The following is a 52619-nucleotide window of genomic DNA, read 5'->3' as shown; positions in this document are numbered from 1 at the left end:
TGAACCGGATCGGATGAATTTTGCTCCTCCAAGAGGCTCCGGAGGTCAAATCTGGAGAACGTTTTATATGGGGCCTATATATAATTATGGACCGTTATGGACCAATTCTGGCACGGTTGTTAAAGATCATATACTAACACCATGTTCCAAATTACAACCGGATTGGATGAAATTTGCTTCTCTTGGAGACTTCGCAAGCCAAATCTGGGGATCGCTTTATATGGGGGGCTATATATAATTATGGACCGATGTGGACCAATTTTTGCATGATTGGTAGAGACCATATACCAACACCATGTACCAAATTTCAGCCGGATCGGATGAAATTTTCTTCCCTTTGTGGCTCCGCAAGCCAAATCTGGGGATCGGTTTATATGGGGGCTATATATAATTATAGACCGATGTGGACCAATTTTTGCATGGTTGTTAGAGACCATATACCAACACCATGTACCAAAGTTCAGCCGGATCGGATGAAATATGCTTCTGGTAGAGGCTCCAAAGCCAAATCTGACGGTCCCTTTATATGGGGGCTATACGTAAAAGTGGACCGATATGGCCCATTTTCAATACCATCCGACCTACATCGATAACAACTACTTGTGCCAAGTTTCAAGTCGATAGCTTGTTTCGTTCGGAAGTTAGCGTGATTTCAACAGACGGACGGACGGACGGACATGCTTAGATCGACTCAGAATTTCACCACGACCCAGAATATATATACTTTATGGGGTCTTAGAGTAATATTTCGATGTGTTACAAACGGAATGACAAAGTTAATATACCCCCATCCTATGATGGAGGGTATAAAAACAACAAAATTTGGAATCTACCTCCATATTTTAAACGTTTTTTTATACCCAACACACCATAGAATGGTGACGGGGGTATAATAAGTTTGTCATTCCGTTTGTAACACATCGAAATATGTATCGATTTCCGACTATATAAAGTATATATAATCTTGATCAGGGAGAAATTCTAAGACGATATAGCCATGTCCGTCTGTCCGTCTGTCTGGCTGTTGTAATCACGCTACAGTCTTCAATAATAAAGCAATCGTGCTGAAATTTCGCACAAACTCGTCTTTTGTCTGCAGGCAGGTCAAGTTCGAAGATGGGCTATATCGGTCCAAGTTTTGATATAGCCCCCATATAAAGCGACCTCCGGATTTGTGGTCTTGGGCTTATAAAAATCTTAGTTTTTATCCAATTTGCCTGAAATTGGAAATCTAGAGGTATTTTATGACCACAAAGAGGTGTGTCAAAAATGATGAGTATCGGTCCATGTTTTGGTATAGCCCCCATATAGACCGATCTCCCGATTATGTTTCTAGGGCTTCTAGAATCGATAGTTTCTATCCAATTCGCCTGAAATTGGAAATCTAGAGGTATTTTAACACCATAAAGAGGTGTGCCAAAAATGGTGACTATCGGTTGATGTTTAGGTATAGCCCCCATATAGACCGATTTCCCGATTTTACTTCTTGGGCTTCTAGAATCCGTAGTTATTATCCAATTTGGTTGAAATTTGAAATCTAGATGTATTTTAGAACCATAAAGAGGTGTGCTAAAAATGGTGAGTATCGGTCCAGGTTTTGGTATATCCCCCATATAGACCGATCTCCCGATATGGGGTCTTGGGCTTATAGAATCCGTAGTTTTTATCCAATTTGCCTGAAATTGGAAATCTAGAGGTATTTTAGAACAATAAAGAAATGCGCCGAATATGGTGAGTATCGGTCCATGTTTTGGTATAGCCCCCATATAGACCGATCTCCAGTTTTTACTTCTTGGGCGTCTAAAATCTGTAGTTTTTATCCAATTTGCCTGAAATTAAAAATCAAGAGGTATTTTAAAACCCTAAAGAGGTGTGCTGAAAATGATGAGTATCGGACCATGTTTTTATATAGCCCCCATATAGACCGATCTCCAGATTTTATTCTTGGGCTTATAGAAACCGTACTTTTTATCCAACTTGCCTCAAATTGGAAATCTAGAGGTATTTTAGGACCATAAAAAGGTATGCCGAAAATGGTGAGTATAGGTGCATGTTTTGATATAGCCATCAGATGGACCGATCTCCCGATATTACTTTTTGGGCTTCTAGAAACCGTAATTGTTGTCCACTTTGCCTGAAATCGAAAATCTGGAGGTTTTTAGGAATATAAATAGCTGTGCAAGAAATGATTTTATTTTTTAGGCTTCCGTAGTTTTTATCTAATTTGCCTGAAATGAGAAATCTAGAGGTATTTTAAGACCTTAAATATGAGAGCCGAAAATGGCGTGTAGTGGTCCATGTTTTGGTTTATCTCCCAAATAGACCGATATCCCGATTTTACTTCTTGGGCTTTTAGAAACCATAGTTTTAAAGAGGTGTGCCGAAAATAGTGAATATCGGTCCATGTCCATGATTTTACTTCTGGTAATCATTTAAATAATGGGGGTAAAAATCTACAGATGTTAGATTTTAAATCAAGGCGTTATTTCATCGTTTTCTTGCACACTTGCACACGATGTTTATGATTCCTCTAAAACTCAAACAAATATAGTTCTTATAAATCCAGAATCTGATCTAGTCTTCATAGGTAAAATCTTAGAATTTATCTTCGGGAAGTGTATTGGTTGAACTGATCTGCTTGTTATCAAATCCCCCTGAAATTTTCACAGGAAACTATAATATTTGATTCATGGTGGTGGGTTTTTAAAATACGGCCCGGCCGAACTTACTGCTTTATATACTTGTTTTATTTTATTTTAGTTCATGGAAATTATTACGAACTAGTTAAAATTTCTCTAATATGAGAAATTTTCCTTCACTTTAATAATTTGTTGTGTACCTGAGTTAAATGACCTTTAAAAGAGGGAAACAAATATTCTTGAATTTGTTGAAAAATATTTTCCACTAGTGTTAACCTTAATTTTCCTTCCTGGTGGGTTCCCAATTTTTTTTTGAGTGTACAAGGGGAAGCAACTTATCCCCTAAGAATTTGTGACCGTGTGATCGCCCCACTGCAACGTCAACGCCGTGTAGAGAAAAATTCTTCAGGGATGTCTTGAATAGAGCGTGCTAAAGATGTATACCAGCGCGTCAGATCCCCGACATCCTTCCGAACTTCCCTATGGAGGCATCAATGTTGGCAGAAAGGAGGTACGAGATCCGGAATGTAGATCCAGTTGATCCTAAGTCTCGCTATGTGTGTGAATATAACCATAGCGATAGGCATTGGCGGAGCTAGAAATTTTCTCTGGGGGGGGGCTATGCCCCCGAAGCGATAAATTACCCCTATTGATAAAACTATACATCCTCAATTTTATTGCGGTGTTAAAGGCAATATGCAGCAAAATCAATCAAAAACAAAAAAAACTCAATCACAAAAATTAGTTGTATCAATTAATTTTTTAATTGGCTTTGATGATTGATACTATCATTTTTTTTGATTGAATACATTTCAATTAAAAACAAGTAAGTAAAATCTAAAGTCGGGCGGAGCCGACTATATTATACCCTTCACCACTATGTAGACAAACATTTGTGTTACCATCTCAACTACTTAAAATTTGCTGGGAGCTATATAAAGGTTTGCATTTCCAGATACAAATACTTTTAATGGAAACAATTTTTTGTACTTCTACAAAAACTCTAGAATTAAAATTTAAATCGGCTAACGCCCTGGAATGATACACAATGTTAGTAAAAAATATGGGAAATATGAAGCGAGAGAAATTTTAATGCAATTGTACAAAAGAGATTTTTAATTTTTCAGGCGATACATATGTATTCGAGATATAGGACAATTAGAGTAATATTTACAATTTTTGTTACTCAGCAGTGGCGATTTTACAAGGATATTGGTTAGATCTCGCCAAGATATGTGTAGGGCGACTTGGAGCCTTATTTAAAACTCATCCCTTCTGTGGAAATTTTGGCATTGCAGTGTGTAGGATATGGGGAAATCATCACAGAATTTTGTGTAAACTGTGAGAATTTTGGCCATATTTGTATTCTCTGTGGAAACTATCCAGTCAATTGGAGGAAAATCCCATTGAAAATGGGTCTAAAATATGAAACAGTCGACCATATTTCCCCAACTCTGGTGTACGTATATATGGGAGCTATATACAATCTGAACCGATTTTGAATAAATTTGACATGTATAGTTAGAATAATAATTCTGCTATCTATGCGAAATTTCACGTAAATGGGAGTATAACTTTGGCCCCCCTGGTCATATGAGTGCAAATCGGACGGGAGATATATATGGGAGCCATATCTAAATCTGAATCGATTTCAACCAAATTTGGCACAATTACCTATACTACTAAACGTACTCCTTGTGCGAAATTTGAAGCAAATCACGGCAAAACCCTGGATTTTGAGGCCATATAAGTTCAATCGGACGAAAGATATATATAGGAGCTATATCTAAATCTGAACCGATTTTAACAAAATTTGACACACTTAACGATACTATTAAACGTACCCCTTGTGCAAAATTTGAAGCAAATCACGGCAAATCTCTGGCTTTTGTGGCCATATAAGTTCAAATCGGACGAAAGATATATATGGGAGCTATATCTAAATTTGAACCGATTTCAATCAAGTGTACCAAGCATTGGTAGAATGCCAATTCTACCCTCTGTGCAAAATTTCATGAAGATCGGTAGTAAATTTTGGGCTCTGTGGTCATATGAGTCTAAATCGGACGAAAGATATATATGGGAGCTATATCTAAATCTGAACCGATTTGGCTGATATTTTGCAAGATTCATTAAATATTTGGATGTACGGTATTTCAAGAAAATTGGTTGATAAACACGCTAACTATGACCACATCGTAGATAATTATATATGGCAGCTATATCTAAATCTGAACCGATTTTAACAAAATTTGACACACTTAACGATACTATTAAACGTACCCCTTGTGCAAAATTTGAAGCAAATCACGGCAAATCTCTGGCTTTTGTGGCCATATAAGTTCAAATCGGACGAAAGATATATATGGGAGCTATATCTAAATTTGAACCGATTTCAATCAAGTGTACCAAGCATTGGTAGAATGCCAATTCTACCCTCTGTGCAAAATTTCATGAAGATCGGTAGTAAATTTTGGGCTCTGTGGTCATATGAGTCTAAATCGGACGAAAGATATATATGGGAGCTATATCTAAATCTGAACCGATTTGGCTGATATTTTGCAAGATTCATTAAATATTTGGATGTACGGTATTTCAAGAAAATTGGTTGATAAACACGCTAACTATGACCACATCGTAGATAATTATATATGGCAGCTATATCTAAATCTGAACCGATTTTTTTCCAAAACCAATAGCAATTGTCTCTGTCTCAAGAAACGGCCCTATGCCAAATTTGAGGACGATCGGACTTAAATTGCGAGCTGTACTTTGTGCACAAAATTACATATACAGACAGACGGACGGACAGACAGACAGACGGACATCGCTAAATCGACTCAGATTTTAATTCTTACCCGATCGGTATACTAAAAGATGGGTCTATGACCACTATTTCTTGGCGTTATATACAAATGCACAAACTTATACCCTGTACCACAGTAGTGGTGAAGGGTATAATTAATTAGATCAATTAATTTCATGGTTGAAGACAAAAAATATTTTATTGTGTGTGGGAGCCGGTTCCACGACACCGCTATAAATAATCAAATAGCAACTTACCATTATTTAATATAACAAAAAATAAAAGCATTGCTTTAAGTATGTGTTTGAAAAATATTGTTTAAATATTTTTAATTCAAGACAACAAACATATGATTTTTAAATTTTATTTAAAATGTGTGTTTTAAAACAGGACTAGAAATCATAAAGCAAAACATAAACTTAATATATTCATCGTGTATAAAAAATACTAAGAATAAAAAATTAAATAAAAGGCAAAAAATAAATTGAATATTATAAAACGTCTATCTTCGATTAGTTTTTAAAAATTCTCTGAGAACAGATTACAACGAAGCAACTGTCGAGAGCAGCGGTGCCAACTCTGTGGATTTTTCGTGATTTTGACGATTTTAGATGGTAAATTGGGCATGTGACGATTTATGATTTTAATCAACGTAGTTATAAATTGACTATTTTTGAAAATGTGCGTCTCAAGTTTCCTTTTAGTGTTTTTATTACGTGTTTTTAGTTGTAATGTAAATATCAATACTAAAAAATATGCTTAACATACTCTCTCTGCCACAATCTTAATTGGATTAAACACATCGCAAAGCTTGAATTAAAATATAAATCAACTGTAGCTTTGATTATTCTGGGGGGGGGCAAGAACTATTCTGGGGGGGCATAGCCCCCCCCCAGCACCCCCCTAGCTACGCCAATGGCGATAGGTGATAGTCGAATACTTATTTACGTGTATTTCTTATGGGAAGAGCAAAATCCGCGAAGGAATACCGTGACGGCTAGCGGCGTGTCGCCAAATTAAAATCTATTCTAATTCCTTGACGGATAATGGGACAGTGTTGCCATCGCTTATCAAATTGTTTATTTCATCACTAGATAAATTGTTTATTTCATCACTAGCTTGTAGAATTTTTGCCGAATTTCTTGACGGATAATGGGACAGTGTTGCCATCGCTTATCAAATCGTTTATTTCATCAATAGCTTGTAGAATTTTTGCCGACAAGCTTATTGCATTTGTCGTCCCGGCAAAAATGTTTCGCCTACCGCCTATCGCTATGGTTAAATTTACACACTAAGCACCTATATCTCGAATCCAGCGGCTTGTGGCCACCCACTAGCAAGAGAAGTGGCACAAGCATTTGGAGGAGTCTGATCTTGGATCCAAACGGTTGTGGTCTACCATCCTGAACCTCTCAAAACGCAAACGAAAGATAATATTTCTATTTCGTTTGGGGGGCAAACTCCGAAGTTGTATGATTTATCTTTACTATTTTTATACCCACCACCATTGAATGGTAACGGGGGCATAATAAGTTTGTCATTCCGTTTGTAACACATCGAAAAAAAAAAAATATAAGCATGTCCGTCTGTCTGTCTGATGTAATCACGCTACATCCTTCAATAATGACGCTATCCTGAAACTTGGCACAGATTCGTTTTATGTTTGCAGGCAGGTCAAGTTCGAAGATGGGCTATATCGGTCCAAGTTTTCATATAGTCCCCATATAAACCGACATTCCGATTTGGGGTCTTGGACTTATAAAAACCGTAGTTTTTATCCAATTTGAAATTGGGAATCTAGAGTTATTTTAGGACCATAAAAGGGTGTGCCTAAAATGGTGCTTATCGGTCCATGTTTTGGTATAGTCCCCATATAGACCGATCTCCCGATTTTACTTCTTGGACTTCTGGAAACCGTATTATCAATCCGATTTAACTGAAATTTGAAATCTAGTGGTATTGTAGTACCAACAAGTATATATGGCCGAAAGTTCGGCCAGGCCGAATCTTATGTACCCTCCGCCATGGTTTGCATAGAAACTTCTACGAAAGACTGTCATCCACAATCGAATTACTTGGGTTTTGGTATCTTAAATCGTTTTCTAAATTGTGAGTTAGTCCATACGTGGTATATATTAGACAAAAAAGGTATGTGTAGGTAAGTCTACAAATAATTACGAATCGATATGAACTTTTGCACGGTACGTAGAGAGTCAGAATTGAAATATGGAGATCGCTTATATGGGTGCTATATACAATTATGAACTTGATATGGACCAATTTTTTTGTGAGTGGGGATCGATTTATGTGAGGGCTATATATAACTATAGACCGATATGGACCTAGTTAGGTATGGTTGTTAACGGCCATATACTAGCACAATGTACCAAATTTCAACTGACTCGGATGAAATTTGCTCCTCCAAGTGGCTCCAAAACCAAATATAGGGATCGGTTTATATGGGGCCTATATATGATTATGGACTGATATGGACCACTTTTGGCATGGTTGTTAAATATCATATACTATGTTACCATCACGTACCAAATTTCAACCAGATCGGATGAATTTTGCTTCTCCAAAAGGCACCGGAGGTCAAATCTGGGGATCGGTTTATATAATTATGAACCGATTTCGACCAATTTTTCCATGAGTGTTTGAGGCTATATATTAACACCACGTACCAAATTTCAACCTAATCGGATGAATTTTGTTCTTCCAAGGGGCTCCGGAGGTCAAATCTGGTGATCGGTTTATATGGGGGCTATATATAATTTTGGACCGATGTGGACCATTTTTTGCATGGTTGTTAGAGACCATATACTAACACCATGTACCAAATTTCAGCCGGATCGGGTGAAATTTGCTTCTCTTAGATGCTCCGAAAGCCAAATCGGGGGATCGGTTTATATGGGGGCTATATATAATTATGGACCGATGTGGACCAATTTTTGCATAGTTGTTAGAGACCATAGACTTACACCATGTACCAAATTTCAGCCGGATCGCATGAAATTGGCTTCTCTTAGCAAGCCAAATTTGGGGGTCAGTTTATATGGGAGCTATACGAAAAGTGGACCGATATGGCGCATTTGCAATACCATCCGACCTACATCAATAACAACTACTTGTGCTAAGTTTCAAGTCGATAGCTTGTTTCGTTCGGAAGTTAGCGTGATTTCAACAGACGGACGGACATGCTTAGATCGACTCAGAATTTCACCACGACCCAGAATATATATACTTTATGGGGTCTTAGAGCAATATTTCGATGTGTTGCAAACGGAATGACAAAGTTAATATACCCCCCATCCTATGGTGGAGGTTATAAAAAGGGGGCCAACTGAACTTTATTTTAGTTCATGAAGATTAGTTGATTTTAGTTAATTTTTTCCCAATGTGAGCAAATGTTCTGAGTTCATAAGTTTGTCAAATGTGTAAATTTTAGTTAAATTGTATCTGTCTTGAACTTCGCACAGCGCTTAAGACATTTTAACAGTTTCTAATTCCAGTTTTTTTTTTTCAATATATAAAATTTTCTTAAACAACAGAAAAAAAATCTATTATTTTTAACATTTTTTTTTTCAATTTGACAAAAATTATTAACTTATTTGTAACATTTTACAATTTGGAAAATATTTTAATTAAAATTTCCTAAAAAACTACATTTTCTTTCATGGTGGGTTCACTTTTTTTTCTGGGTGTAGTTTCCCATTATTTAAGAAAAATTATAAATGTGGAGATTTGTCGAATTTTTATTACAATGATTCATGGTACAATAATTCCCAGGTAGTTGCAGTATTACAAAAAAAAAACAGAATTCAAGTACATCCAAATGTCAGTTTTGTTTATAATTGTAATGTTAGTAAACAAAAGATATTAAATATTTTCAATTTGTTTTGTTTATATTTTAATGTTAGTTACCAATAGTAACCTAAGTAACCAATAGTTACCTCTGTAACCAATAGTAACCATACACATTTTTGACAATAGTAATCTGTGGAATGTAAAATGTAACCAATAGTAACAAGACATGTTTTTGACAGTTGGATGTACTTAGCTGTGGACAGCTGACTGTGATGTAGTACCTTTAGTAGTTTTATAATGCTATGATTATTTTATTTTATCTATCAAAAAATAAAATTAAGTGATTGTGGGTATATGAAAAGATGATGCACAATGATGGTGAAAAATTCTTCAATTTGGAAAGAATAATTCTCGTATGTAATTTCAATAAGAAATTAGCATAATATAAATCCTAAAATGAATTATATCCCACCGCTAGATTTACACTAAAGTCTATGGCAATTTGAATTAGCCAGCGATGAAACCTGTGTATAGTCAGGCTTGTTTAGATTGGTATCTGGCATTTTCTTTTCAATAACCTAATAGTATCAATTGCCTTAATCTTATTGTCCAATAAGGTCGAATTGAGGCTGTAATAATTTGTAGTATAAAGAATTTGTACATTAAACCAGCCTGCATTGATATCAGACTAACATAAAAATTATGTGAATGTTACAAAAAAAAATCCAAATTGACATTTTCACTATTTATTTAGTTTCCAATAGTCCGAATCCATTAATAAATCCCTATAAAAAAAATAGGTCAAAATTATTAAATGATTAATTTATAATATTTGCTATACCTTTGATTCATTAGTGTTTCCCTATACCGATTGGCTAGTGCCTTTAACTCTCCAGCTCGGCCACCATATTCATTAGGTAGCATATCTTTTGGAACATGCTGATATAGGCTATCTAAACCTTCAGTGTGACATATTATCTAGAGAAAAGAAAAAATAAAACGCTTTCGTTAAAAAAAAATTAAAGAGATAACATTGCGTTGGCAATGACTTTGTGAACCAGGGCTGTGTAGTGATCTGTATAAAATTATGATATAATTCTTACCAACGCATACAGGTCCTTGCTCATAAATGGCTTAATTATGGCCAATATTTTATTAATGTAAGTGGGACAGTTAATTAGATGTATCGCCTTAACCGTATCCGGAAAGGCTTGATAGAGATATTTGAAGATAACCATCATAGTTCGAAATGTACAGCATGCCATAAATTTCATTGTAACACCATCCAAGTCGACAATCAAAACTTCCCCATCAGATATTTTGCCTTTGTTACCATCGATCAATACATCAGGTCGACAGAAACGACTATCATTTATCATTATGTAGGTCTTAATATCTTCAGTGAAATGAATCTAAACGTGAGAGGAGAGAAGAGAGAGGATTAATTTCTAAATAATCCAAGCGATTAAATAATTGCTATGACATTTACCATTTTTGGCTCTGGATTAAAGAAATGTACAACGGTTACATGAAAATTTGTAGGTGTTAATTCTGTTAGAGGGATTATGTGTCTGAAAATAAGAAATCGAGAATTAAATTTTGTGACTTGTAGTTTCTCAAGAAGTAAAATCTCTCTAAGGAAAGTCCAAAGTCGGGTAGGGCCGACTATACCCTTCAACACTTAAATCATACTCTACTATATCAATATAACCATGCTAACCATTGCACCATGGGAGCCACCGTGGTGCAATGGTTAGCATGCCCGCCTTGCATACACAAGGTGGTGGGTTCGATTCCTGCTACGACCGAACACCAAAAAGTTTTTCAGCGGTGGATTATTCCTCCTCAGTAATGCTGGTGACATTTCTGAGGGTTTCAAAGCTTCTCTAAGTGGTTTCACTGGAATGTGGAACGCCGCTCGGACTCGGCTATAAAAAGGAGGTCCCTTGTCATTGAGCTTAACATGGAATCGGGCAGCACTCAGTGATAAGAGAGAAGTTCACCACTGTGGTATCACCATGGACTGAATAGTCTAAGTGAGCCTGATACATTGGGCTGCCACATAACCTAACCTATTTAACACCGTCTCCTCGACGTATTCTATCATTCCTGTATAATTCGTAGCCATGAATACTCAAAAAGTTGTCGGAGACAGTTTCACAAAGCCAAGTCTCTGATACACATATAACATCCATACAATTATTAATAATCAAAGATACAATGAATTACTCTAGTTTTAAAACCACTGTGCATTATTGTGAATTGTAAATTATTATTGAAATATTTCTTGGCAAGTGAAAGAAGAAAACTCAGCCACTTACATTTACACATTAAAACGGTGAGCACATACAAGAATCCCAAATATACCCGAACTTAAACCTAACATATTTCAGCTCCCAGTGGCATCCACAACGTTGCGTTACTCTTAATACGTTAAAATGTCGGGAAGTTTAGATATTTTGTCCCTCAAAGAGGAAGATGTTACCAAAATGTTGGTAGCTACTACCCATTTGGGCTCTGAGACCGTCAATTTCCAAATGGAACAATACGTCTACCAGCGCCGCACTGATGGTGTTAACATCATTAACATTGGCAATGTCCTGGGAAAAATTGGTCTTGGCTGCACGTGCTATTATTGCCGCCATCGAACATCCATAAGATATCTTCGTGATCTCTTCTCGTCCTATTGGTCAACGTGCTGTGTTGAAGTTCGCTAAATACACCGACACTACCCCCATTTCCGGTCGTTTCACACCTGGTGCATTCACCAATCAAATTCAACCTGCTTTCCGTGAACCACGTTTGTTGGTTGTCACCGATCCCATGACTGACCATTAACCCATCATGGAAGCTTCTTATGCCAACATCCCCGTTATTACTTTCGTCAATACCGATTCTCCTTTGCGTTACATCGATATTGCTATTCCATGCAACAACAAATCACCCCACTCCATTGGTTTGATGTTGTGGTTGTTGTCTCGTGAAGTTCTCCGTTTGCGTGGAACCATCTCCCCCAACATGAAATGGAACGTTCTTGTTGACTTGTTTTTCTACCGTGATCCTGAGGAAGCTGAAAAGGAAGAAGCTGCTGCTAAGGAACTTATGCCCGCCGCTAAGGTTGAAGAGCTTGTTTATCATCCCGTTGATGAAGCCTCCAACTGGGCTGAAGAAGGTGCTATTGGTGTGGCTGCTGCCGGTGCTGAAGACTGGAATGACGATACCGTCAAGTCCTCCAGGGGTAACGATGCCAACTTTTAAATTTGCATTTTATAAGAAATGTTTTTACATAAAAGCAAAATACCCTCTTTTTTCACTTCTCTATCCATTGCCCATGATATCTCTTTCCGAGAGATATTGTGTCTGGCTCAGTTTTCAAATATTGAATTCCTCTTATTGAAGCCCCTTGCGTCTCGGAAGTCGACTTCAGCAACCTGCTCCACATACAGTCCACTCAAACATCGGTAAAAAGGTATACGTCTCCATAGCTCTTGTCCCGATTACCCCTCTTACTTATCTTAACAACAATAGTTTTCTAAGTGCACGCAGAGAAGAAACATGATTGCCACAATCATATTCGAAGAGCAAAATAATATGATAGCAGCTATTTTTGCGGCGACCATGTAACATTTTAACCTGCAACCATGTTGGCTCAGTGAACATGGTTCTAAGAAAAATACAATTGTCCTCATCTAAAATGTTATTATATTGATTAAAAGAATTTTGTTTCCATTAAAAGACAATGGTCACGATCTAAAATGTTATGTTATTCGTCAAAAATGTTTTTCTTCTAGTTAAAAGAACATGGTCACAACCTAAAATGTTTTGATTTTTATGAAAAAACTTTTTTCGTCGTCGAAAAAAGGACGCCACTTGAGAAAAGAAAACACAAAATCAACTTTATTTATTTGTTTTTATTTATTTACAAACTAATTCATTGTTTATTTGTATTTATAATGTCGTGCAAGCAAACTTCACATATTTTTACACACTCTAGTCATTCTCTAATCATTCCATATTTACTTCGTGCCCATCAAATGTACATACGCAGACATCATGTAACTGCAAATAAAAATAAATTATACCATATATCAAAATGCAGAACAAAAACCAGGTATATTTTTTCAATTACACTTTCCTTTTTGGTATTCACATAAAACCACGTGCCATTTCTGAATAAATAAATTAACACAAAACACAATAATTCCGTATTCTCCGTCCATTCCAAGAAACAATCAACACACGACTGACGCGCAAAATGAAAATCGTGTGTACCTGCTCAATGTTTTTATAAAATTCTTGTCGCTGCAAAAAAATTAAAAAATTAAATGGTCACGAAAACAATGTACATGGTCTTTATGGCCATGTAATGGTTGTAGACATGTCTATACGTAAACTATAAAAATATTTTTTTCTCTGCAAAAAAGTAAAAAAATTGAATGGTCAGATACATGATTTTCCTGACCATATAATGGTCTCAAATTCTATCATTTAAATAATAGAACATGTTTGCGGCATTTGAGAACCATTTAAATGCTTATTGCCAACATATATTTTTCTCCGCTCGAAAATTATTTTTACAAAGACAAAATACATGGTTTTCGCGACAATTACATACTCTAAATAAGCATTAAATGGATGCGGCAACCATGTCCAAACATGTTTTTTCTGTGCGTGTGCAACACGTTACAATTAAGTTAATTATTTTTGCCATATTGTGGATAATTTTTTAAAAATGATAATTTTTTAAAATTTACTCTTTTGAGACTTTTGAAAACCATTTAAGTAAACTTCTCCCATTTTAGAAAAATATGAACTATTTTTATTTTTATACACCCAGAGAAGGAATATAATCACCTCAACCATGTATTAAGAGCAAAATGTTATTTTTGGGTGGTGACCATGTAACATGGTTTTCGCAACCATGTTATTTTCTCGGAAAGCATGTATCTGATTTCGGCAAGCAGGTTATATTTGACGAGAAAATAACATTTTAGTGACAAACATGTTACATGGTTACCATACAAAAATAACATTTTGCTCTTGAAACATGTTTGAGGTGATCATATTCCTTCTCTGCGTGTACCCTCCACCATAGGATGGGGGGTATATAAACTTTGTCATTCCCTTTGTAACAAAGTATGTATATTCTGGGTCGTGGTGAAATTCTGAGTCGATCTAAGCCTGTCCGTCCGTCCGTCTATTGAAATCACGCTAACCTCTGAACGAAACAAGCTATCGACTTGAAACTTGGCACAAGTAGTTGTTATTGATGTAGGTCGGATGGTATTGCAAATGGGCCATATCGGTCCACTTTGACGTATAGCCCCCATATAAACGAACCCTCAGATTTGGCTTGCAGAGCCTCTAAGAGAAGTATATTTCATCCGATCTGGCTGAAATTTGGTACATGGTGTTGATATATGGTCTCTAACAACAATGCAAAAATTGGTCTACATCGGTCCATAATTATATATAGCTCCCATATAAACCAATCCCCAGATTTGGCTTGCGGAGCCTCAAAGAGAAGCAAAATTTCATTCGATCCTACTGAAATTTGGTACATGGTTGTGCTATATGGTCTCCAACAACCATGCAAAAATTGGTCTACATCGGGTCATAATTATATATAGCCCTTATATAAACCGATAGCCAGATTTGGCTTGCGGAGCCTCAAAGAGAAGCAAATTTCATTCGATCCTGCTGAAATTTGGTACATGGTTGTGCTATATGGTCTCCAACAACCATGCAAAAATTGGTCTACATCGGTTCATAATTATATATAGCCCCCATATAAACCGATCACCAGATTTGGCTTGCGGAGAAGCACATTTCATCCAATCCGATTGAAATTTGGAACATGGTGTTAGAAAATGTCTCTTACAACTGTGCCAGAATTGGTCCATATCGGTCGAGCCACCGTGGTGCAATGGTTAGCATGCCCGCCTTGCATACAGAAGGTCGTGGGTTCGATTCCTGCTACGACCGAATACCAAAAAGTTTTTCAGCGGTGGATTATCCCACCTCAGTAATGCTGGTGTCATTTCTGAGGGTTTCAAAGCTTCTTTAAGTGGTTTCACTGGAATGTTCGGGAATGTTCACTGGAATGTTCGGCTATGAAAAGGAGGTCCCTTGTCATTGAGCTTAACATGGAATCGGGCAGCACTCAGTGATAAGAGAGAAGTTCACCATTGTGGTATCACAATGGACTGAATAGTCTAAGTGAGCCTGATACATCGGGCTGCCACATTACCTAACCTAACCTAACCATCGGTCGATAATTATATATATAAACCGTTCTCCATATAAACCGTTCTCCAGATTTGAACCCCGGAGCCTCTTGGAGGAACAAACTTCATCCGATCCGGTTCAAATGTGGAACGTGGCGTTAGTATATGGTCTCTAACATCCATGCAAAAATTGGTCCACGTAGGTTCATAATTATATATAGCCCCCATCACCAGATTTGGCTTGCGGAGCCTCTAAGAGAAGCACATTTCATCCAATCCGGTTGAAATTTGGAACATGGTGTTAGAAAATGTCTCTTACAACCGTGCCTGAATTGGTCCATATCGGTCGATAATTATATATAGCCCCCATATAAACCGTTCTCCAGATTTGACCCCCGGAGCCTCTAAGAGAAGCAAGTTTCATCCGATCCGGTTGAAATTTGAAACATGGTGTTAGTATATGTCTCTAACATCCGATCCGGTTGAAATTTGGAACGTGGTGTTAGTATGTGGCCGCTAACAACCATACCAAAATTGGTCCATATCGGTCTATAGTTATATATAGCCAATCCCCAATCACACAAAAATTGGTTCATATCGGTTCATAATCATGGTTGCCACTCGAGCCGAAAATAATCTACCAAAATTTTATTTCTATTGAAAATTTTGTCAAAACTTTATTTCTATAGAAAATTTTGTCAAAATTTTATTTCCATAGAAAATTTTGTCAAAATTTTATTTCTATAGAAAATTTTGTTAAAATTTAATTTCTATACAAAATTTTGTCAAACTGAATTATATACGGTTTTTTTTATACCCTGCGCCACACTGTGGAACAGGGTATTATAAGTTAGTGCATATGTTTGCAACACCCAGAAGGAGACGAGATAGACACATGGTGTCTGGCAAAAATGCTCAAGGTTGGCTCCTGAATCGATATAGCGATGTCCGTCTGCCCGTGAACACATTTTTGTAATCCAAGTCTAGGTCGCAGTTTTAGTCCAATCGACTTCAAATTTGGCACAATTATGTGTTTTGGCTCAAACTAGAACCCTATTGATTTTGGAAGAAATCGGCTAAAATTTAGATATAGCTCCCATATATATATATATATATATATATATATATATATATATATATATATATATATATATATATATATATATATATATATATATATATATATATATATATATATATATATATATATATATATATATATATATATATATATATATATATATATATATATATATATATATATATATATATATATATATATATATATATATATATATATATATATATATATATATATATATATATATATATATATATATATGGGAGCTATATCTAAATTTTAACCGATTTCTTCCAAAATCAATAGGGTTCTAGTTTGAGCCAAAACACATAATTGTGCCAAATATGTGTGTGATATGGTATCGAAAATTTAGATCTACAAAGTGGTGCAGGGTATAATATAGTCGGCCCCGCCCGACTTTAGACTTTCCTTACTTGTTTTATTTAATATATACAACGCGTGGACTTACTTACAATTTAGAAGGCGGTGTTAGGAGGTTTTAAGATACCTTGCAAATGTTACCGCATCCCAAGTAATTCGATTGTGGATGACAGTCTTTAGAAGAAGTTTCTATGCAATCCATGGTGGAGGATACATAAGCTTCGGCCTGGCCGAACTTCCGGCCGTATATACTTGTTTTGTGTTAAATTGTGCACTATATTTGTGTACGACTTTTTTCCAATTATGAACTCACAGTTCCTCCGATAAAAACTCCGATTACAGGACAATTAAAAGTCAATTCAAGTCAATTCGTTATATTGTTTCAACTGGCGAACGGGCGGACGGACGGACATCTTGGATATCTTGTTATTAGATTTAACACCCACCGTGGTGCAATGGTTAGCATGCCCGCCTTGCATACACAAGGTCGTGGGTTCGATTCCTGCTACGACCGAACACCAAAAAGTTTTTCAGCGGTGGATTATCCCACCTCAGTAATGCTGGTGACATTTCTGAGGGTTTCAAAGCTTCTCTAAGTGGTTTCACTGCAAGGTGGAACGCCGTTCGGACTTGGCTATAAAAAGGAGGTCCCTTGTCATTGAGCTTAACATGAAATCGGGCAGCACTCAGTGATAAGAGAGAAGTTCACCAATGTGGCATCACAATGGACTGAATAGTCCAAGTGAGCCTGATACATCGGGCTGCCACCTAACCTATTGTATACTTACGCAAAGGCATATGTATTCTCGGTATCTTTGTCTGTTGGATCACGATTTGCAAAAATATGTGGATTTTTTAAACGTATGCTATAGTTCACTTCAATCAATTCCTTTGTTTTCTCAACACCTTTTAATGATCGTTTATATAAACGCCATAATAGAGTACGATCTATAAAAAAAAACAAAGGAAGTAAAAATAAATAAGTTAAGTTAGTGTCAGACTAATGGAGTTACAAAAAAGAGCCAAAAATTCATATTATGGTTAAAAATTGTAATAAATATTTTCCCATTTCAACTTAGTGTTGCCAGTAATAATTTTAATCAGAAGTTTATCCTGCGGGAACTATTATTATCCCATGAAAATTTCTTAACTTCTCCACCCTAAGGTAGTGATCAAGTTCACTGAAAATACAGTGAACCCACCAGGAAGAAAACTTTCGGTTAATTTTAGAAAATGTTGAACATTTTTAGAAAATTTTAACAAAACAGTAATACAAACGCTGGCATCACGCCGATATCATTAAAATAAGCGAATATTTTTCCAAAAATTGAAGAAAATTTATTAGACGTAATTAAGTTTTTTCACGTGTTAAAGAAAAATTTGTAGTTTCAAGGAAAAAAATTGGAGTTCAAAAATGCAAGAATGTCTTTAGTGACATACGAAGTTCATGATGAACGCATTTGTATTAAAATTGGCAAATTTTAAGAAATTCTGAACTGTTTTGTGGAAGACACAAATTTAGTTAACCTCTATGCTTCATTTGTGTATATATTTTTCCTCGGTTTTAACTAACGTACTCAAAAAATTATAAGAGTAAAGGAAACTTTCTCCAAATATAATAATTCCATGAATTAAAATTAAGTTAAATTGGCTTTAGTGAAATTGTAAGATCCCTTTTTTTTGAGTGTTGGATTCACATTTCTAATCAGATCTTATCGAGATTTTCAGTTTTCAGTTTCCAATATCACTAAATATTGATTTAATTGCCTTTATAGTAACAAACAGCGTGGAACGCTGTTTTGTTTTGTTATTAATGTTGCCAAAAAAACCAAAGGGCCTTTGATAAACAGGAATTGTTCAATTCGTTTATTCACTAAAAATTACAATAAATAAATTATATGTAATACAAATTAAATTAAAGAACTTACAATTGTAGACCCTTCCGCAACATTGAAAATTCAAACACAAATGAAAAAGTAATAGAGAAAATTAAGTTTCAATAATTTCAAAAACAAAGTCTACTACGATGAAAACTAATTTATATAAGTACATATGTTCAAATAAAGAATTAAAAAACCAGTATAACAAACCTACTATAACAAAAAATAATACTACGGTCAAATCTGTATATAACATCCCCGCCCCCGTGAATTGACGTGCGGAAATTCACCACTATTCAAAATCCAATTTGGCCAGCTTCGATATTGGTCTTTTGAAAATTCCATCTTGTGTTTTTACATCTGCAGATCTAGCTACACCATCACTTCCACAATAGGTTTCCAATATTCTGCCTCGTTTCCATTTTGATCTGGGTAGATTACTGTCACAGACAATAACAAGATCCCCAATTTGAAGTTTTTCTGAAGGCACACACCATTTAACCCTTCTGGTTAGATCTGGCAAATATTCCTTTAACCATCGCCCCCAGAAGCCATTCTTTAAATTTTTTAAAATGCGCCATTGTTTTCGCAAATTCACCAAACTGGCATCGAACGCCGCGGGAGTTTGTGTTGAGTTGGTGGTTCCAATTAAAAAATGGTTGGGGGTAAGGGGCTCAGGATCGTTTGGGTTTAAAGGCAAGTGTGTGAGTGGTCTAGAATTCACAATATTTTCTGCTTCCAACAGTAGGCTTTGAAAAACTTCGAGTTTCGGATCAAGACCACGCAACAATACTTCAAGAGATTTTTTAATGGACTGTATTAAGCGCTCCCAAGCTCCACCAGCGCTGGGATCCGCAGGGGTATTAAAGATCCATTTTATTCCGAGTGAAGATAAAAAACAATTAATTTGATTATGATCCAGAAAGTCTTTTTCGTTTCTTAATTCTTTCTGCAGACCAACAAAGTTTTTCCCGTTGTCACTTCTCACTTGCAAAGGAATTCCTCTTCTATTCATAAAATTTCTTAAACTTAAAATGAAAGAATCGGTAGATAAATCTGCAACTATTTCCATATGAACAGCTCTTACAGTCAGGCACGTGAATAATGCCACATATCTTTTTTCTGTCGACCTTCTTATTTTAATATTAAAAGGCCCAAAGATATCCACTCCGGTATAAGAAAATGGACGCACAAATGGTGTAACTCTATCAATAGGTAAGGCTGCCATTACCGGTTGCGAGGGTTTCGCTTTTCTTAGTTTGCACGAATTGCATTGCATTTCAACTGACCTTAGTATGCTTCTTATTGATGGAATCCAAAATTTTTCCCGAACATCACAGATTACCTTTGCGGAATTTTGATGACAATTTTTCCGATGATAGTATTCCACAATACTATCATCGGCTATATCGGTGCCCTTTAGGAAGTATTACAGGGTTTCTTGCTTGTTCTGAAAGGCAAGTCGCATTTTGAAGACGGCCATTGGCTCGAATTATGCCTTTTTCGTCCAGAAACGGTAATAACGTCAATAAAGGGCTTGATTTCGAAACAGGCTTTCCTTTACTTATATCTGAATATTCTTCCCAAAAAGTTTCTTTCTGAATCTGTATCAAGATGAGATTTTCGGCTTCGGATATCTCTTCAGCAGACAACTCATGTCTAAATATTTCGTCACCGTGAATAACTCGACGAGTGTTGTTGATGAATCTTAATATCCAAGCTACTATCCGGCGTACCTTGATATATTTGGAATTACCGTTCACAATCTTTTCTAAGATGCTAGGAGATTCTATTGCAGCACACGTCATATGTTTTTGTTTTAACTCTTCCTTACATCTGTCAGATATTCCCAAAATATTACATTCGTTAGGCCAATCGAATTCCGATTGAATAAGAAATTCAGGTCCGTTTTTCCATTCATCTTCAGGGTCATATTTAAACGGGAAATGGGCTCTCGTTGCTTTATCTGCTGGGTTTTTTGAAGTTGGACACCAACGCCACTGAGATTCATATGAATATTCCAAAATTTCGGATACCCTATTTTCGACATATTGCTTGTAAAGGGTGATTCTTTTGAGGTTAGGATTTTCATGCATTAGTATTTGACAGATCACGTGGGATTTCAGACATGGTGTCAAAGAGAAAGATGCTCAGTATGGTTTGACATTTCATCATGAATAGACTTACTAACGAGCAACGCTTGCAAATCATTGAATTTTATTACCAAAATCAGTGGCAGAAAATCCGCTTTTTTATCGACAAATTTTGTTCAGCGATGAGGCTCATTTCTGGTTGAATGGCTACGTAAATAAGCAAAATTGCCGCATTTGGAGTGAAGAGCAACCAGAAGCCGTTCAAGAACTGCCCATGCATCCCGAAAAATGCACTGTTTGGTGTGGTTTGTACGCTGGTGGAATCATTGGACCGTATTTTTTCAAAGATGCTGTTGGACGCAACGTTACGGTGAATGGCGATCGCTATCGTTCGATGCTAACAAACTTTTTGTTGCCAAAAATGGAAGAACTGAACTTGGTTGACATGTGGTTTCAACAAGATGGCGCTACATGCCACACAGCTCGCGATTCTATGGCCATTTTGAGGGAAAACTTCGGAGAACAATTCATCTCAAGAAATGGACCGGTAAGTTGGCCACCAAGATCATGCGATTTGACGCCTTTAGACTATTTTTTGTGGGGCTACGTCAAGTCTAAAGTCTACAGAAATAAGCCAGCAACTATTCCAGCTTTGGAAGACAACATTTCCGAAGAAATTCGGGCTATTCCGGCCGAAATGCTCGAAAAAGTTGCCCAAAATTGGACTTTCCGAATGGACCACCTAAGACGCAGCCGCGGTCAACATTTAAATGAAATTATCTTCAAAAAGTAAATGTCATGGACCAATCTAACGTTTCAAATAAAGAACCGATGAGATTTTGCAAATTTTATGCGTTTTTTTTTAAAAAAAAGTTATCAAGCTCTTAACAAATTACCCTTTATTTCATTTGGTCCGATCTGATCCAACTTAACACTGTACGAGAATCTGTCCATAAAAAACATTTGTCAAATTCTATCTCATGGCATTCTGCTATGGTTTTCTTTAATCGGGCTGCGTACACCGCTCCTTGTAGTTCCAGCTTTGGTATTGAATGAAATCTCAAGGGGGCGCATGCTGTTTTGCCAATAATAAAATTTATTGTTATGGAATTATCCTCATATTCTATTCGCCAGTAAGCCACAGCAGCTACTGCTTGTTCACTCGCATCACAGAATATGTGCAGTTGGATCGATTTCCTTTTACGCCATCCATCGAGGGATTTCAAAGCATTCAAGTTTTTTGCACTGAAAAAACAGTGAACCCACCAGGAAAGATAACTTTCGATTAATTTTAGAAAATTTTGAATTTTTTTAGAAAATTTTAACTAAACAGTATTACAAGCGCTGGCATCACTCCGATATGGTAAAAATAAGTAAATATTTTTCGACAAATTCAAGAAATTTTATTAGACATAACTAAGTTTTTGCACTTGTTAAAGAAAATTTTGTAGTTTTAAGAGAAATCTTGGAGTTCAAAATTGCAAGAATGTCTTTAGTGCCATACGAAGTTCATGATGGACACATTTTTGGTAAAATTTACAAATTTAAGGAAATAATGAACTATTTTGTGAGAAATACGAAATTAGGAAACCTTTATGCTTTATTTTTGTATAATTTTTTCTTGTGTTTTAGTTCATTTAACTAACGTACGCAAAAAATTATTTGAGTAAAGTAAACTTTTTCCAAACATAATGATTCTATGAACTAATATAAAGTTAAATTGGCTTTAGTGAAATAGAGAGTTCACTTTTTTTTGAGTGTGATCTGTTGCAACCATTGTTTGAATTTTGAATATATAGTTTCCGGCAATTTCTCGTCCCAACCAATACCATTCTTCCATGCTTCCTGCATCAGTATTTTGGAACCGATCATATAATTTGCAACAAACCCAAATGGGTCAAACACCGACATAGCTATGCAGAGTAATTCTCTTTTTGTGGGTATTCGTTTCAAGTTCAATACGTCCTCTGGAACTTTATGAAATTTTAATATGAACGTAAACTTGTCATATTTTGGCAGCCAATGCATTCCTAAAATCCTTTCTGCGGTTTTTCCTACATTCACCGAATCATTTTGCATTTCAATACCTAGTTGATTCGCCACAAAATCTGAGTTGGTAACAAAATTGTGCATTTCAAAACCACCAGCTTTATGTATTTCTATCTCGGATCGAACCACTTGAACAGCTTCCATTTCACTTTCAAAGCAATCTACAAAATCATCCACATAGTGCTTATCCTTAATTGACTTGACAGCTCTAGGAAAAGAATCAACAAATTGTTCAGCGTTTTTATTTTTGACATATTGTGCAATTGTTGGAGAACACGTAGCTCCAAATATTAAACATTGCATCACATAGCTTCGTACTGGCTTTGATGGGTCCCCTTCCCTCCATAGGAAACGCTGTGCATCTTGGTCCGATCTCTTAATGCATATTTGATGAAACATCTCTTTCAAGTCGCCGCAAACAGCTATTTTTTCTTCTCTGAATTTAAAAAGAACTTTTAGAAGGGGTTGGTTCAAGTCGGGTCCAGCAATTAAATTTTTATTTAAAGATACTCCATGGGTTTCAGCCGCTGCATCAAAAACTAATCTCATCTTTTTCTTGTTCGGATTCATGACACCGAAATGAGGCAAATAAAATGTTTTACTGGTTTTCATATTCGCTTCTTCTTCCTCCATAATTCTTGCGTACCCTTTCTGTACATACTCATCGATTTTGGCGCAATATTCTGTTGCATATTTGTAATCCTTTTGCATTTTTCGCTCAACCGTAAGCAATCGTTTAAACGCCATTTCGTAGGATTCCGGAAACAAAACGTTATCATTTCGCCACAACAAACCCGTTTCAAATCTATCTCCATACTTCCTAGTACTCAAATTCAAAATGTCTAATGCTCTTTGGTTATCTCTGGAAACCAATGGTTTCACAGGAGTCTTGATTCCGAAAGTTTCTTGGCCAAAATAATCTCTCATCATATTATCCAATTCATTCTGGGACCTTTCTTCATTTTCTGACCTTTTAACATGACATGAAATGTATTTTGATTTTGGTTTATCAACTGGCCCATATATTATCCACCCAAGTCTCGATTTTGCAGCTATGGGTCCAGAAGGAGAGAGTACTTTAGGTGTATCGATCGTGACTGTCAAATATGCATGCGCCAGACTTATAATCATTTTTGGTTTTATATTAGTGTATCCATGTAAATTAACTCCAGGAAGATTAAGTTGTTTAGCTTCTTCAGATATCTCGGACGGATTAAAAGTTTGAACTGGTAAGTTCAGTTTCGAGGTAATATAAACATTCCTCATTGTGTACTTGCTTGAGTCTTGTTCTATCCCACTTATTTTGACTGTTACAACCTGTGTCTCTTCTCTAGAAACATGGTTGTTTATCCACTGTAATTCCAAAGTATCTTTTTGTCCAGTAATTTCTAGGCTACGAGCAACCTGTTCGTCAATCATAGACACATTGGCCCCATCGTCTATAAACGCATACACGCAAAGAAAAAAAACGTTTGGAAAACGTGTACCGAAAATGTTTTTCTTTTGTTAGAGTTTTTTGAATTGCTTCGAAAATTGTAAACTTTTATCACCAAAAAAATTCGTTTGTTACAAAATTATTATTTCTTCAATAAAAAAACTTATTTTTGAAACAACAACACAGTCCATTTCGTTTATATAAAACACTGTTCTTTTCTGACTTTAGGTGTTTAATAAGACACATTTTACAGTTCAAAATGTAATATACTACAATGTAATGTTGAACATTTTTTCGGAATCTTCCGAACATATCTGGAATATATGTAAAAAAAAAAACTTTGGTCGAAGCAGGGATCGAACCCACGACCCTTGGCATGCAAGTCGGACGTAGCAACCACTGCTCCACGGTGCCAAACAAAATGTTTGTTTCTGTTGAATAAACTTTGTTTATTCGGTTCGTGGGCGCCGCAAGCTATGCTATATAAATATAACTTATATGGATATTTATCTATTGATGACCATAACAGGTACATAGCTCAGTGGTTAGTGTGTTGGCTTACAAAGTGCATGGTCCACGGTTCGATTCTCCGTCCAGGCGAAAGGTAAAAAAAATTAAAAATTTATAAAATCGTATAATTTCTTCTACATTGTTGGTATTACAGGAAAAGGTGTTAAGAACTAAAAAACCTCGTGGATGTGAGAAAGATGTGAGGGAAAATGCAATTAGCAAGAAAACATTTTTTTTGAGTTAGTTTTTATGAAATTGTTTTTACATCCTGGAAAAGAATAAACGTTTATCACAAAAAGTATATGCTTTTCTTCCAAATACACTTCCTTACATCGAAAAGCAAATGAGAAACGAACTGTGCTTGTCTAAAATTTCGTTTGGGAGGAAAGAATTATTTTTTTGCGTGTAGATAATTTCTGAGGTCGTGGGACCAAACACTCTGACAGGAATTACTTGGAATAAAACCGAACAATTTCTAGGATTTATTTCAGCAAGACAATTACGGCCTAATGTTTGCTGGGAAGAATTTGGCTGTTCTACGCCATCGTTATTGGTCAAGTTATTAATCTGAGTTATATTATTCTGGTCCTTATGTAATAGTCGATGATGGAACCGCATACAAGAGTTTATGTCACATTTTTTCTTCTTAAAAAATTTTGAAGATTGATGGTTTCCTTTTAGACATATAAAACATACTTTAAATAATTTAGCCTTTTGCCATCGAATTTCCAAAGGCAGTTTTATAAAATCGCCACATTCACCTAACGATTTGCAATGTTTTGAGCATAAAATGCATCCTTTACTTTCAACAGACGCGCTAGTACAAGCAAACTTTTTAGATCGTTTATCATTCTCGGTCGAGGTGATGGGCAGAGAGTCAGCTACCATGTTGATGATTTTTCCTTGATCATGTAACCACTTGGAAAAATCAAGAATAGTTGGGGCACTTCCCAAGCTTAGACATGTTTCGGCCCAGTGAATTCTCTTTGACACCGGTAATTTCGATATAAGCTCGCTTAAAAGCATTGGATTTGCCAAATGAAAATCTCCCCCTACTGACTGCAAAAATGTTGTCATATTTGTCACTTTTATAGAAAAGTTCAGGAGGCCATCGAAATCAGTTTCTTTTATGTTGGGAAGCACTCGCACCTTTTGAATTTGTGACTTTATCAACTGGTCTGGCCTTCCAAAGGTTTCCGCCAAAACGTCCAAAATTGCTCCTACATTTTTAGAGTTTGTTAAGAGCGATTCTACCGTTTCACGAGCCTTTCCATATAAAGATTCACGTAAACGCATAATATTATGCAAATCAGAATACTGAAACTCTACCGTAGTGCTATTGAAAGATTCAATAAAAGTTTGCCAATCTTCAGGTGAGCCCGAAAATTTTGGCAAATCATATATTTTCTTATGACGATGCAAATTGGCGTTATTGTCCTGAGGCAATGGAGTAAATGAAATATTACCTCCCGACGTCGTAGGATACGGCATAGCACGTGAGTGATTTAAATATGAAGAATCATTAGCAATTTGGTATGGATATAAACACGGACCTGTACGTACGGATGTTAACGTTGGCATTGTATATTGGCTAAAGTTTGGTATATTCGATTGGAATGACGTAGTTGAAGTTGTATATGTATTGTCGAATGTTGTATTAAATTGTATCTGGGATATAGCTGGGTTTGAAATATTATAATTCGAGTCGGCAAGATGGGTTAAATTTCCCATATTTGATGGTGTTGATATTGCATTATTCGCGTTCGAGAAACTCACCCGCATTTCATTGTTAGATGCATTATTTTGAAACTCACTTCTTAGAGATGAAATCGTGTCTCTAATTTGTACATTGTTGCTTTCAACCATTGATTGCATTGCGTTAATTTGCCTTAAGAAATTTGACTGCATTTCCTCCATTTGTCTTGCAAATCGTGCAGATATTTCTTCTACACTATCTATTGTTAATACTGGCTGTTGATTATTTCCATCGCCAGAGCCTTGTCTGTGGGATTCAGGATGGCCTTTTGAGCCGGAACTCTGATCTTGACTGACGTTACGTTGTGGAGATCTTTCCAAAGGCATCTCAATCGACGTAGATTTTCCACTCCTAAGAAGCATATAGAATAAACTTCGCTGGGACTCTCAAACGGCAAAGAGAGAACGACAAATGATCATCAAACTTCGCTGGAACTCTCAAACGGCAGAGGGAGAACGACAAATATTTTATATTATCCTTACACAAAGATATAACCCAAACGTCAATGTTCACATTTATGATTTCCAAATTAACTCTTAGATTATCTGGATTTCTCACAAGGCAAAAGAGAAATCAACCAGATTTTCCTCGGAATTCTTTCAATTTGAATAAAAATGTTATTAATGTTGCCAAAAAAAAAAAAAACCAAAGGGCCTTTGATAAACAGGAATTGTTCAATTCGTTTATTCACTAAAAATTACAATAAATAAATTATATGTAATACAAATTAAATTAAAGAACTTACAATTGTAGACCCTTCCGCAACATTGAAAATTCAAACACAAATGAAAAAGTAATAGAGAAAATTAAGTTTCAATAATTTCAAAAACAAAGTCTACTACGATGAAAACTAATTTATATAAGTACATATGTTCAAATAAAGAATTAAAAAACCAGTATAACAAACCTACTATAACAAAAAATAATACTACGGTCAAATCTGTATATAACATGTTTTTTGATTTTTCGTGTACCGTGCGATATATTTTCACAGCAGGTCAAGTTTTAAGATAAATGATAAACTTTTTGCGAATTGTATAAACTTGCACAAATTTAATTGGTGATGTGAAAAGTATCAATGTTATTTTCCAATTTCAAGATCAATTTCTTCCATATGGCTGTTGTTTCCATGCTTACCTATTTTGTTTGGCAACTTTTGATTATCTTCAAACCATTTTTGGATGGTATCAACAATTTTTTCTTCTTCACTATCGCCGTAAACATACATTCCGTTTAAAGTTATTACACGAACTGCTTCTGTATTACGATTAAAATATGTTCAAGTGCATTTCCAAAAATTTGTGTATTATTATTTTTCTACAACTGATTTTGGTTGTTTCCTACTTTAAGATTAAAGTTAATCAACTTGTTGATTTATGATATCGGACATATTAAATTCTAAGATTTCGATTAACATATGGAATTTTTTTGGGGAGATATTACCAAGGGCCGCAATATGTTTGATATGACGATTATACATTTCAAGGTCAAAGCTGCAAATAACATTTAAACACGAACTCATGTTCACGGACAAAAAATATGTATTTGGAAATTAAATCAGTATAAAATATTTGGCACAAATACAGAAATAAAATTGTGACTAAATTTTCTATAGAAATACAATTTTGACTAAATTTTCCATAGAAATAAAATTTTGACAAAATTTTCTATAGAAATGAAATTTTCACGAAATTTTATAGAGAAATAAAATTTTGACGAAATTTTATAGAGAAATAAAATTTTGTTGTTTATGATTTCAGCTTAAAACCATGCATTGACTAAACTACAAGTGTAGCTTAACCAACAGAGGAAAATTGGTTGAAGTTTAGTCAATGCATGGTTTTAAGCTGAAATCAAAAACAACAAAATGATTGAAGAATAAACCAACAATAACAAAACGAATGAAGAAAAAGGAAGCACGCTCAAAACAAACCCAGCCAGCTGCACTCAAATCGATGATTTGACAGTGGCAAAGGAAAAGAGATATGTTTGTACAAATTTGTTGATAGTTTTGCTGCAAGTAGAGGATGCTGATGAGGAATGTGGTAATTCCGAAACAGCTGTACATCCAACAATCTTGCATTCGATAGGGCTTTGCCCAAATAAATTTGACAAACATTATATTCCTCTGTTGGTTAAGCTACACTTGTAGTTTAGTCAATGTATGGTTTTAAGGTGAAATCAAAAACAACAAAATGGTTGAAGAATAAACCAACAATAACAAAACAAAACGAATGAAATAAAATTTTGACAAAAATTTTCAATAAAAATAAAATTTTGAAAAAATTTTCTATTCAAATAAAATTGTGACAAAATTTTCCATAGAAATAAAATTTTTACAAATTTTTCCATAGAAATAAAATTTTGCAAAAATTTTCTATAGAAATAAAATTTCGACAAAATTTTCTATAGAAATAAAATTTTGATAAAATTTCCTTTCGAAATAAAATCTTGAAAAATTTTTCTACAGAAATACAATTTTGTCCAAATTTTCTATAGAAATTAAATTTTGACAAAATTTTCTATAGAAAAAAAATTTTGACAATTTTTTCTATACGAAAATTGACAAAATGTTCTATAGAAATGAAATTTGAACAAAATTTTCTATAAAACTAAAATTTTGACAAAAGTTTCTAAAGAAATAAAATTCTGGCAAAATTTTCTATAGAAATAAAATTTTGACAAAAGTTTCTAAAAAAATAAAATTTTGACAAAATTTTCTATAGTAATAAGAAATAAAATTTTTGACAAAAGTTTCTATAGAAATAAAATTTTGATAAAAGTCTCTAAAAAAATAAAATTTTGACAAAATTTTCTATAGATATACAATTTTCTATAGAAATCAAATGTTGACAAAAATTTTCCATAGAAATAAAATTTTGACAAAACTTTATATAAAAACACAATGACAAAATTTTATATAAAACAAGTATATACGGCCGTAAGTTCGGCCAGGCCGAAGCTTATGTACCCTCCATCATGGATTGCGTAGAAACTTCTCCTAAACACTGCCATCCACAATCGAATTACTTAACTTGCGGTAACGCTTGCCGATGGCAAGGTATCTTAAAACCTCCTAACACCATCTTCCTAACACCATCTTCCATACGTGGTATATATTAAATCAAAAAAGATCGATCCAATACGTATATAATTCAGTTTGACAAAGTAGACATAAAATTTTGACAAAATTTTCTACAGAAAGAAAATATTAAAAAATTTTCTATGGAAATAAAATTTTCACAAAATTTTCTATAGAAATAAAAATTTTGACAAAATTTTCTATAGAAAGAAAATTTTGACAAAAATTTCTACGGAAATAAAATTTTAACAAAATTTTCTATAGAAATAAACTTTTGACAAAATTTTCTATAGAAATAAAATCTTGGTCGATTATTTTTGGCTCGAGTGGCAACTATGATTATGAACCGAATAAAATTTGAACAAAATTTTTATAGAAATAAAATTTTGACAAAATTTTCTATAGAAATAAAATTTTGACAATGATGAAAACTTTATTTTGAACCGAATAAAATTTTAACAAAATTTTCTCTAGAAATAAAATTTTGACAACATTTTCTATAGAAATAAAATTTTAGTAGATTATTTTTGGCTCTAGTGGCAACCATGATTATGAACCGATATGGACCAATTTTTGTGTGATTGGACCAATTTTGGTATGGTTGTTAGCGACCATATACTATCACCACGTTCCTACTTTGAACCCGATCGGATGAATTTTGCTCCTCCAAGAGGCTCCGGAGGTCAAATCTGGAGAACGTTTTATATGGGGGCTATATATAATTATGGACCGATATGGACCATGTTCCAAATTACAACCGGATTGGAAGAAATTTGCTTCTCTTGGAGACTTCGCAAGCCAAATCTGGGGATCGGTTTATATTGGGGCTATATATAATTATGAACCGATGTGGACCAATTTTTGCACGGTTGTTAGAGACCATATATCAATATCATGTACCAAATTTCAGGCGGATCGGATAAAATTTGCTTCTCTTTGAGGCTCCGCAATCCAAATCTGGGGATCGGTTTATATGGGCGCTATATATAATTATGGACCGATGTGGACCAACACCATATACCAAATTTCAGCCGGATCGGATGAAATATGCTTCTTTTAGAGGCTCCACAAGCCAAATCTGAGGGTCCCTTTATATGGGGGCTATACGTAAAAGTGGACCGATATGGCCCATTTTCAATACCATCCGACCTACATCGATAACAACCTCTTGTGCCAAGTTTCAAGTCGATAGCTTGTTTCGTTCGGAAGTTAGCGTGATTTCAACAGACGGACGAACGGACGGACGGACATGCTTAGATCGACTCAGAATTTCACCAGGACTTAGAATATATATACTTTATGGGGTCTTAGAGCAATATTTCGATGTGTTACAAACGGAATGACAAAGTTAATATACCCCCATCCTATGATGGAGGGTATAAAAACAATGACAACATTTTCTATAGAAATAAAATTTTTACAAACTTTTCTATAGAAATAAAATTTTGATCATATTTCCTATAGAAATAAAATTTTGACAAAAATTTTCTATAGAAATAAAAGTTTGACAATAAATTTCTATAGAAATAAAATTTTGACAAAATTCTCTGTGAAATAAAATTTTCTGTGAAATAAAAATTTCACAAAATTTTCCATTGGTAAAAAATTTGAAAAAAAAATTCTATAGAAATAAAATGTTGACAAAATTTTCTATAGAAATAAAATTTTGACAAATTTTTATATAAAACAAAATTTTTATATAAAATCTTATGTACCCACCACCATGGATTGCGTAGAAACTTCTACGAAAGACTGTCATCCACAATCGAATTATTTGGCTTGTGGTATCTTAAAACTTCTTAACATCGTTTTCTGAATTGTGATTTAGTCCATACGTGGTATATATTAGACAAAACAGGTATGTATTGATACGTCTACAAATAATTATGAATCGATATGGACTTTTGCACGGTACGTAGAGAGCCAGAATTGAAATATTGGGGTCGCTTATATGGGGGCTATATACAATTATGAACTTGATATGGACCAATTTTTTTGTGAGTGGGGATCGATTTATATGAGGGCTATATATAACTATAGACCGATATGGACATAGTTAGGCATGGTTGCTAACGGCCATATATTAGCACAATGTACCAAATTTCAACTGACTCGGATGAAATTTGCTCCTCCAAGAGGCTCCAAAACCAAATTTCGGGATCGGTTTATATGGGGCCTATATATGATTATGGACTGATATGAACCACTTTTGGCATGGTTGTTAAATATCATATACTACCACCACGTACCAAATTTCAACCGGATCGGATGAATTTTGCTTCTCCAAACGGCACCGGAAGTCAAATCTGGGGCTCGGTTTATATGGGTGCGATATATAATTATGGACTGATATGAACCAATTCCTGCATGGTTGTTGGATACCGTATTCTAACATCACGTACCAAATTTCAACCGAATCGGATGAATTTTGCTCTTCCAAGGGGCTCCGGAGGTCAAATCTGGGGATCGGCTTGTATGGGGGCTATATATAATTATGGACCGATGTGGACCAATTTTTGCATGGTCAATAGAGACCACATACTAACACCATGTACCAAATTTCAGCCAGATCGGATGAAATTTGCTTCTCTTAGAGAGGCTCCGCAAGCCAAATCGGGGGATCGGTTTATATGGGGGCTATATATAATTATGGACCGATATGGACCAAATTATGCATGGTTGTTAGATACTATATACTAACACCATGCATCAAATTTCAACCGAATCTGAAAAAGTTTGCTCTCCCAAGAGGCTCCGCAAGCCAAATCTGAGCGCCGGTTTATATGGGGGCTATACGTAAAAGTGGTTCGATATGGCCCATTTTCAATATCGTCCGACCTACATCAATAACAACTACTTGCGCCAAGTTTCAAGTCGATAGCTTGTGTCGTTCGGAAGTTAGCGTGATTTCACCAGACGGACGAACATGCTCAGATCGACTCAGAATTTCACCACGACCCAGAATATGTATACAGAATATGTTATGGGGTCTTAGAGCAATATTTCGATGTGTTACAAACGGAATGACAAAGTTAATATACCCCCATCCTATGGTGGAGGGTATAAAAATATGGGAAACATTTAAATCTGAAGCAATTTTAAGGAAACTTCGCAAAAGTTGATTTATGATTTATCGCCCGATATATATGTATTAGAAGTTTAAGAAAATTAGAGTCAATTTTACAACTTTTCGACTAAGCAGTGGCGATTTTACAAGGAAAATGTTGGTATTTTGACCATTTTTGTCGGAATCAGAAAAATATATATATGGGAGCTATATCTAAATCTTAACCGATTTCAACCAAATTTGGCAGGCATAGCTACAATGCTAATTCTACTCCATGTGAAAAATTTCATTTAAATCGGAGCAAAAAATTGGCCTCTGTGGTCATATGAGTGTAAATCGGGCAAAAGCTATATATGGGAGCTATATCTAAATCTGAACCGATTTCAACCAAATTTGGCACGCATAGCTAAAATTTCAACCAAATTGGGGTAAAAATCTGGCATCTGGGACCGTATTAGTTCATATCGGGCGAAAGATATATATGGGAGCTATATCTAAATCTGAACCGATTTCTTCCAAAATCAATAGGGATATATTCTGAGCCAAAACACATACTTGTGCCAAATTTGAAGTCGATTGGACTAAAACTGCGACCTAGACTTTGATTACAAAAATGTGTTCACGGACAGACGGACATCGCTATATCGACTCTAGAGCCCACCCTGTGCCAAAGACACCATGTGTCTATCTCGTCTCCTTCTGGGTGTTGCAAACATATGCACTAACTTATAATACCCTGTTCCACAGTGTGGCGCAGGGTATACAAATTGACAAAATGTTCTATAGAAATGAAATTTTAACGAAATTTTCTATAGAAATAAAATTTTGACAAAAGTTTCTAAATAAATAAAATTTTGATAAAGTTTTCTATAGAAATAAAATTTTGACAATATCCCAGCAAAAAATTTGGAAGTTCTTCTTAAGGCACAACATTAAAAGCACTTCCAAAAATGTCCTCCCAAAGATGTTCTTTATTTTAACTGCACAGGAAGTTCATTTGAGTCATTTTTTATATTTTTAATGGGAAATTTAAATGTTTATTGTTTAAAATAGGTTAAAAACAGATTAAAAATTAATAGAATGGTGCAAATTATTTAAATTTTGCCGAAAAAAATGCTAATTCTTTTCTAGAAAAATTGCGAATTTTTGAAAATATTTGATGTCAAACGTTCCAGACAAGCGTTGTAATGCATTAAAAATCATAAAAAAATTAAAAAAAAAAAAATATATATATATTTACTATTCGTCAAAATATCACAAATTTTCTTTATTCACATCCAAATCACTTGATTCGCATCACACTTTAAGAAGTGATACAAATTCAATGCAACGTCTGTTGAAAGTGTGGACATCCGTACTATGACAACCCCATGTTAAAATCAGGGATCCGGAGCGGAGCGGAGCGTGGAGCGGAGCGGAGCAAGCCCTTTTTTTGCCGGAGCGGGAGCGGAGCGGGAGCGGCATTTCTAAAATCCGGAGCGGAGCGGGAGCGGAGCGGTTTCCAAATGAAAAACCGCTCCGCTCCGAATAAAATATTACTTGAATGAAATGTGTAACTTTGAAATTACTTAGTACTTAGCGTAGTGTGAGTAAACGTTTAAAATGTACGATATGTATTTTTGTACGTACGTACATTGGGGAAAACACAAAGTGTTTTTTAGTAATTGTTTTCAAAAACGGCAAATGTCAAAATATATCTCTAGTATGTGTTGTAAAAGTAACAACAGTACTTTCGATCAATTTCATCCCGTATTACTACAAAGATGTTTGTAAGGAACGCCAAATAAATGCAATTAAACAATCTTATTTATATTTAATTTTTTAGTTTTCTACACTGAAAAAAATATTGTCGTGAAGTCAAAGATTTCATGTCCTTCGAATAAGAATGCAAATGCAAATGCTTAACATGGAAGACGCATTTCTCTAAAATAAAGTTTTTTTCCTTGTCCAAAAGTCAATAAACTTTTGAATGAAGTTGTAATGTCCTTATAATAAAGTGATTTTACTTAAAAATGTGTATCATAACATGAAAGATAAAATTTTTGAGGTAAGGTCAACGTGACTTTAATAATTAAGAAAAATTCTTTAAAATTAATAAAATTGTATTTAAATTTGTTTCCTTTTTGCATCTTGCCTACAAAGCAAAAAATCGTTAAAAAATAAGACAAGTTTTTCAACACTTTATATTAAAGACGCTTGTTACTTGAAACATAGCATAATTTCTACTGGAAGTCGAGTCTTAATATGGAAAATAAAATTGTCGTTAACTCGTTTTTAAAGGATTTTGATAACAACTGACGAAAAAAATCTAAAAAAAATTAAAAATTAGCATTTGCTTCCTAGAAGCAAGTACATAACCCCCAAATTTAAAAGAGAATTGCGTCTTTAAAGTATCCTTACTTGTATTCTCCGCTTCTTTGGCTCGGAATTAATACCCAAACTGTTAAAGTAAAGACAAAATCTTTGGAACCGGGCATGCGTTTTTTCAGTGTAAGGACATTCATATTTGCTTTACTATTGTACTATACCCTAGCATTCTCTTATTTCTGATATTAGTTCTCGAAAATTTAATTAAAATTATGGATAGTTTCAATTTTGGTTGAAAAATATGCGCATATACATTTATTTTAATTTTTTCTCACATTGAAAACTAATGACTTGATTTTATTATTGTATGTTATCTACGTTTTTGAGAACGAACATTTCTTAAAAACGCTGTTCGAAAATGTATTTTTACAATAAAGGGGAAAAAAGCGAAATTAGGTAACACTAGATCTGAGTAAGAATATTCGTAGGTATACCACGGACTGATTTCGATGGAGGTTGTTGCAAACATACACTGAAAAAAAGCATACTCGGTTCCAAAGATTTTGTCTTTACTTTAAAAAATTTGGTATTGATTCCGAGCCAAAGAAGCGGAGAATACAAGCAAGGACACTTTTAAAACACAATTCTCTTTTAAATTTAGGTTTTGTGTACTTGCTTCTAGGAAGCAAATTTTAATTTTTCGCTTTCTCAGCTTTTTTTCTTCATATGCTATCAAAGTCCTTTAAAAACGAGTTAACGGCAACTTTATTTTCCAAATTAGGACTCGACTTCCAGTAGAAATTATGCTATGTTTGAAGTAAAAAACTTCTTTAAAATAAAGTTTTGAAAAACATGTCCTATATTTGAAAGATTTTTTGCTTTGTAGTCAATATGCAAAAAGACAACAAATTTAAAGACAATTTCATTAAATTTAAAGAATTTTTCTGAATTATTAAAGTCAAATTGACCATAGCCTATAAATTTTTTGTTTCATGTTAAGATACCCATTTTTAAGTCAAATCAACAAATATTACAAAACCTTTTCTCTACGTCTGTTGCAAAACAAAAAAAAAACTTTCGGAGAGTAGTTACTTCTACTCTGTGTATAGACTTTCAATTCCAATCAGCGTTGCCGTTTTGGTCCGATCGGACCAAAATTGGTCCAAAAGATTTCTAATTTTTAAATTTGGTCCATTTTGGTCCATTTTCATAAATTTGGTTTCTATCACATATTAAATAGTAGATGGTGCACCGCAAAGAATATTGTCGGGAGGCCAAATATTTCACATGCTTAAAATACGAATACGAATTTTGCTTAGAATAGAAGACGTATTTCTCTGATATAAAGTTTTTTCCTTGTCTAAAAGTCTCTAAACTTTTCAATGAAGTCAGTTTGTCCTTATAGCTAAGTGATTCGACATAAAAATGTGTATCCTAACATGAATGAAAATTTCGTTTTAATGAAGTCAAAATGGATTTAATATTTCTGAAAAAATCTTCAAAATTAATAAAATGTTTCAACACATTGTTTTAAAGTCATTATACCCTAAACCACATAGTGGTTAGGGTATAATAAATTTGATCTGCCAAAAAATGTGCCTACCAGAAATATTGATTTTAGACCCCATAAAATATATACCGATCGACTCAGAATCACCTCCTGAGTCGATCTAGCGCTTGGTGTCCGTCCGTCCGTCTGTCCATGTATTTGTTGTTCACAGGATTTCGGTGGCAATTATTAAGCGATTTTGATGAAATTTGGTACAGGGAGTTTTTGGGCACAACGACGAACGCTATTGAATTTGGAAGAAATCGGATCAAATTTAGATATAGCTCCCATAAATATGTATCGCCCGATTTCGACAAATGGGGTCACGCTGTGCTTTTTTTCAAACGGATCGTCGCCAAATTTGGCAAAAGGTAATCTTTTTCATCGCCCTTCAAGTCTGCAAAATTTCATCCAAATCGGTTCAGATTTAGATATAGCTCTCATATATATGTATCGCCCGATTTTCCCAGATTTAGCTATAGCTCCCATATATATGTACCGCCCGATTTTTCTCGAAGAGGAGCGGAGCGGAGCGATTTTTTTTTTCTCGGAGCGGAGCGATTTTTTTTCTCCGGAGCGGGAGCGGAGCGGAGCGAAAAAAATGGACCGCTCCGGATCCCTGGTTAAAATCATCGCTTATTCGCCAAAAAGAACATTTTCACTATTTTTTTGGCTACGGTTTTTTTGCTGGGATTTTATATAGAAATAAAATTTTCTATAGATATACAATTTTGACAAAAAATTTTATAGAAATAACATTTTGACAAAATTTTCTATAGAAATAAAATTTTGACAAAGTTTTCTATGGGAATAAAATTTTGACAAAATTTTAATTTCATTATAATTTTATATTTTTTGTATTCTATACTTTTTTGCCAGCAAGATCTACTCCACAGGCTTGTATTGATTGGTATCTGGCATTTTCTTTTCAATAATAGGTTAACGTGGCAGCCCGATTAAATTTCAGGCTCACTTAGACTATTCAGTCCATTGTGACAATAATAACGATATGTAGAATAATTAATTTGGATGAAAAACCAACCAGCAATAATATCAGGTTAACATAAAAATTATTTACAAATATTATTTATATTTAAGTTGGTAATTTATTTCAAAACACACATTTTCATTGTGAACTCGTCCAATAATTTGGATCCATTAGGTAGTTTCTTTTCGATCGAACACCGCTTAATATATCGTCAGATAATTTGGATATTTTACCAGCATTTCCACCATACTCTTCAACAAGCATTTCTCGAGGAACATATTCGCAAAGGTTTCCCATTCCATCATTGTGAAAGTGGAACTGTAAAGTAGACAAATATTAAAAAAAAAATATTTCATATATTAAGATTTTTAATTTTATTTTAATTTAAGAAAATGTTTTTGGAGTGTACTTCTCTTAAGTATTTGGCAAACTATTTGAATTGCTTCTTCAGGAAGTATTTTTTTTCACTTTTTTGTTTTTATTATTATTGTCTTCTTTTTATCTTGCAATACAGAAAAAAACTCTATAAACTTTTTATCAGATTGTTTTCATTTTTTATCTATTGAATTTAATTAATATCAAATAATTTATTTTCAAATTGCGAAATATTTAAGAAAAAACAACAAAATCTCAATATATAAAAAAATATTGATTTTTTAATTAAAAATCTAATTTTAATTTATAAATGTAAAAAATATATATAAACTTACCACTTCAATAAAATCTTTGCTTAGAAATGGTTTAAGCATTGTAAAGAGGACATTTACATAAACGGGACAATTTATCAAGTGTATACCCTTAACGGTTCCAGGACAAAAATTTTGTAGATATTGCAAAACTACCGCAAAAGCCCTCAGAGATATACGTCTCAAGTGACCCATAGAAAATCCCTCCATATCAATTATTTGTATGACACCCCCATTGATATAGGGTATGTCTTGTATTTCCAGATCTGGAAGTGATAGGTAGTAGTCGTAGATCATTATGAAGGTTTTCAAATCTTCCACAAAGTGAACCTGAAAACAAAATTCGATAGTAAAATGTGAATAAGCATACTTTAAGATTCATAAAATAAATCAAGCAAAACTAAATTAATTTTAAATTAGTGAACACATTTGAATGCTGAAGCATATCGGAATCAGAGGTCACGAAAAAACTAAGGTCCTTGTACAACGAGCCACTATAGACGATATATTTTTATGTTTGACGAATTTTAAATGTTTTCATGATAACAATGATAGAATGAAATAATACGAAACATTTTTAAAAGATATTGTATTCTAAAAAATTATTTCTATAGAAAATTTTGTCAAAATTTTATTTCTATAGAAAAATTTGTCAAATTTTTATTTCTACAGAAAATTTTGTCAAAATTTATTTCTATAGAAAATTCGGTCAACATTTTATTTCTATAGAAAATTTTGTCAAAATTTTATTTCTATAGAAAATTTTGTCAAAATTTTATTTCTATAGAAAATTTTGTCCAAATTTATTTCTACAGAAAATTTTGTCCAAATTTATTTCTATAGAAAATTTTGTCAAAATTTTATTTCTGTGTTGTTGTTTTTGATTTCAGCTTAAAACCATGCGGTGCAATGGTTAGCATTCAACCATTTGCGGTGCAATGGTTAGCATGCCCGCCTTGCATACACAAGGTCGTGGGTTCGATTCCTGCTACGACCGAACACCAAAAAGTTTTTCAGCGGTGGATTATCCCACCTCAGTAATGCTGGTGACATTTCTGAGGGTTCCAAAGCTTCTCTAAGTGGTTTCACTGGAATGTGGAACGCCGTTCGCACTCGGCTATAAAAAGGAGGTCCCTTGTCATTGAGCTTAACATGGAATCGTGCAGCACTCAGTGATAAGAGAGAAGTTCACCACTGTGGTATCACAATGGACTGAATAGTCTAAGTGAGCCTGATACATCGGGCTGCCACATAACCGAACCTAACCTAACCTATCCAACCATCTTGCAGTCTATAGGGCTTTGTCCAAATAAATTTGACAAACATTCTTTTCCTCTGTTGGTTAAGCTACACTTGTAGTTTAGTCAATGCATGGCTTTAAGCTGAGATCAAAAACAACAATAACGATTGAAGAGAAGCCAACAAAAACAAACAAAACGAATGAAGATAGAGGAATCACGCTCTATAGAAAATTTTGTCAAAATTTTATTTCTTTAGAAAACTTTGTCAAAATTTTATTTCTATAGAAAATTTTATCAAAATTTTAATTCTATAGAAAATGTTGTCAAAATTTTATTTCTATAGAAAATTTTGTCAACATTGTATTACTATAGAAAATTTTGTCAAAATTTTATTTCTATAGAAAATTGTGTCAAAATTTTATTTCTATAGAAAATTTTGTCAAAATTTTATTTCTATAGAAAATTGTGTCAAAATTTTATTTCTATAGAAAATTTTGTCAAATTTTTATTTCTATAGAAAATTTTGTCAAAATTTTATTTCTATAGAAAATTTTTTCAAAATTTCATTTCTATAGAAAATTTTGTCAAAATTTCATTTCTATAGAAAATTTTGTCGAAATTTCATTTCTATAGAAAATTTTGTCAAAATTTCATTTCTATAGAAAATTTTGTCAAAATTTCATTTCTATAGAAAATTTTGTCAAAATTTCATTTCTATAGAAAATTTTGTCAAAATTTTATTTCTATAAAACATTTTGTCAAAATTTCATTTCTATAAAAAATTTTGTCAAAATTTCATTTCTATAAAAAATTTTGTCAAAATTTGGTTTCTATAGAAAAGTTTGTTAATTTTTATACCCTGCGCCACACTGTGGAACAGGGTATTATAAGTTAGTGCATATGTTTGCAATACCCAGAAGGAGACGAGATAGACACATGGTGTCTTTGGCAAAAATGCTCAGGGTGGGCTCCTGAGTCGATATAGCCATGTCCGTCTGTCCGTGAACACATTTTTGTTCAAAGTCTAGGTCGATATGGACTAATACGGTCCCAGAAGCCAGAGTTTTACCCCAATTTGGTTGAAATTTTGCACTAGGAGTACAATAAGCAGTGTAGTCAAGTGTGCCAAATTTTATTGAAATCGGTTCAGATCTAGATATAGCTCCCATATAAAGGGTGGTTAGGTTTAGTTAGGTTAGGTTAGGTGGCAGCCCGATGTATCGCTTAGACTATTCAGTCCATTGTGATACCACATTGGTGAACTTCTCTCTTATCACTGAGTGCTGTCCGATTCCATGTTAAGCTCAATGACAAGGGACCTCCTTTTTATTGCCGAGTCCGAACGGCATTCCACATTGTAGTGAAACCACTTAGAGAAGCTTTGAAACCCTTAGAAATGTCACCAGCATTACTGAGGTGGGATAATCCACCGCTGAAAAACTTTTTGGTGTTCGGTCGAAGCAGGAATCGAACCCACGACCTTGTGTATGCAAGGCGGGCATGCTAACCATTGCACCACGGGTGGTTAAATTGTAAGGGCCGATGTTGAATGTGAACCACACCTAAACGCCAAGTTTTTTTCCGAATTTTGTTTGACATTTCTCTATTTCAGACTTACTCAATTTGAACCATGGAGAGATACACAACCCAGCAACGTGTTGAAGTTATCCAGACTTATTATGAAAATGGGCGTTCAAATCAAAATGCATATCGTGCACCTTCATCTTCAGTGATGAGGCACATTTTCACCTCAGTAGATTAGTCAATAAACAGAATTGCCGCATTTGGGCGAATGAAAATTCAAGAGTGATCGTCGAAAAACCACAAAGAGTGACTGTTTGGTGCGGATTATGGGCTGGCGGCATCATCGGGCCGTATTTTTTTTCCAAAATGAGGCCCGTCAGGCAGTTCGGTGTTCGCTATCGTGAGATGATAACGAACTTTTTATGGCCCGAATTGGAAGATATGGATGTGGACGATATATGGTTTCAGCAGGACGGTTCCACTTGTCACACAGCTAACGAAACAATGGCTCTTTTGCGCAACAAATTCAATGGCCGTGTTATCTCACGTAATGGCGATGTCAATTGGCCGCCAAGATCATGTGATTTGACACCGTTGGACTTTTTTCTTTGGGGTTATTTGAAAGAAAAGGTGTACGTCGATAAGCCAGCAACAAATCAAGAGCTAAGGGATGAGATAATTCGGCACATTAACGGCATAGAACCTCCATTATGCCTCAGCGTCATCGAAAATTTGGACCATCGGATGAAGGTGTGCCACCGAGGTCGATTTAGATATAGCTCCCATATATATCGTTCGCCCGATTTACACTCATATGTCCACACTGGCCAATCATTTACTCCGATTTAATTGAAATTTTGCACAGGGAGTAGAATTAGCATTGTAGCTATGCGTGCCAAATTTGGCTGAAATCGGTTCAGATTTAGATATATCTCCCATATATAGCTTTCGCCCGATTTACACTTATATGACCACAGAGGCCAATTTTTAACTCCGATTTAGTTGAAATTGTGCACAGGGAGTAGAATTAGCATTGTAGCTATGCATGCCAAATTTGATTGAAATCGGTTCAGATTTAGATATAGCTCCCATATATATGTTTTTCTGATTTCGACAAAAATGGTCAAAATACCAACATTTTCCATGTAAAATCGCCACTGTTTAGTCGAAAAGTTGTAAAAATGACTCTATTTTTCCTTAACTTCTAATGCATATATATCGAGCGATAAATCATAAATAAACTTTTGCGAAGTTTTCTTAAAATTGGTCCAAATTTAAATGTTTCCCATATTTTTTTTTACTAACATTGTGTTCCACCCTAGTGCATTAGCCGACTTAAATTTTGAGTCTATAGATTTTGTAAAAGTCTATCAAATTCTGTCCAGAGCGAGTGATATTTAAATGTATGTATTTGGGACAAACCTTTATATATAGCACCCAACACATTTGACGGATGTGATATGGTATCAAAAATTTAGATCTACAAAGTGGTGCAGGGTATAATATAGTCGGCCCGCCCGACTTTAGACTTTCCTTACTTGTTTAATTCTTAATCTGTTTTTAACTTATTTGAACCAATAAAATTTCGAATTTCCCCTTAAAAATATGAAAAAAAATCGAGTTATAAAAAATTTGACTCAAATGAACTTCCTGTGCTGTTAAAATAGAGAACATCCTTTGGGAGGACATTTTTGGAAGTTCTTTTAAAGTTGTGCCTTTTGAAGAACTACTAAATTTTTTTGCTGGGTACATATGAAAATATATCCTTAGTTTTAATATTTACCATATTAGGATTAGGATCTTTTAGTTTGAAAAGTTTTACACGATTTTTGTCTGGTGTCTGACCAGGTAAGGCTACGATATATCTGAAAAAAAAAAAAATAAATATACATGTATTAGAATATACTTTTAATACTAAATATATATAAGAAGTATTCTTACGCATAGGTTGTCGTGTTGTAGGTGTCTTCACCTTCGGGATCACGATTGAAAAATATGTTGGGATACTTACGACGCAAACAAAAATTGCCCTCCAAGAGCTTTTTAGTTTCTTCTACATTTTCAGAGGCACGATAATAAAATCTAGTCAAATATATGCGATCTGGAAATATCAAATGTGATGAGGGTTTCTGATGTTAATATTATTATTGTTCTTATTATTTTAACTGTATCCCATTTTATATTCGTAGATGCGCCCATGTTCCGATATTTGAAATCTCAAATCATATAAGTTTCGTTTTGCGATATTTTCTTAACCCCTAAACATATAAACTTAAATTTAGGCGATTTATTTCTTTTTAGTGCTAACTCCTAATTGAGATTTGAGCTAGGTCATATAGTATCTCGATTTTTTGGGTTATAAGAAAAACACATTTTTATGATTTTCTATTAGGAATATTGGAAACTGGATAATATTAGATAATATACATACCGATTTTATTTGGTAAACATGCATTTTCCTCAAACCATTTTTGTAGATAATCTATATTCTTTTCCTGCTCAGTGTCACCGTAAATATTTATATTCATTGTTTTTATGAAAAAGTGAAACTGTTCTCAACTTAATCCATTAAATTTTAGTGTATATTGTGATTCTAGCTAGGCTTTCTTATCGCTCACATTTATCAGTCTGACTTACAGATTACACAAATGAATCGCTTTTATTTTCTATTGCGATTATCATTTGATCAGTGCTTAGATTTTCATTGAGAAGCCGTATTTTCACAAGATGCTTAACAATTGATTTACAATATGTTATGTTTTTATACCCTAAACCGCATAGTGGTCAGAGTGTAATAGATTTGATCTGCTAGAAAATGCAAAAAAAAAATTGAAAAAGTCGTTAACTCGTTTACATTTTTTGACACCCAAATATGTAAATATAACTACCAAGCAAAAAACAAAAAACGTCGCCAGAAAAGTAGTGAAAATTTTCTTTTTGAATCCGTAAGTTGTGCAAAGTTGGCGCAGAAGCGATAAACTTAACATGGGTTTGTCACAGGGATGGAAAATGCAGTACTATAGTACGTTTTTCAATACTTTTTCATATTGGTCAGTACCGTAGTACCCCCGCGAATGATTTAGTACCTTTTGTGTGGACATTTTTGAGCCGATATCAGTTTTATGGTACAATAGTTTTGACCAAATATTTTAATATTTTGAGAAAGTCTTTAACAAACTTATTTGGTAATAGTTTTTTTTTACAAGTTTGGCAAAACAAAATGAATTTCAATAAAGTTTTAGTCGAAACAAGTATATACGGCCGTAAGTTCGGCCAGGCCGAATCTTAGGTACCCTCCACCATGGATTGCGTAGAAACTTCTACTGAAGACTGTCATCCACAATCGAATTACTTGGGTTGCGGTAACACTTCCCGATGGCAAAGTATCTTAAAACTTCCTAACACCGTAATATATACCACATAGTACATACGTGGTATATATTAAACTAAAAAAGGCCGATTAAATACGTATATAATTAAGTTTAAAGTTTCTATAGAAATAAAATTTTGACAAAATACAAATTTGACAACATTTTCTATAGAAGTAAAATTTGGAAAAAAAAATCTATAGAAATAAAATTTTGACAAAATTTTCTATAGAAATAAAGTTTTGACAAAAGTTTCTATAGAAATGAATTTTTGACAACATTTTAGAAATAACATTTTGACAATGTTTTCTATAAAAATAAAATTTTGGTAAATTATTTTTGGCTCGAGTGGCAACCATGATTATGAACCGATATCATATGCAGACACCATGTACCAAATTTCAACCGGATCGGATGAAATTTGCTTTTCTTAGAGGTTCCGCAAGCCAAATCTGGGGATCGATTTATATGGGGGCTATATATAATTATGGGCTGATGTGGACCCATTTTTGCACGGTCATTAGAGAACATATACCAACACCATGTACCAAATTTCAGCCGGATCGGATGAAATTTGCTTCTCTTAGAGCAATCGCAAGCCAAATTTGGGGGTCCGTTTATATGGGGGCTATACGTAAAAGTGGACCGATATGGACCAATTTTTGCATGGTTGTTAGAGAACATATACCACCACCATGTACCAAATTTCAGCCGGATCGGATGAAATTTGCTTCTCTTAGAGCAATCGCAAGCCAAATTTGGGGGTCCGTTTACGTAAAAGTGGACCGATATGGCCCATTTGCAATACCATCCGACTTACATCAATAATAACTACTTGTGCCAAGTTTCAAGTCGATAGCTTGTTTCGTTCGGAAGTTAGCGTGATTTCAACAGACGGACGGACGGACGGACATGCTCAGATCGACTCAGAATTTCACCACGGCCCAGAATATATATACTTTATGGGGTCTTAGAGCAATATTTCGATGTGTTACAAACGGAATGACAAAGTTAATATACCCCCATCCTATGGTGGAGGGTATAAAAAGCATATGTTTCTATATTACGCTCCCACACGAACACTTTTTAGATGAGAAGTTATCGATCACGTACTAAAATAATGCAACCATTACAGTCACTTGAGACAAAAAATAATCTACCAACAGTTGGAGAAAGTCTTACAACAAAACGACCAACAAAATATTATTGGAAATAAAAATAATTGAAGACTAAACCAACAATAACAAAACGAATGAAATAAAATTTTGACAAAATTTTCAATAAAAATAAATAAATAAATAAAAATTTTAATTCTATAGAAAATTTTGTCAAAATTTTATTTCATAGAAAATTTTGTCAAAATTTTATTTCTATAGAAAATTTTGTCAAAATTTTATTTTCTTAGAAAATTTTGTCAAAATTTTATTTGTATAGAAAATTTTGTCAAAATTTTATTTGTATAGAAAATTTTCTCAAGATTTTATTTCTATAGAAAATTTTGTCAACATTTTATTTTAATAGAAAATTTTGTCAAAAGTTTATTTCTATAGAAAATTTTTGTCAAAATTGTATTTCTATAGAATATATTATCAACATTTTATTTCTTTAAAACATTTTATAAACATTTTATTTCTATAGAAAATTTTATCAAAATTTTATTTTTTAGAAAATTTTGTCAAAATTTTATTTTCATAGAAAATTTTGTCAAAATTTTACTTGTATAGAAAATTTTCTCAAGATTTTATTTCTATAGAAAATTTTGTCAGGATTTAGTTTTTATAGAAAATTTTGTCAAAAATTTATTTCTATAGAAAATTTTGTCAAAATTTCATTTTCATAGAAAATTTGTCAACATTTTATTTCTATAGAACATTTTGCCAAAATTTTATTTCTATAGAAAATTTTGTCAAAATTTTATTTCTATAGAAAATTTTGTCAAAATTTTCTTTCTATAGGAAATTTTGTCAAAATTTTATTTTCATAGAAAATTTTGTCAACTTTTTATTTCTTTAGAAAATTTTGTCAAAATTTTATTTCTATAGAACATTTTTTCAAAAGTTTATTTCTATAGAAAATTTTGTTAAAATTTTATTTCTTTAAAACAATTTGTCAAAAATTTATTTTTATTTATCTACTGAAAATTGTTGAAGTACCATGAAGTACAACTGTGGCAACCGTGATTACAATACTACGGTAGTCTTTGTAAGCGGATATAAAACTAAAAAAAAATTAAAATTGAGAAGTTTATTTTTTTTTTTTAAATTCAGTCTAAAGGATCTCTTGACAATAACCTTCCAATGGGATTTATTTATGAAATTTAGTGAAAAGTAGAGGTGTGCGCGTGACACGAAATTTTCGTGACACGCGTGATTCACGCGTGAGTCACGTGATTCGTGAATGAAATTTTGACCAAATCACGTGAATGTGCGTGAATGGGACTGAACAAAAATGTGTCGTGCGTGATCGTGCGTGAACATCAAATTCTGTTCGTGAATGTGCGTGAGTAATTTTTTTTCAAAATCACGCTCACGACAAAATTCACACTCACGACCAATTTACAATCACGAAAAATTCACGCTCACGACAAAATTCACGATCACGAAGAAATTCACGTTCACGAAGAAATTCACATTCACGAAAACTTCACACTCACGATGACATTCACGTTCACGAAAAAAATCACGTTCACGAAAAATTCACTCTCACGAGAAAATTCACGTTCACGAAAAATTCACTCTCACGAGAAAATTCACGTTCACGAAGAAACTCACATTCACGAAAAATTCACACTCACGATGAAATTCAGCCTCACGAGAAATCACGAACCTATTCACGCTCACGACAAATTTTATATCTACAAAAATGTCTTGCTCACGATAAAAAGTATGTATGAAATATCTGTATTGGACTTCATACTAGATTTTATTTAAAAACAACATTTTCATTATTCATGTTTCGCAGCTAAAATTTATTTTTTAATAATTAGCTTTAAAAAGTAAGATTTACTCAAGTATATTTTACTAAAATTTTAACATGTACATAGTTTCATGGGGTTAAATTTTAAATCCTATGAACATAGTGTACTCAATGAACTATTTGAAATATATGACGCATATTAAGCAAAATGTCCAGTATCGATACTGCTTTCATTTTTATATCGAAAAATTCTGAATAATGTGTTGGGGTATAACTGACGTCGTCATTCCGGTTGTAACACATTGAAATACTGCTCTCATACAGAATAATAATTTGGGTCGTGGTGAAACTCGATCTAGCGATGCCGGTCCGCATGTTGAAACCTAATTTCCGAACGAAACAAGCTATCGATATAAAACTTGGTATAAGTAGTTTTTATTTATGTAGGTGGATGGTATTACAAATGGGCCTCCATATTTGGCTTCCGGAAGAGCAAATTTCCATATGGGTCCTTAGTTATATATAGCCCCCATTTAAACCGCACTAGTAATATGATTTGTTTTGAATGGTATGATTTAGGGAGAATGCAACAACACACACAATTTAACGTAATTTTGGGCCTGGTTTACTTGCTAGATATATCGAGGACAACCATTCGGATGAAAGATAGTTTTCTATGCATTCAAGACATTTTCTGCAGCAAAAAAAAAAAGCCGTATCTATCGCTATTCTTTATAACGAAGTCAATTGTTTCATGTAGTATTATAATTTCATGTATTATATGATCTTTGACTACATTTTTAAACATAAGCAGCATTTTATTTTTAGATATTGCCACAGATTAGATATCAATCACAGAATTAATAAGAAACAAGAAGCCTTATTTGATTAAACAATAATTGATTTCTTCCGGCACTTTCAATGAATTACTTAATTGGTTGTGGTCGAAACTTAATTTTTTAATTGAGGCAATAATTATTTATTGTATTGCTTATTTATTTATAATTATTGGTTTCTTCGATGAAATAATTTATGGTAACTTTACAAGAGTTTACACTTTCTTATGTGCTTTCTGATTATATTATAGTTGGATTTTTTCTTTACACGAAAAAATATCAGTAAAATATTTCCAATTGAAAAGTTGATTGGAATTGAAAACGTAATCAATTAATTAATTAACTTATAAAATTAACTTGTTAATCAAAATAAATAATAAAGCCAACTAAGATAATGATTGAACATTTTTACATTTTTAAATTGAAAACATACTTCCAAATATAAAATTAACAATTTTCGGAAATAATTGGTTTCATTGGTTCATTAAATTTTGGGTTAGATCTGAAAAAATAATTCTATATAGTATAATTATAATATATGTAATTATAATATAAAAAAAATAAAATAAGTAAACAATAACACTATAAATCATTGAATGCCTCAATTAAAAATTAATTAAGTTTTTCAGACAAAATCAATTCAAATTTTAATTGAGTTTATATTTTGATTTGATTAAAATGTTAATTGTATCTGTTAATTTTTTAATTGAGTACGTTTTAAACTTCAGATTTTTAATTAGAAATATTTTGGCGAATTTGTGTGGGTAGCTCATTTGTATCACAAGCGAGAGTGAGTAAGTTTTTAAGTTCGTACTCATTCGTGAATTACATTTTTTCGTTTGTTTTGTAAGTATAATAGTCGTGAACGAGCGTGAGTTGATTTTACATCGTGAGCGTGCGTGAATAGTTTTTATGAATCGTGAATGTGCGTGAGTTGCATTTTACATCGTGAGCGTGCGTGAGTAGTTTTTATGAATCGTGAGTGTGCTTGAGTAAGTTTCGTACGTCGTGAACGTGCGTGAGTTGCATTTTACATCGTGAGCGAATAGTTTTTTATGAATCGTGGGTGTGTGGAAGTACGTTTCATTGTTCGTGAACGTGCGTGAGTAGTTTTTTTCGAATCGTGAGTGTGCGTGAATAAGTTTGTTGTTCGTGAACGTGCGAGAGTTGATATATCCCGTCGTGAGCGTGCGGTAGTCACTATTCTGCAATCGTGAGTGTTTATCTTTGCAGGATTTTGGCTCGTGAATGTGAGTGAGCGTGAATCAATAAAAACCTTCGTGCGTGAATGTTACGAATTCATTCGTGAGCGTGCGTGAGTGTGAGCAATTCCAAAACGGGCGTACGTGATCGTGCGTGAATGTTACGAATTCATTCTTGAGCGTGCGTGAGTGTGAGCAATTCAAAAACGGGCGTGCGTGATCGTGCGTGAATGTTACGAATTCATTCGTGAGCGTGCGTGAGTGTGAGCAATTCTAAAACAGGCGTGCGTGATTGTGCGTGAATGACATTTTGAATTTGTGAGCGTGCGTGAGCGTGCGTGAAAACTCCCTCACGCGCACACCTCTAGTGAAAAGTACGTTTTCGCTCAAAAAATACCTTTTTTATACCCTCCACCATAGGATGGTGGAAGTTACCCTATTAACTTTGTCATTCCGTTTGTAACACATCAAAATATTGCTCTAAGACCCCATAAAGTATATATATTCTGGGTCGTGGTGAAATTCTGAGTCGATCTAAGCATGTCCGTCCGTCCGTCTGTTGAAATCACGCTAACTTCCGAACGAAACAAGCTATCGACTTGAAACTTGGCACAAGTAGTTGTTATCGATGTAGGTCGGGATGGTATTGAAAATGGGCCATATCGGTCCACTTTTACGTATAGCCCCCAAATAAAGGGACCCTCAGATTTGGCTTGTGGAGCCTCTAACAGAAGCATAATTCATCCGATCCGATTGAAATTTGGTATATGGTGTTGGTATATGGTCTCCAACAACCCTGCAAAAATTGGTCCACATCGGTCCATAATTATATATAGCCCCCATATAAACCGATCCCGATTTGGCTTGCGGAGCCTAAAAGAGAAGCAAATTTCATCCGATCCGGCTGAAATTTGATACATGGTGTTAGTATATGGTCTCTAACAACCGTGCAAAAATTGGTTCACATCGGTTCATAATTATATATAGCCCCCATATAAACCGATCCCCAGATTTGGCTTGCCGAGCCTCAAAGAGAAGAAAATTTCATACGATCCGGCTGAAATTTGGTACATGATGTTGGTATATGGTCTCTAACAACCATGCAAAAATTGGTCCATATCGGTCCTTATTATATATAGTCCCCATATAAACCGATCCCCAGATTTGGCTGTGGAGCCTCTAAGAGAAACATATTTCATCCGATCCGGCTGAAATTTGGTACATGGTGTTGGTATATGGTCTCTAACAATCATGCAAAGATTGGTCCACATCGGTCCATAATTATATATAGACCCCATATAAACCGATCCCCAGATTTGGCTTGCGGAGCCTCAAAGAGAAGCAAATTTCATCCGATCCGGCTGAAATTTGGTACTTGATGTTGGTATATGGTCTCTAACAACCATGCAAAAATTGGTCACATCGGTCCATAATTATATATAGACCCCATAATAAACCGATCTCCAGATTTGGCTTGCGAAGCCTCAAAGAGAAGCAAATTGCATCCGATCCGGCTGAAATTTGGTACATGGTATTGGTATATGATCTCTAATAACCGTGCAAAATTGGTCCACATCGGTCCATAATTATATATAGCGCCCATATAAACCGATATCCAGATTTGACTTGCGAAGTCTCCAAGAGAAGCAAATTTCATCCAATCCTGTTGTAATTTGGAACATGGTGTTAGTATATGATCTTTAACAACCGTGGCAGAATTGGTCCATATCGGTCCATAATTATATATAGCCCCCCATATAAAACGTTCTCCAGATTTGACCTCCGGAGCCTCTTGGTGGAGCAAAATTCATCCGATCCGGTTCAAATTAAGAACGTGGTGTTAGTATATGGTCGCTAACAACCATACCAAAATTGGTTCAATCACACAAAAATTGGTCCATATCGGTTCATAATCATGGTTGCCACTAGAGCCAAAAATAATCTACCAAAATTTTATTACTATAGAAAATTTTGTCAAAATTTTATTTCTAGAGAAAATTTTGTCAAAATTTTATTCGGTTCATAATAAAATTTTCATCATTGTCAGAATTTTATTTCTATAGAAAATTTTGTCAAAATTTTATTTCTATAGAAAATTTTGTTCAAATTTCTTCGGTTCATAATCATGGTTGCCACTCGAGCCAAAAATAATCTACCACGATTTTATTTCTATAGAAAATTTTGTCAAAGTTTATTTCTATAGAAAATTTTGTTAAAATTTTATTTCTGTAGAAATTTTTGTCAAAATTTTCTTTCTATAGAAAATTTTGTCAAAATTTTTATTTATATAGAAAATTTAGTGAAAAATTTTATTTCTATAGAAAATTTTGTTAAAATTTTATTTCTGTAGAAAATTTTGTAAAAATTTTATGTCTACTTTGTCAAACTGAATTATATACGTATTGGATCGATCTTTTTTGATTTAATATATACCACGTATGGACTTACATACAATTTAGAAGATGGTGTTAGGAGGTTTTAAGGTACCTTGCCATCGGCAAGCGTTACCGCAACTTAAGTAATTCGATTCTGGATGGCAGTGTTTAGAAGAAGTTTCTACGCAATCCATGATGGAGGGTACATAAGCTTCGGCCTGGCCGAACTTACGGCCGTATATACTTGTTTCCTATTGCCTTTTTGCACGAGTACAAAGCTACCGTTGCTTTTCTCGCCCTTTCTTCAATATTAAGCTTAAAGTTCAGCTCCTGTCCAAAATAACGCCAAGGTATTTTGCACACTCACCAAAGGGAATTTCAATACGCCCTAAGGAAATAGGCTAAACCGTGGGAGTTTTGCGATCTTTGCAGTACATGACTAATTCTGTCTTTGCAGGATTTACCCCAAGACCATTGTCTTTTGCCCATTTCTCAGTCATCCGGAGGGCCCTCTGAATAATATCTCTGATTGTGGATGGGAATTTTCTCCTGACTGCCAGAGCCACATCATCTGCGTATGCCACCAATTTTATCTTTTCTTTTTCTAGGGTAACCAGAAGTTTATTTATAGCAACATTCCAAAGAAGAGGTGATAGAACTCCTCCTTGGGGAGTGCCTCTGTTCACATACCTTTGTATGTTTGCTTGTCCTTGTGTGGCTGAAATGTATAGTATGTTACGTCGTTTGTTAAAATTTGTCGGTATAAATTCTAAATCCAAACGATCGCTCATTTGTAATTTGCGTATTCCCAATA

The 52619-nt window shown here is 34.2% G+C and overlaps 4 protein-coding genes and 1 pseudogene across 4 annotated transcripts; 1 reads left to right on the top strand and 4 right to left on the bottom strand.

The window, feature by feature from the left end:
- Positions 1 to 10035: 10035 nt before the first annotated feature.
- LOC142230822 (alpha-tocopherol transfer protein-like) lies at positions 10036 to 19077 on the bottom strand. The gene is made up of 6 exons (XM_075301447.1): positions 19032 to 19077; positions 18725 to 18814; positions 17730 to 17889; positions 10742 to 10823; positions 10356 to 10664; positions 10036 to 10230 (listed from the first exon to the last, which is right to left on the bottom strand). The coding sequence occupies exons 1-6, from the start codon at positions 19075 to 19077 to the stop codon at positions 10063 to 10065; spliced, it is 855 nt and encodes a 284-aa protein (XP_075157562.1). The 3' UTR covers positions 10036 to 10062.
- Positions 11652 to 12510, top strand: LOC142228836 (small ribosomal subunit protein uS2-like; annotated as a pseudogene).
- A 36-nt stretch (positions 19078 to 19113) lies between the features above and the next one.
- LOC142230821 (uncharacterized) lies at positions 19114 to 20100 on the bottom strand. Its single transcript, XM_075301446.1, has one exon. It carries the CDS (start codon positions 20098 to 20100, stop codon positions 19114 to 19116), a length of 987 nt encoding a protein of 328 aa, XP_075157561.1.
- A 118-nt stretch (positions 20101 to 20218) lies between these two features.
- Positions 20219 to 26990, bottom strand: LOC142230820 (uncharacterized). The gene is made up of 5 exons (XM_075301445.1): positions 25605 to 26990; positions 25412 to 25553; positions 22662 to 24402; positions 21935 to 22159; positions 20219 to 20858 (listed from the first exon to the last, which is right to left on the bottom strand). The coding sequence occupies exons 1-5, from the start codon at positions 26988 to 26990 to the stop codon at positions 20219 to 20221; spliced, it is 4134 nt and encodes a 1377-aa protein (XP_075157560.1).
- Positions 26991 to 37739: 10749 nt separating this feature from the next.
- Positions 37740 to 43766, bottom strand: LOC142230464 (alpha-tocopherol transfer protein-like). Its single transcript, XM_075301101.1, has 5 exons — positions 43540 to 43766; positions 43050 to 43209; positions 42892 to 42973; positions 38368 to 38673; positions 37740 to 37975 (listed from the first exon to the last, which is right to left on the bottom strand). The coding sequence occupies exons 1-5, from the start codon at positions 43634 to 43636 to the stop codon at positions 37796 to 37798; spliced, it is 825 nt and encodes a 274-aa protein (XP_075157216.1). The 5' UTR covers positions 43637 to 43766; the 3' UTR covers positions 37740 to 37795.
- Between the last annotated feature and the right edge of the window lie 8853 nt (positions 43767 to 52619).

The sequence above is a fragment of the Haematobia irritans genome, chromosome 3, assembly GCF_050003625.1.
Source record: "Haematobia irritans isolate KBUSLIRL chromosome 3, ASM5000362v1, whole genome shotgun sequence".
In the NCBI taxonomy this organism is placed as follows: domain Eukaryota; kingdom Metazoa; phylum Arthropoda; class Insecta; order Diptera; family Muscidae; genus Haematobia; species Haematobia irritans.
The sequence above is the reverse complement of the archived record's forward strand: the minus strand, read 5'-3'. Positions and strand labels throughout refer to the sequence as shown.

Excerpts from the sequence above, each read along its gene's own strand:
- LOC142230822 (XM_075301447.1), bottom strand. The coding sequence starts at position 19,077 with ATGTTATATACAGATTTGACCGTAGTATTATTTTTTGTTATAGTAG. Across the intron at positions 17,890-18,724 it reads ACAAAACAGCGTTCCACGCT|ATCGTACTCTATTATGGCGT; the intron begins GTTTGTTACTAT and ends TTTTTTTTATAG. Across the intron at positions 10,231-10,355 it reads GCAAGGACCTGTATGCGTTG|ATAATATGTCACACTGAAGG; the intron begins GTAAGAATTATA and ends TCTTTTCTCTAG.
- LOC142230821 (XM_075301446.1), bottom strand. The coding sequence starts at position 20,100 with ATGCAATGCAATTCGTGCAAACTAAGAAAAGCGAAACCCTCGCAACCG.
- LOC142230820 (XM_075301445.1), bottom strand. The coding sequence starts at position 26,990 with ATGCCTTTGGAAAGATCTCCACAACGTAACGTCAGTCAAGATCAGAGT. Across the intron at positions 22,160-22,661 it reads CAGATCACACTCAAAAAAAA|TGCAAAAAACTTGAATGCTT; the intron begins GTGAACTCTCTA and ends CTGTTTTTTCAG. Across the intron at positions 20,859-21,934 it reads CTGGAACTACAAGGAGCGGT|GGTATCCGAAATTTTGGAAT; the intron begins GTACGCAGCCCG and ends TGTCGAAAATAG.
- LOC142230464 (XM_075301101.1), bottom strand. The coding sequence starts at position 43,636 with ATGAATATAAATATTTACGGTGACACTGAGCAGGAAAAGAATATAGAT. Across the intron at positions 42,974-43,049 it reads TACAACACGACAACCTATGC|ATATATCGTAGCCTTACCTG; the intron begins GTAAGAATACTT and ends TTTTTTTTTCAG. Across the intron at positions 38,674-42,891 it reads AAGATCCTAATCCTAATATG|GTTCACTTTGTGGAAGATTT; the intron begins GTAAATATTAAA and ends TTTTGTTTTCAG.